Below are 72,089 nucleotides of genomic sequence, written 5' to 3'. Positions count from 1 at the left end.
GATAGTGTTGATTACTGTACTTGTCATTTAGTGTTAAAATAAAGGATTTATTAAAAAAAAAATTGGCGTGGGGTTCCCCGTAATTTTAGTCTCTAGCGGAGGTTAAGCAGACGGCTGAGGCAGATGTTTGAAGCCTGGGAAGGGGTTAATACCCACGGAGCTTCCCAGGCTACTAATATCAGCCCCCAGCTGAATACCTAGCCTTTACTAGCTATTAAAATGGGGGACCCAAAAAAAAATGACGTGGGGTTCCCCTTATTTTAATAGCTAGCAAAGGCTAGGCAGACAGCTGGGGGCTGATATTAATAGCCCAGGAAGGGTGCCATGAAAATTGTCCCCCTCCCATGCTAGAAGCACCAGCCGTCAGCCACCCCAGAAATGGCGCATCTATAGGATGCGCCAATTCTGGCACTTAGCCTCGCTCTTCCCACTGCCCTGTAGCGGTGGCAGTGGGGTAATAGGGCTGGGGTTGATGTCAGCTTATAATGCCAGCTGACATCAAGCCCAGGTTAGTAATGGAGAGGCGTCTATAAGACACCCCCATTACTAACCCCATAGTCAAAGTTAAAAAAACACAAACACCCAGAATAAAGTCCTTTAATTGAAATAAACACACAATTCTTTATTGTTCTAAATTAAACCATACTTACCATCACGCCCATTCCAGCTGAAGCCAACGATCTCCTGCAATAAAAGTAAAATAATAAAGCAACATCATCCTTACCTTTCCATGGTTCCCACGACGGCTTCAGCTCTGCTACTGTACTTATTATATATGTGACTGACATGTTTCTATGTATCTAATCTATGTGTGATGCTCTATTCTTTCTGTTATAAATTGTCGGGTACCGATGCTGAATTGCCGCCGGCTTTTTTAAAGAGACGGTGCATCAAAACACTATTATTTTTTTTAATAAATCCTTTAACACTAAATGACAAGTACAGTAACCAATACTGTCACTGTACTTCTTATATATGTGACTGACATGTTTCTATCTATCTAATCTATGTGTGATGCTCTATTACTTCTTGTCTAAATTGTCGGGTACCGGTGTATGCCGCTGCTGAATTGCCGGCCGGCTTTTTTAAAGAGAGTGTCTTCTGAGCAGTTTGTCAGCTTTTGAACACCTTTGTGTTTTCTATGTGTTTCTATGTGTTTTTTTTTTGCCTGCCATTGGTTTTAACGGTGTTCGACGGTGTTCTAAGGTGTTCGACGAACAGTTCCACGAACATTCCGGTGTTCGACGAACCGAACCGAACCCGAACACTACGGGTGTGGCTCAACACTACTGAATACCCTTTCGTATTCCTGGACTACCCGGTAGACCCTATCTTTCTAATGTGAAGGGGTGGAATCAGTACCAATGTGCAGTTTCTGATAACCGTCCTGAGGAGCCGTTGTCCTCCGTCGTTTCAGACGGGTCCACGGGTTCTACTGCCTGGATTGCGTTATTACTAACAGTAAAGAGCTTGGCTACTGTAGCATACTTGGGTAAGTTGGCCTCTTTTTCCCCACAATTTAATACTCGTATGGGTACCCTCCCCTTTCTGACATCCACCACCTCTCGGGCTGTCAGGATAGTGAGTCTGCTGTCAGAGTAAACAGGCTCTAACAAGGCCTGGTAGTCTTGGCCTCTGATGTCCATGGCTGCCCTACACCATATCATCATTTCACTCTTGGGGGGTAGCACAATGGGGTACGGGTCACTCACCCTTAAGCTGCCAATCTCTCCACCGGACAACTCTACCTGTTGTCTTTGCATTAGTGCTCTAATCTCTTTGTGCAGGGCTTGCTGTTGTCCCGAGTTGGCAGTTTCAGCTACCTGCTGTAACAACACAATTATCTCACTAAGACAGTTTTCAATAATGTTTGTACCTAGGGTGATCATGGGATGGCATTCACATTTAGCAATATCCACAATTATCAAACCCTGCGATTCAAGTTCCACTCTCCCCACCTTAATGGTCACCTCTTTATACCCCACCTGAGGCAAGGGCTGACCGTTACTTACTACTATAGTCAAGTCATCATCAGGGCGATGGGTAAGGTCAGTGTCAGCCCAATAGCGTTCGTAAAGGATATGAGGCATCGTGGTCACTTGGGAACCAGTGTCCAAGAGAGCGTTCAATGGAATGCCATTAATAATGACGGGCAGGATCGGCTGCCCCCCTATGTACTTTGTCCCTCCAGTTGCATGGACCAGGTTGCTTTACTCCTGGGGGTTGGTCCTCTGCCCCAGGGGTCGTTCGTTTAACGGACACCACCTTGCGATTTGACCCACCTTGTCGCAGTGTCGGCAGATGGGCCGCCCAGTCGGGTTGTAGCAGTCGGTGCCTCTTTTTTTGATGCGGGTGGATGGGATCCTCTCCGGTCGTCGCCATGGCAGGTCATCCGGACTCGAGGCCAGCTGGATCTTCTTTGTAGGGGAAGACACTTGCAGAGACTGCACTGTTTTTGCCAACGCAGCCACACTTCTGGTTAATTCTTGTACCTATAGGCGTAAGTCTGCAGAGGGTTCGTTACTCAGTGTCAGGGCATCAGCCCCAACAGGTTACTGGGGCAAATACACTGCCTCCTGGTGGTAGAGTATTGCTGGGCGTTTAGTGGTCGCGGTATCGCTAAGGGTCGTCTCTCGTAGCACACGGATTGCCCTGTCCTTAAATTGAGCAAATTTCATGTCAGGGTTTTGTAAGGACATTATAAGCAATTGGGTCTTATGCATGGTAGACAGCAGTCCTTCTATAAATTACTCTGTTAATAGCCTGTCCTCCTCCTGCACGCTGTCAGGATCAATCTGCTTAATGGCTCGCAGCGCCTCCTGAAGGTTGAGGGCATAGTCTCTCACACTGTCCTGCACCCTTTGTTTGCAGCCAAAGAACCGCATTTTTATTTCTGCCGCGGGTATCAAAAGTGTCTTGAAGCTTTGTTAAGATGTGCTTGACTGTCCCTTTATCAGTGTCCGGCCAGGACTTGACTTCGCTCTGCGCGGTACCAGTTAGCTGACCGATTAGGATGCTGACCTTCTGCCCTTCGGCCAAGGGGTAAACGTCAAACAGGCTTTGAAATCGCTAAGGGTATGCGACTCCCCTAAGTATTGTGGTAACCAGGCCGCTCCTGGGATACAGTATATGGTATAGACAGTGGCATTATGGGGGCTGCGGCAGCACTTGCTGATGGAGCTTCGCCTAAGTTGGGCATCTTTCTCCCCCCCTTGTTCACCCTTGCCGGGGGAGGACTCACTGCTCCGGATGCTTATATCGTCGCTCCTTGCACAGCCAGTCACCGAGACTGCTCTGCTGGCCACTGTACAGCCACACTTTTGCTGCACAGCTTCTCACAGTTGTGTTGTATTCACAGGGCTGCAGCAGCTGGGATGGATGGGATCACACAGCCCTCTGCAGGGGGAGGCGAAAATCTCCCCACCTCAGTTTGATGCAAAGAGGAAGGCTGGCACCTTTCAACCTGAGTGACAGACAACTCTGATAGAGTCTATGCAAGTAGGAGGGGCCTATTTTGGTGCCATTTCTGACGCTCCGCCTACGTTGGGACACCCCACATATCATTAACTCCGCATGTGCTACAGTAATGGCTGCGGTTTATACAGTTATACACAGTCTTTGTGGCACACAGCACCTGGTTAACGGGGTCCGTAAATCCTGTTCGTGACGCCAGTTGCAGCGACCATAAGGGCCTAGGGTACTCGGTAGCCGAGCCGGCAATCTTTCAGGAAGGTCACAGTGGCAGTGGCCTAGCTCTGTGGCCCTGGTCGAGAAGATGAAGGAAGTATTTACAGGGGATTCAAAGTCTTTATGTGAAGCCACCTGTGGTGCCTGGTCAGGGATGACCAGCGCTGCTGTGTGGACCCTGGGGGATAGATGGTATAGCAGCTGAGATTAAACACTTCCCACAGGCGAAGCGGACCCCCAGGGACTGAGAAAGCTGATATGAAGGATGGCGGCTAGGAACCAGGGTGCAGAGAGCAGGGCGGCAGCAGTGATGAGAGTTGCGGTGATAGCACAGTTGCGGGGAGGCGCAGAAGAAGACAGACACAAAAAATACAGTCCGGTTACCTTTACTGCAGAAAAAGTTGTTTAGTCCGGGGCACTGGTCACTAGGTCCAGGAGGGTCCGGTCAGCCTGGGAGGAATCGGAGTCCACCCCGTCAGGTGTGTTTGGAGGCCTGCCTGCTGCGCTTCTCCATTGTGGGCCCCGCTGCCTGTGAGCTATCATGTGGTTCCTTTTCTTCACTCCTGCCCTAAGCTCCGTACTAGCAGGCGGTGCGAACCTATAATGGGTACTGTCGTCTTGGGTGCAGCTCCAGGCTCTAGTTATGTCGCTGTGCTGCCGGGCTTCTGCTTGTGGCCAGAAAACTTGCAGTCTCCTGTCCCCCAAATTTGGTTGCCGGGACGTGCAATTCCTGTACAACCCAGGACTCTGACATACTCTACTCCGCTGCCTGGGGTGAGCTCTTCATGTGTTCTGCTCCCCAGAACTATCTCCTTCTCTCTCTGCTGCTTTCTCCCCTTCTCCCTTCCCTCTCACACTCACTGACTAACTCCTCCCCCCAACCAGAAAAGGCAGCTCCCCAAAATAAGGTGTAGAGCTCCCCCTTCAGGTCAGGGATCAGAACCTGTGTGTGCATGTGGGGTTTACTTGACGTGGGGAGCTCCTCCTGCTTCCAAGCGTAATATCACCTCCGGTGAAGGAGGCAACACTACTGTGGCACCCGGCCCATGGGGCGCCACATGAGCACCCGCTTCTGGCGCCGGCACCAGAGAATCTTAACAGTGCGCAGTGCACACAATGTGAGGATTCACAAGTCTGCAGTGACATAGAAATAACGTTGCACTCTGTAGTGCTATAGCATGTAAACATGAAATATATGACATTTGAATTAAAACTGCCACGGGCTGGTGGGTGGAGTCCTCAGTCAGAAAGCCAATATACAAATAACAAAAAGACTGACTGTTACTTCCAAACAGAATACTGGTGTGTACAGGTGCAAATTAAGAGTAGTCATCTCTATACATAACAAACAAATAAAGTTGCACTCTCTAGCACTGTAGCATGTAAACATGAAATTTGAATTGCATTACTGCTCTAGATAATAAGAAAAAAAGGGAGAAGCTTAGCACATAATTTGGCCGATTCATGCATGCCCAGCAGCCAACGACAATGCGATCTCCTGTTTCTGGGAACCTATCTGATGTGAATCCTCTCCTAGGCTGAAGCCTGCATTTATGGGTAGGTAGGATCCTGCAATGTCCTCCAGTTGCATAAATTATGTAATAAATATGTTATCTATAGTTACGAACATTGTAAAGCATCCACATTTACCACTACCAAGTAAAAATCCAGCTCGAAAAACCTTGAAGGTGGAGAGGGGCAATCATACTGAGTGAGGGGCTGTGGGACATCATGCTGAGTGGGAGACTGTGGCGCAATTATACTGAGTAAAGGGTTGTGGGGTCCATTATACTTTGTGAGGAGGTGTGGGGACCATCATACTGAGTAAGGGTTGTGGTGGAATCATATTGAGTGGGGACCATAACACTGAGTATGGGGGACCACCATACTGTGTGTGGGGGAACTATGGGGACATCATAATGTCATATATCCCTTTATTAGATTCCATATGTAGTACAACCCTCCTCAGTCCTGGTATATAGCCTCCATGGGCCATACAGCGCTCCTCAGGCTCTGCATACAGCCTCCATGTGCAGTACATTATCATCATTCCTCAGCCCCTGTATACAATCTCCATATGTAGTATATAGTTCCTCAGCATTTGTAAAAGCCCCAGTACAGTATCCATGTGTAGTTCATCGCTCCTCAGCTCCTGTACACAGCCTCCATCTGTAGTACATGCTCCTCCCTCCTGTATACATCCTCCATATTTAGTACATCATTCCTCAGCTCCTGTATACAGCCTCCATCTGCAGTACATCATTCCTCAGCCCCTGTATACAATCTTTAAATGTAGTACATAGTTCCTCAGCATCTGTAGAAAGCTCCAGTATAGTATCTGTGTGTAGTTCATCGCTCCTCAGCCTATATATTCAGCCTTCAGATGCAGTATATCACTCCACATCCCCTGTATACAGCCCCATATGCAGAATATCATTCCTCATCCCTGTATAAAGTGTTGATATGTAGGGCACTGCTCCTCAGCCTCAGTATACAGCCTCCATATGCAGTACATGATCCTCAGCACTTGTGTACAGGCTCTATTTACAGTACATTACTACGTAGCCCCTGTGTAAGGGGGAAGACTGGGGTGTAAGTACTTTCAGAACAAGGGATCCGGAACTGCCAAGGCCGTACCTCTGGTTGCAGGGGGAAGACAGACTGCGAGCACAGGAGTCAGGTGGCTAGGAAGCTGGGGGCGTGTCCAGAGTGAAAGCTGGGAGGTCAGGTGACCGGGAAACTGGTGGCATGGCTAGAGAGAGGGGGAGACAAGGACTTTTGCGTGGGAAAGCGGCAGGAGAGTCGCGCTCAGCAGATCAGTGTGAGAGGGTCCAGGCTCCTGGCTCCAGTACTTGGAGCAAGATCCGAAGTGCAGTGGACCGGAGGAGTCAAGCCGACTAGAGGGAGAAGAGACGCAGGTTCCTTGGAGCCGAGCACGTGAGGTGCCGTGTTATGGACTAGGGGCTCAGCGGGTAAAACCGGAGACCGCCCGCTTCCGCCAGAAGACGGAGCATTGTTTGGGCGGGGAAGCCTGAAGAAAGCAACACCGGCATCAGCTGGCAACTGCCTTGTGAAGGATAAGAGTCAGCTAAGTGTAAAATCTGTCGATTACAACCGGTTCGACTCTGCTACATCTAGTTAAACTGTGAACTGTCAGTTATAGACTTTTACCTGCTACTTCCCTTGTTTTTCCCCATGTTTTCCCCTGTTACTCCCTGCGTGGAGATTGACCCTGTTATCATAAACCTCCCCTGTTTATTAACCCTGTACTGGCTGCTCTGTGTTTCTGTGTCACTGCATCTAAAGTACCCGTGTTACACCTGTATACAACTACATATGCAGGTCTTGCTCCTCGGCCCCTGTACACAGCCTATATATGAAGATCATCGCTCATCAGATCATGTATACAGTCTCCATATGTAGTACATTGCACTTCAGCCCTTGTATACAGCCTCCATCCATAGTACATGCTCCTCCCCCTGAATACATCCTCCATGTTCAGTACATCATTCCTCAGCCCCTATATACAGCCTCTGTAAGCAGAACATTCTCCTAACCACTGTATCCAGCCTCCATAACAAGTATATTGTTCCACAGCCCCAGTATATATCCTCCAGATGTTGTACATACTCATCAGCCCCTGTATACAGCCTCCATACGCAATCATAAAAAGGAAGAGAAAAATTATTCAGTTCACCCTCCTATCGGCCAGAAATCACAGAAATCAAGGCAGTAGGGGATCCAGCACACGTGAGTGTATTCCGAAATTGTCAAAGACTTCTTCATCAGTGTGTATTCTGGAAAAAGATTAGGCAAAATGTTTGCCTAATATTTTTACAGAATATATACTGACGAAGATATTATCAACAATTTTGGAATGCACCCACGTGTGCTGGATCCTCTACTACCTTGGAACCTCCATTTGCAGTATATCTCTATGACTCCCACCTGGGCCGTGGGGCACTCGGAACCGGGCTTCAGGGCAATGCTGGGAGTAGTAGTGGCGACCCGGTTCCGTGGCTCAGGGTGGTCAGACCAATGGCAGTTTGCTATGTGCGGTAGGTAATGTCCGACTACGCCACCCGTGGATTGCGGCTATTATGAACCGCCGCTGCAAGGCAGACCACAGAGGCTGATGGTGTTTGCAGCTGAGGTAGTGTTACTCCCCACGGGAAGAGTGCAGCCCCAGGGCAGTGTATAGGATGGTGGGGGTGATGGTGCAGAGAGTCCCAGTGCCGGTAGTGCTGGAGGAGCAAGGAGTACACAGACAACGTACTGCAGTCCAATGTCTTTTACATAGTAACATAGTAACATAGTTTGTAAAGCCGAATAAAGACTTGCGTCCATCAAGTTCGACCTGTTAGTTCTGTAATTGCTAAAGTTGATCCAGAGGAGGGCAAAAACCCCAAATGATTTAGCCAGTCTTCACCTGAGGAAAAATTCCCTCCCGACTCTGAAACCAGCAGTCAGAATAAATCCCTGTATCAACCTACTATTTTATTTTATTTTTAAGTATACGCTGAAATCTGCCTGGTATCTAGAAATGCATCCAGTCCCCGCATGAACTGGTGTAGTGAATCCGACATTACCGTCTCCTCACTCAGTGAATTCCATATTCTCACTGCTTTTACCGTAAAGAACCCCTTCCTATGCTGCTGCTGAAACATTTTCTCTTCCAGTCTTAGTGAATGCCCTCTTGTTACCGTAATATCCCTCCTTTTGAACAAATCCCGGGCAACATCTCTATACTGTCCCCTAACATATTTGTACACATTTATTATGTCCCCCCTCAACCTTCTCTTTTCCAGGCTGAATAGTCCTAGTTTTAACAACCTCTCTGGGTATTGCAGTCATTCCATTCCCTTTATTAATTTTGTTGCCCTCCTTTGTACCTTTTCAAGCTCATTTATATCCTTTCTATATATTGGGGCCCATAACTGAGCACAGTATTCCAAGTGTGGTCTGACCAGTGCTTTGTACAGTGGAAGAACAATGTTCTCATCCTTTGCAGCTATACCTCTTCTGATACATCCCATTACCCTGTTTGCCCTTACAGCAGCGGCCTGACTTTGGGCACTCCAATTTAGTTTGCTATCAATCAAGATGCCCAAGTCCTTCTCCATCTCTGAATTCCCCAATGATTTCCCATTCAGTGAGTACTGGTGACTTCCATTTTTCCTTCCCATATGTATGACCTTACATTTCTCCTCATTAAACCTCATTTACCATTTAATGCTCCACCTACCCAGCTTATCCAAATCCCTCTGTAGGTCTGCACTGTCCTCTTTTGTATTAATTGTTTTACATAACTTTGTGTCATCTGCAAATATTGATATTTTACTATTTATCCCGTTGACTATGTCGTTAATAAAGATATTAAATAACATTGGGCCTAGTACAGACCCCTGTGGTACCCCACTTGTGACGCTTACCCAATCTGAGTATATTCCATTTATAACCACCCTCTGCCTTCTATCCCTTAGCCAGTTAACTACCCATTTGCAGACATTTTCCCACAGCCCCATCATTCTCATTTTGTATACCAACCAATTATGTGGCACGCTATCGAACGCTTTTGAGAAGTCGAGATACACGACATCCACTGGTTCCCCCTGATCTACTCGAGAGCTAACCTCCTCGTAGAAGTCAATCAGGTTTGTTTGGCAGGAGCGATTCCTCATGAATCCATGTTGGTTCGGGGTTAAAAGATTATTAGCATCAAGATGCTGCGTAATCGCCTCTTTAATGAAGCTTTCAAAAATTTTGCCCACAACGGACGTCAGACTCACCGGCCGATAGTTGCCGGCGTCACTTTTTGCTCCCTTTTTGGCCTGTCGCCAATCAAGTGGTACAGACCCAGTCTCAACAGAGTCCTTAAATATAAGATATAACGGTCTGTCAATCACATTACTTAGTTCCCTTAGTACCCGTGGGTGTATGCCATCAGGTCCTGGTGATTTGTTTATTTTAATGTTACTGAGGCGTTTCTGTACCCCAACTTGGGTTAGATTTGTCATACTTAGTGGAAGATTAAGTTTGTCACTTCTCATTTCGCCTGTTAGTTCTATTTCCTTTGTGAAAGTTGTCAAAAAAAATAATTTAATAGATTAGCTTTATCCTCTTCTTTCTCTATGATTTTGCCTTCATCACTTTTTATCGGTCCAATATTATCCGATTTAATCCTTTTACTATTTATATACGTAAAGAACAGTTTGGGATTTGATCTACTTTCCCTAGCAATACGTCTCTCTGTTTCCTCCTTCGCTATTTTTATTTGTTTTTGCAGGTTCTCGTTTTTTCCTTGTAACACTTTAGTGCCTCCTTACTGTTTTCCTGTTTTAATCTCTTGAATGCCTCTTTTTTGCTATTTAACTCCCCTTTTACGTTCTTGTTCAACCATATTGGTTTCCTGTTATTTCTGGCCCTTTTATTCCCATACGGTATATATCTCTCGCACTGAGTATTCAGAATTCTTTTGAAGGTTTCCCATTTACTATTCGTATTCCTTTGATTAAGAACTTTGTCCCAGTCAATAACTTGAAGGTTTTCTATCAGCTGATCAAACTTCGCCCTCCTAAAGTTTAATGTTTTTGTTGTTCCCTTTTTGATAACCATACTGAAGGGCATTTTGAAATCGATAATATTATGATCGCTATTACCTAGGTGCCCCCCTATCTGTACCTCAGTTATTCTATCACGCCTATTAGTCAATATTAAGTCCAACACGGCCTTCCCTCTCGTTGGTTCCTGCACTAGTTGGGAGAGATAATTATCCTTAATATTTGTCAAGAACCTTTTTTCTTTCTGAGATCTACAGGTTTCTGTTTCCCAGTCAATATCCGGGTAGTTGAAATCCCCCATTACAATCACTTCATTATGTTTTGCTACTTTGTCTATTTGTCCTAATAGCAGATTCTCATTCTCCTCTGTTATATTTGGTGGCTTATAGCAGACCCCCAGTAATATTTTATTATTATTTTTTGCCCCCTCTATCTCTACCCACATGGACTCGACCCCCTCTTCTCCCTCTCCTATATCTTCCCTTAGTCTGGGCTTTAGACATGACTTTACATATAAGCAGACTCCTCCGCCTTTCCCCTGTTTCCGGTCCCTTCTAAATAAACTATAATCTAATAAATTTACTGCCCAGTCGTAGCTATCGTCTAACCAAGTCTCTGTTATACCTACGATGTCATACCTCTCCTCCAATATAAGCGCCTGCAGCTCATCCGCCTTATTGGTCAGGCCTCTTGCGCTGGTCAGCATGCAAGATAAAACTTTAGGGTTATTTAGCATCCTATTCTTCTCTAACGATCTAAGTGTACTATCCCCACCCCCCTCTCCACCCTCATTATATTCACTTCTCCCCTTCCCCCTTGCTTGCCTCACATCCCACCTATTTCCTTGGTTTCCCCCCCATCTCTAGTTTAAATACTCCTCCAACCTATTAGCCATCTTCTTCCCCAGCACCGCTGCACCCTCCCCATTGAGGTGCAGCCCGTCCCTACGGTAGAGCCTGTAGCCGACCACGAAGTCGGCCCAGTTCTCCATGAACCCAAACCCTTCTGCCTTGCACCAACTCTTTAGCCACTTATTCACCTCCCTAACTTCCCGTTGGCGCTCCTGTGTGGCTCGCGGGATTGGTAGTATTTCTGAGAAAACTACCTTGGAGGTCCTTGCCCTAAGCTTCCTACCTAGGTCCCTGAAATCATTTTTAAGGACCCTCCATCTACCACTCACTTTGTCATTGGTGCCGATGTGGACCATGACCGCTGGGTCTTCGCCAGCCCCACCCAGTAACCTGTCAACCCGATCCGCGATGTGCCGGACTCGAGCGCCAGGGAGGCAGCACACCGTTCGGCGATCCCGGTCTTTGTGACAGATTGCCCTGTCTGTCCCCCTAATAATAGAGTTACCCACTACCAGGACCTGTCTTGCCTGCCCTACACTTCCCCCCTCCCCCTCATTAATGGAGCATACACTCCCCCGGTGGTCAGAGGATCTGTCGTGCTCCAATAATGCCGGTTCTGAACCAGCCTTCCTATACTTCTTCCCTCTATCCCTCCTAACTGTTATCCAGCTCCCTGCCTGTTCAGCCTGCACTTCCCCTCTATGCTGCACCCCCAGTATTGACCCATTGAGTGTCTGCTCGGTGAGCAGCAAACTCCGTTCCATGTTGTCGATGCTCCTCAGTATCGCTATCTGAGCACTTAGATCCAGAATTTGGGCTTCCAAGTGCATGATATGCTCACATCTCTCGCAGCAGTATGGATCCTCGAGCGGTAGCTCACGGAATGCATACATTGCGCAAGATGTACACTGCACGGCTCCGGCTAACATGGACGTCATTCTAAATATGGGGATACAGTCAGTATATATATACAAGTACAAAACACAATTATTTATATATAGGTGTATGGACGGGGATCAATTAGGGATGTGCAAGTGTATCAATTAGATATCAGCGGGGGATCAGTTAGGTATGGACGGGGGATCAATTAAGTATCAATTAAGCATGGACGGGGAAATCAGCTGAGTAGGTCAGGTGGATTAATTAAGTATGGACGGTGTGTCAATTAACTATGGACTGGGGATCAATAAATATGGACTGGGGAAATAATTAATTGTGGACTGGGGAATCAATCAATTAATTATGGACAGGGGGTTAATTAAATATGGATGGGGATAAGGCAAGTAAATAGGGACTGGCGGATCAGTAAAAGTGGACAGGGGGAATCTATTAAATATGGTCAAGGGGGATCAATTGATTATGGGCTGGGGGGGATCAATCAGTTAAATGTGGTCCAGGGGATCAATTTAAAATGGACTGGGGGTGGTCGGGGGGATCAATTAAATGAGGATGGGGGGGTCAATTTAAATGTGGTCAGGGGGATCAGTTAAATATGGACGGGGGGTGATCAGGGGGATCAATTTAAATATGGACAGGGGGTGATCAATTAAATATGGACGGGGGGATCACTAAAGGTGGCCAGGGGAGTTGTATTAAATATGGATAGGGGGGAGATCGATCAAATATGGACAGGGGATTAATTTAAATAAGGCCGGGGGGGGGGGAGCACTTAAATATAATACAATTACAATACAAATACAAATACAATACAGTACAGTACACACTCGGGTTCAGTAGGGCCCCTTATCGCGGCCTCCTGCCCCTCACTCACCTCCTCTAGGGACGCTGCACGCTATCACAGCGCGCTCGCCCCTCCGGTCGCCTCTTACCGGTCCTCCTGGTCACCTCCTGGTCACCACCACCAGGCGCCCTCCGCCGGCCGGCGCTGCACGCTATCACAGCGCTCTCTTTCGCTCGTCCCCCCGGTCCCTCCTACCGGTCCTCCCGGTCCACTCGGTCACCTCCGCCTGGCTCCCTCGCCGGAGGACCGCGAGCCAAGTCGGACCACGCCACCCGCCGCACGCCGCTCACCACAGCCACACCACAGCCCACGTGCTCACACCCCGCGCGCACTCTCACTTCCGGTCACCTGACCTCCACTGGTGTACTGATAATACATTGTACTTTTTCCTATGATCTTCTCCTCTTTTACTCACAGTTCATATGCTCCGGGTCACTTCAGCGCAAGCAGTGACCACCCAAGCCGTGCGGTGTCCACCAGGTGAGGGACTCGGTCAACCCCCAGGCACTTCAGGAGTATGGTTCAGAGCTCCTTCCTATCCTTCCTTTGGCTCATGCCCCGCCAGTGACCAAGCTTTTGTCCAGCTCCCGCGGGTCTATGCGGGCAAACGTGGGCCCCGCTTCCCGCTACCCTATATGGTATGCCTTCCTAGCAAGGTTTAGCAAGGGGTCGCACCAAGTGATAGTCGCGACCTCCGGTTCCTGGCTGAAGATTATTAGCTTCCACCAAATTGGGATCCGGTACCCTCTTCTTGCCTGACCCATCACCCGATTCACGTTGGTCCTTAGGGTCCCTTCCACCTTCTTGTTCCTGAGCCCTTCTGTTTCTTGGCCACTTCTTTCCCTTTCCTGTTCCTTCTCTTCTCAGGCCCCGGCCTTTTCTCTAGGCCTGCCTCTGAGCAGAGCTCCCACAGAGCCCCCGCTCCCGCTCACCTCTCCACTGTATTTCTCTCTGACTGAACACTGATCTAAGATGGTGCCCACCTTTTATACTTCCCTCTAGAACATGAGCCCAGGTGACCAGCAACCAATGAGCTCCTACCTACGCTCAGGAACCATCCCCTCCTGCTCCTACATCACCGGGTTTTCCTCCCCCCTCCCCACTCCAGCCAGGGACATGGTCTGTCGTGCCTGCATTACTGTCTAATGGGAGCACCGTTGAGCTGTCCCTCGGAAATGGGGTGTGTGTGCTGCATGCAGCTACCTGAGCCCTGGTCCATACTCCATCCTTACCCGGGAGTGGAATATCACACCTCTGGCAGAGGTGCAATACCTCTGTAGCGACCGAGCCCTCGGGGCGCTACATTCCCCCCCGGTAAAGCACAGCATGTCCTCGGGCTGGAACAGAGCAAAAACAATTAAGTACAGGACATGCAAAACTTTTCAAAACTTTTCACATTAGAAAACGGACGACACAGTTCAATTCCCTTCATGGGAAACACTTTCCTCACTTGTTACACTATTGTAAAACACTTTGCTAATGCCTCCGGAACTCTTTTGTCACCAATACATTATAGAAAACTTTCACATTATTATTTAGCAGCATATAAAACTTTTTCTACATAAAACATTTGCAAGAAAAGCATTTTCAAAACACATTAACATAGTTTGTAAACATAGTTTGTAAAGCCGAATAAAGACTTGCGTCCATCAAGTTCGACCTGTTAGTTCTGTAATTGCAAAAGTTGATCCAGAGGAGGGCAAAAACCCCAAATGATTTGGCCAATCTTCACCTGAGGAAAAATTCCCTTCCGACTCTGAAACCAGCAGTCAGAATAAATCCCTGTATCAACCTACTATTTTATTTTATTTTTAAGTATATGCTGAAATCTGCCTGGTATCTAGAAATGCATCCAGTCCCCGCTTGAACTGGTGTAGTGAATCCGACATTACCGTCTCCTCACTCAGTGAATTCCATATTCTCACTGCTCTTACCGTAAAGAACCCCTTCCTATGCTGGTGCTGAAACCTTTTCTCTTCCAGTCTTAGTGAGTGCCCTCTTGTTACCGTAATATCCCTCCTTTTGAACAAATCCCGGGCAAGATCTCTATACTGTCCCCTAACATATTTGTACACATTTATTATGTCCCCCCTCAACCTTCTCTTTTCCAGGCTGAATAGTTCTAGTTTTGCCAACCTCTCTGGGTATTGCAGTCCCTCCATTCCCTTTATTAATTTTGTTGCCCTCCTTTGTACCTTTTCAAGCTCATTTATATCCTTTCTATATATTGGGGCCCATAACTGAGCACAGTATTCCAAGTGTGGTCTGATCAATGCTTTGTACAGTGGAAGAACAATGGTCTCATCCTTTGCAGCTATACCTCTTCTGATACATCCCATTACCCTGTTTGCCCTTACAGCAGCGGCCTGACTTTGGGCACTCCAATTTAGTTTGCTATCAATCAAGATGCCCAAGTCCTTCTCCATCTCTGAATTCCCCAATGATTTCCCATTCAGTGAGTACTGGTGACTTCCATTTTTCCTTCCCATATGTATGACCTTACATTTCTCCTCGTTAAACCTCATTTGCCATTTAATGCTCCAACTACCCAGCTTATCCAAATCCCTCTGTAGGTCTGCACTGTCCTCTTTTGTATTAATTGTTTTACATAACTTTGTGTCATCTGCAAATATTGATATTTTACTATTTATCCCGTTGACTATGTCGTTAATAAAGATATTAAATAACATTGGGCCTAGTACAGACCCCTGTGGTACCCCACTAGTGACGCTTACCCATTCTGAGTATATTCCATTTATAACCACCCTCTGCCTTCTATCCTTTAGCCAGTTAGCTACCCACTTGCAGACATTTTCCCCCAGCCCCATCATTCTCATTTTGTATACCAACCTATTATGTGGCATGATATCGAACGCTTTTGAGAAGTCGAGATACACGACATCCACTGGTTCCCCCTGATCTACTCGAGAGCTAACCTCCTCGTAGAAGTCAATCAGGTTTGTTTGGCAGGAGCGATTCCTCATGAATCCATGTTGGTTCGGGATTAAAAGATTATTAGCATCAAGATGCTCCGTAATTGCCTCTTTAATGAAGCTTTCAAAAATTTTGCCCACAACGGACGTCAGACTCACCGGCCGATAGTTTCCGGCGTCACTTTTCGCTCCCTTTTTGAATATTGGCACTACATTCGCCTGTCGCCAATCAAGTGGCACAGACCCAGTCTCAACAGAGTCCTTAAATATAAGATATAACGGTCTGTCTTTGTGACAGATTGCCCTGTCTGTCCCCCTAATAATAGAGTCACCCACTACCAGAACCTGTCTTGCCTGCCCTACACTTCCCCCCTCCCCCTCATTACTGGAGCATACACTCCCCCGGCGGTCAGAGGATCTGTCGTGCTCCAATAATGCCGGTTCTGAACCAGCCTTCCTATACTTCTTCCCTCTATCCCTCCTAACTGTTATCCAGCTCCCTGCCTGTTCAGCCTGCACTTCCCCTCTATGCTCCATCCCCAGTATTGACCCATTTAGTGTCTGCTCGGTGAGCAGCAAACTCCGTTCCATGTTGTCGATGCTCCTCAGTACCGCTATCTGAGCACTTAGATCCAGAATTTGGGCTTCCAAGTGCATGATATGCTCACATCTCTCGCAGCAGTATGGATCCTCGAGCGGTTGCTCACGGAATGCATACATTGCGCAAGATGTACACTGCACGGCTCCGGCCAAAATGGACGTCATTCTAAATATGGGGATACAGTCAGTATATATATACAAGTAGAAAACACAATTATTTATATATAGGTGTATGGACGGGGATCAATTAGGGATGTGCAAGTGTATCAATTAGATATCGGCGGGGGATCAGTTATGTATCAAGTATGGATGGGGGAATCAGATAAGTAGGTCAGGTGGATTAATTAAGTAAAAAGTAAAGTAAAGAAAGAATGAAATACAGTCAGCAATTCAGTCCTAAGTCCTCCCTTCCAAACTCCCTGAATCCAAAGTCACTGAAAAACAAGTCACACACATACTTTCGTTCGCACTTACGCTCCGAACACACGCAGCTCGTTCACACTCGCAAACTAAGAGATTTAAAGAGTTTTTTTTTTTTTTTTTCTTCCTTTTCCAGCAATGTACCCTTCACCTCAATGCACTTCCAAAGGACTTGATGTCCAACCAGCTGCCCCTTATAAACCCTTAATTATGACCCCTTCCCCTTAATTAACCCCTTGTGAGTAAATCTACACCTCAGGATTTTAGTGCAATGTAGTTAACCCTTAAATACACAGGTAGTAAACTAAGAAACTAAAACTGTAGTGAGAAAATAGGTTTTAAAAAGCCCAATAAATCTAAACAGGTAGAAAAGCACTCAGCAGGTCACAATGCAGCACTCACCGCAATTCACACAGGTATTTTCTGCAGGATTCCCAAATACCTCTTCACTGAAAAACAAGTCACACACTTACTTTTGTTCGCACTTACGCTCCGGACACACGCAGCTCGTTCACACTCTCAAACTAAGAGATTTAAAGAGTTTTTTTTTTTTTTTTTCTTCCTTTTCCAGCAATGTACCCTTCACCTCAATGCACTTCCATTCTTGAACTCTGGCCGCTGGGCAACTTGTGACCAGGTGTTCAATCTTCTTTTAAGTGCAAAAACTTCAGTAAACTTTTAAACATGAGGGACTCTCTGTCCCGAGGTAGACGTTACAGTCTTGTTATAAAACCAGTAGGGGGCGCTTTAGGAAGCGCAACTATTTACAGGGAATTGGCCGTTCCCAGTCCTCAGCCGGTTGGAAAAGGGGGAATGGCTCCTCTCAGTCCTCAGCCAGGTAAGGGAAGAGGGATGGCTGTTCTCAGTCCCCAGCCAGGTTACTTAGGGGATGGGGCAACTTTCACACAGGTAACAGTCTCATAACAGTTCCTTTACCCTGACGGGTAACTATTTACACTTGTGCGCTGCCACTTTTCAGTAGCGGTGTCCTCCTTGCGCACCTTCCTCAGGATAGTCTTCAGACCAGTCTGGGTCCTCTTGGCTTTCCTCGTAGCCGTAGTGCTGCAGTTCCCCCTCGGTAAGCCGGTGGACATGGAGGGCGTACGGTCCTTTGGCGCCCTTGTGCCGGGTATAGGTGACCACATCACCAGGGTATATGTCACGTCCACGGTGTCCCTCTGGCAGATGGCTTTCGACGTCCCTGCGGGTCACAAAGACGTCACCGGCGGTTTCCAGGTCCCTTATAAAGCCCCAGCCATTCTCCATCTGGAACTTTATCATGGTCCCGGTGGCTCGGAGACCGCGGGCGGCTCGGGGGTCTTGACGAGCCTTGCGTTTCTGCTCGGCACTTTGGGCCTGAAGCCGCTCTTCCCTAACGCGCCTTTCTCGCCTTTCCCGCTCAAAGGTCACCAGCTGCTGACGACAGGACTCCAGACGGCAGGCTGCGTCTGCCCGGGTCTCCTGAGTAAACCCCATTAGGTTTTCGCCAGTGGGGTCCCACTCAAATTGGGCGTTCTCTAGTGGGGGCAAGGTGACTTCTACGGGCTCCAGAGCAGGTATCAGGGGCTCACGCGGGGGCTGGGTCTTCCATGGTCGACCGCTGACCAGCTCGGCCGGCCACACCAACGGCAGTCCATCCAGACCGGTGTGCTGGGCAAACAGGTCCGCGCCCAGCGGTGGTATAGCGGATGGCCCCGGTTTGGGAGCAGTGCCCGGGGGCACTCGGCCTTGCAACCAGGCCGGGGGTCTTCCGGTTGTGCCCGGTGGCGGCCCAGTCCGGGAGGGGGACGCTGGTGGGGTAACGGCGCCCGGGTTCACTAGGCCTTGCGACCCGGCCGGTGACGCCTCTTTCTTCACCGCGCCCGAGGTCGGGGGGCGTGGCGCAGGGCGGGGCGTGGCCGCGGCTCCTGCCGCTTGAGGCCTAGCCGGGAGTAGTGACGGCGTGGCAACAGGTACGGTGAGTGGGGCTTCGGGCTCTGTAACGGGTGGCTGGAGCAGGCTTGCAGCTGCTGGGCCTGGGGTGGTAACGTCCCCTTTACCTGCCTCAGTCCTCGTGGCTTCCTCCGCGGAGTCGTCTCTGGCCTTCACTCCTCCTTCACTGTCCTCAGAGGCAGGCGTACTCCGGGGTGCGGGTGATGCCTGCCGCTGGCGGGTTCCAGCCTGCCGGGCCACTTCATCTCTCCACCCGGCAAGCGCATCCCGCTGCGCCCGGACCATCCTCCGATCCAGGTCTTCCAGTGCAGCTTGCGCACGCTCCGGATCTCTGGGGAGCTGCGCCAGGATCTCCGCCAGGCTGCATGGCGGTTCAGCCTGCAGCAGGCTCCGGGTCAAGGTATTGGTGCTGCTGAGTGCTTCCTCCATTCCCGGGTGCGGTCTGTCTAGACTGATCCAGACCGCGCCCTGCCCCAAAGTTTTCTTCCTTTCCCACCCCCATTGGGGGTGGTCCTGGGGCAACTTGGTGACAATCACTTTCAGGGCAGCCCCCCCACGTTGATGGACATCTCCACACCCGCACTCATGGCTAGTAGGGGCGGGCTCCTTCTTTGGCACCATTCTGGGACCTGGACCACGATGGGAGGTAGCCTCCTGTTGTCTTTTGGCGCGCACATTATGGCGTCCGTTCTGCTAGGGCGGGCGCCATTTTTCAACACATTCAATTCGATAAAACAGTCTCTTTTCAGGCGCACAATACCCTTTGTGGCGGGTTGGTCACAATCCTGCCGACTACGCCAAAGCTGACTCGCCCCCTGGGCCATGGGGCACTCGGAACTGGGCTTCAGGGCAATGCTGGGAGTAGTAGCGGCGACCCGGTTCCGTGGCTCAGGGTGGTCAGACCAGTGGCAGTCTGCTATGTGCGGTAGGTAATGTCTGACTACGCCACCCGTGGATTGCGGCAATTATGAACCGCCGCTGCAAGGCAGACCGCTGAGGCTGATGGTGTTTGCAGCTGAGGTAGTGTTACTCCCCACGGGAAGAGTGCAGCCCCAGGGCAGTGTAGAGGATGGTGGGGGTGATGGTGCAGAGAGTCCCAGTGCCGGTAGTGCTGGAGGAGCAAGGAGTACACAGACAATGTACTGCAGTCCAATGTCTTTTACTCACAGTTCATATGCTCCGGGTCACTTCAGCGCAAGCAGTGACCACCCAAGCCGTGCGGTGTCCACCAGGTGAGGGACTCGGTCAACCCCCAGGCACTTCAGGAGTATGGTTCAGAGCTCCTTCCTATCCTTCCTTTGGCTCATGCCCCGCCAGTGACCAAGCTTTTGTCCAGCTCCCGCGGGTCTATGCGGGCAAATGTGGGCCCTGTTTCCCGCTACCCTATATGGTATGCCTTCCTAGCAAGGTTTAGCAAGGGGTCGCACCAAGTGATGGTCGAAAACCTCCGGTTCTTGGCTGAACATTATAAGCTTCCACCAAATTGGGATCCGGTACCCTCTTCTTGCCTGACCCGTCACCCGATTCACGTTGGTCCTTAGGGTCCCTTCCACCTTCTTGTTCCTGAGCCCTTCTGTTTCTTGGCCACTTCTTTCTCTTTCCTGTTCCTTCTCTTCTCAGGCCCCGGCCTTTTCTCTAGGCCTGCCTCTGAGCAGAGCTCCCACAGAGCCCCCGCTCCCGCTCACCTCTCCACTGTATTTCTCTCTGACTGAACACTGATCTAAGATGGTGCCCACCTTTTATACTTCCCTCTAGAACATGAGCCCAGGTGACCAGCAACCAATGAGCTTCTACCTACGCTCAGGAACCGTCCCCTCCTGCTCCTACATCACCGGGTTTTCCTCCCCCCTCCCCACTCCAGCCAGGGACATGGTCTGTCGTGCCTGCATTACTGTCTAATGGGAGCACCGTTGAGCTGTCCCTCGGAAATGGGGTGTGTGTGCTGCATGCAGCTACCTGAGCCCTGGTCTATACTCCATCCTTACCCGGGAGTGGAATATCACACCTCTGGCAGAGGTGCAATACCTCTGTAGCGACCGAGCCCTCGGGGCGCTACATCTATATCTCTCCTCAGCCCCTATATACTGCCTCCATATACAGTTAATCGCTCTTCAGCCCCTGCATACTTATGCAGCATTCTTCTGCATCTGCAGCTCGTTCCATCCCCTGATCCTGTTGCTCCTCACCTGGAGGCAGGAATAAGCTTGTCCCAAAATATGTGCAGTGTGCCTCTGCGTGCGCACGTCCTAGTCTTCCTGATGAGGCAGGAAATTCAAAGGTACAGTGCCGATGAGGCATGCTTAGGTCAACCGCATGGTGCCTCAACTGTGCTGTATCTTGCATTAAATCACCTGTGTTCCATCACAGTAGCATCTTACAGATTGTGATGGGACTGCAGGAGATTTAAAGAGTGTTACAATAGTGCAGAGGCACTTGAAAGCTGGGTGAACCTGAACAATTACAAGAAGACCGGCCCAGGGCATTTGCCCCTCTGCCCCCCAGCTCAGCCCGCCCCTGATATAGATCTTCTTAACCCTGCGTCGGGCACAATAGGCCTCACAGGCACAAATCACATATTTTTGTTTCCCCATCCTCTCCAAGGCACCTGGAGATCCCACTCCTCCCAGTACCTTCCTATCTTAAGGTGTTGCTTGAAACCCCCCTCAGTTTTACCACAGTCCTTACAGAGAGAAGGCCTCTCAGGCTCATTGTGCCTGAAGGTTCTCACTTTTGAAGGTTCCGTGCTTTCTGGGGTTTTTTCATTACAATTGATTATTTTGCTTGTTTTATGAATGAATAATACAAAGTGTGTGGATATTTCATAGAAATAAGTAGGGTTTTCTTACAAATAAGAGGGTATTCTTAGAAATGGCCACTCAGGCACATTGCGCCCGAACATGTAATAATTATCTCTGATATGATATGATAATATGATCGGCCAACCTTGCTTTTCTCTCTGCCAATGTGTTTCTTCTGCTGAACTTTTAACGTCTTAATCTGAGTGAATATTATTCCAGTAGCATCTAAGTGACTTACAATTACGTTTTCTCCTAATTTTAATGTTTAGTAATGGTTATACCCTGAGAACTGGAGGCTATTTGGCTGTAGTTGTGAAATTTGGGTACTTTTTGTTTTATTATGTTTATGGTTATTACATTTTTTTTTGCATATGATTTTCTGTACTCTCTTGTAATACATCCCTATGAATGTCACTGATTACTTCTAGAACCCAGAAATTTAGTTAATTAGATATTACAGGTCGTTCTCTAACCTGTGCCTGTCAGGTGTAATGCGCCTGAACTCTGGAGTGCCGGAGATGCGGCTGACCCAGGGTTAATGATAGATTCTCATGGTCACTTTTTTAATTATAGTATGTAAAAAGAAGAAACTTAACTAAGAAATACAACTCAGAGCAGAATATGGCTAGTCAATAAAAATAAAAGCAGGTACACAAGTCATAGGGTGGAAATTAGAAAATTTTATTAATGGCTCGGTTGGAGGCATGTAGTTTGATAAATGTTAGGAATATTTTAGATCCACTGACTTTTATTGATTCAGGGGAATGGGAAAAAATTCCTTCCCAACTTCACTTAGGAAAGTCAGACTAGTTCCCTGGATTAACTACTATAATACATTTCATTAATCCAGAGGAAGGCGAAAAAACCTCATTGAACCATTGGCCAATTCAGATTCAATTGAGGAAAAATTCCTTCCTGATTCCACGCATGGCAGTCAGACTAGTCACTGAATCATTTACTAAGTAATTGTAGGGGAGTGGGTGAATGGTGGGGGGTAGCTGTGTTGATCTAGAGGAAGGAAAGAAAAAACCCCTTTATGACATCTGCCAATTTGTCCTGATATAAGGGGGAAAACAATCCTTCCTGACACCAAATATGGCAGCTGGAAAATATTCCCTGGATCAAATACCCATGTTAATACTCACGTCATACCCACAGCATGAAGTGTAGAAATCTGTCTCCAAGACTATGTGTTGGTAAGTATCCTGGACTTGCTGGTCGTAGCTCAAAATACAGAAATAATTCTTCAGAGCTAAAGGAATCGATGTCTTCAAGAGATGTCGATGTCATGCCAAAGGTCAGAGGATTCAGAGCCAAGAGAGAGACTGGGGCAGCAATATGGTGTTATTCATGGCACTAAATCAGCAGAGAGAGTCGTAGTCCAGAGTAAGCCAAGGTCCGGCACACAAGCAGCGGGCGGAGGAGGCACGCAGTCCTGGGCAGGTGGCGCGGGTTCATCCTACTATGTCCAGCTTGATGACAAAAAGTATAAGTCAGACACAGGGTGAAGAGCTGGTTCATCTTCCGGCCAATCCAGATGGTTCACTCCAGAACATGCTGCAAGAGAAAGAAGTGTACAGAGATATAAAAAAAATCAATATGATAGTGCTCAGGCATTAGACATCTTCAGCATCTGCATCAATACTTGCTATATTCTGTTAAGTAATATTTAATATAAGTACACAGTTCCTGTAAGTATTCTCATATTGCTAACAATGGTTATGGTCATAGTTAGAGATGAGCGTTGTTCTACTCGAACTGTTCGCCAATCTCAAATTCGAGCTGTTTTGGGCGGTGTTCGAGCCGGTCGGCGAACACGAACAATTTGAGAAAAATTCGGCTGTTCGAGGTTATGTTCGATAACTGTTCGTGCACCAAAATCATAACTGGATTTTTTCTCAGTAATGATGAAAATTAATGTTAATACGCAGTTTGAGTGTACAGCGGGGCGGGGGGAGGGGCAGGGGATGGATCTCTGCAGGAACAATGAAGATCTCCATTTTTTTTTCTTTTTCCCGCATTTGCAGTGGGGAGGTGCAATCTGTCAGCCTATCAGCAGCGCACACACGGAGCGAAGTGCTTTTTTTCACACAAGCAAGGGCATGTGTGATTGGCAGTGTATGTCACATGTCCTTGCCCTATAAGACCAAGCCATTTTCCCCGTCGCCACCATTTTCTCACTGCTGCAGCTGCGTGTTAGACGGCACCGCTGTTGCTGTGTGCGCTATACCTTGTTAATTTCAAGCCAATTTTCGCACAAATATACAGATAGCTTGGGAGTAGGGAATAGTTGTGATTGCAGTCCTTTTAAGGACTAGGTTACAGCATTTCCTACGACTTTTATCAGGCAGGTCTGTGCTCTTAAATAGATAGATTGTGGGAGTAAAGACTAATTGTAATTGGAGTCCTTTTCAGGACTAGGTTACATCAGTTCCTATCAGTTTTTGCCAGGCAGGTCTGTGCCAGTGCTGTGCAAGTTTTTTTCACAGCATTTGGCTGAATCTAGCAAAGCTAATCCTTTTTGGCCTATTGCAGAGTGTGTTAGTCAGTGGAGTAGCCTATCTGTGTTGCAAGATATACCACCTGTGTATAGAATACCAATTTTTTTACTGCACCTAGTGAAGTAAAATCTTTTGGGCATAGCATCATTCTATTAGTCCATCTATACTGACCTCCATCAGGTTGCAAACTGAATATAATTTTTTTCTGCATCTAGCTCTGAAAAAATATTTGGGCTTCTAGCAGTGTGTGGGACTTGGTCTATTAGTCCATCTATACTGACCTCCATCAGGTTGCAAATTAAAAATAATTTTTTTCTTCATTTAGCTCTGAAAAAATATTTGGGCTTCTAGCAGTGTGTGGGACTTGTTCTATTAGTCCTTCTATACTGACCTCCAGCAGGTTGCAAATTGAATATAATTTTTTTCTGCATCTAGCTCTGAAAAAATATTTGGGCTTCTAGCGGTGTGTGGGACTTGGTCTATTAGTCCATCTATACTGACCTCCATCAGGTTGCAAATTAAAAATAATTTTTTTCTGCATCTAGCTCTGAAAAAATATTTGGGCTTCTAGCAGTGTGTGGGACTTGGTCTATTAGTCCATCTATACTGACCTCCATCAGGTTGCAAATTAAAAATAATTTTTTTCTTCATTTATCTCTGAAAAAATATTTGGGCTTCTAGCAGCGTGTGGGACTTGTTCTATTAGTCCATCTATACTGACCTCCATCAAGTTGCAAATTAAAAATAATTTTTTTCTGCATCTAGCTCTGAAAAAATATTTGGGCTTCTAGCAGTGTGTGGGACTTGGTCTATTAGTCCATCTATACTGACCTCCATCAGGTTGCAAATTAAAAATAATTTTTTTCTGCATCTAGCTCTGAAAAAATATTTGGGCTTCTAGCAGTGTGTGGGACTTGGTCTATTAGTCCATCTATACTGACCTCCATCAGGTTGCAAATTGAATAAAAAAATTTTCTACATCTAGCTCTGAAAAAATATTTGGGCTTCTAGCGGTGTGTGGGACTTGGTCTATTAGTCCATCTATACTGACCTCCATCAGGTTGCAAATTAAAAATAATTTTCTTCTGCATCTAGCTCTGAAAAAATATTTGGGCTTCTAGCAGTGTGTGGGACTTGGTCTATTAGTCCATCTATACTGACCTCCATCAGGTTGCAAATTAAAAATAATTTTTTTCTTCATTTAGCTCTGAAAAAATATTTGGGCTTCTAGCAGTGTGTGGGACTTGTTCTATTAGTCCTTCTATACTGACGTCCAGCAGGTTGCAAATTGAATATAATTTTTTTCTGCATCTAGCTCTGAAAATATATTTGGGCTTCTAGCAGTGTGTGGGACTTGGTCTATTAGTCCATCTATACTGACCTCCATCAGGTTGCAAATTAAAAATAATTTTTTTCTGCATCTAACCCAGCCAATAGTTTTGGCCTAATACCACAGTTTGGCCACTCAGCTCTGCTCGGTTACCATCCATTGTTTTTTTGTGCAAACAACTCCAGAGTTGTGAATTAGTTAACCACCAAAATGAGTGGAAAAAGGCCTGCTGCTGGTGGAAAGGGGAATAGGCGTGTTGGGAAGGGGAAAAAAGGTTGTGTCCGTGGGGTAGGTGCAGAAGAAAGACCATCTTCCAGCCAAACTAAAATGTCTACTTCTTTTAGCGGACAATGTGATAAGATCCCTTTCTTACGGCCACGCCAATCGCTACAAATTCCAGATGAGGCACAAAAACAGCAGGTGCTTCAACGGATATCAAGTGCTCCTTTAAGTGGGCTCTCCTCCACATCAACTTCAACATCACAAATACTCCAGTCCTCAAAGGTGTCACCCAAATCGCACTTGCTTCCTCACAGCTCCCAAATCTCCAGCTGCCCGTCTGAGTATGAGGTAGAACAGATGGTTGAGTCTGCAGAGCTGTTTACTCATACTATAGCCTGGGAATCAGAGGTCGACTCCAGCGCTTCTGTGAATCCAGACGAGGAAATGATCTGCACTGATGCCCAGAATCTTTATGAGTCGGATCCAGGACCAGACGCAGAAGGTTCTGACCATAATGTAGACCCTCATTCCCAAACTGTAACTCCTGTTGGTGGAGACAATGAGGAAGACGATGATAAGACTCAAATACCTGATTGGAGCGACAACTTTAGTTTTTTGTCAGGGCAGGAACAGGTTGGCTCTGAGGACGACGGGTGTGATAACGCACAGGGTGATGATGATGAGGTCGGAGATCCCACTTACTGTCAACCCACAGTCAGCCAAGAGATGAGGTCAGCAGAGGAGGTGGAGGAAGATGCTAGTGACGACGAGGTCAGGTTGCGCCTTCCTGGACAGAGACGTAGTACTGGAAGCACGTCAACAACTGCATCCTCAAACACAACTCTGCCTCTCACCACAAGTCGTGGTGGCTCTTCAGGTCGCATGGGTGCTAAGCCTTGCATAGCCTGGGCATTTTTTCAGATCGATAAAGATGACCCAACTCGTGTTATCTGTAACATTTGTCAGCAAAAGCTAAGTAGAGGCCAAAAAATACATAGTTTGAGTACTTCATGCATGAACCGGCACATGGACATGAAGCATAAGTTGCAGTGGGAAGCTCAGTGTGCTACAATGCGGTCTAGCCGGCCGGGCCAACCACCGTCTGCCATATCTTGTGCATCCGCGGCCTCTTCATCCTCTGTGACTGGGGGGACAGCAGTCACACCTGTTTTGGGGCGCAGACCTGCCACCTCTTTACCCGCAACAGCCAGCGTGATTGGCAGGTCATCATTTTCTTTGGAGGTGGTAACACCAGCTGGTCTTGAGCGCTGTCCGACATCGATAGCACCACCTTTGGATCAAGGCAACCTAACATGTCCGCCTGCATCTTCCTCACAGACCGGCAGTTTGCCGGGGACACCCTTATCAACCCCGTCTAAGCACAATAGCCAGCCCTCGGTCCCTCAGATGTGGACAAGTAAAAGACCATTTCCTCCTAGCCATGAGAAAGCTAAGAGGTTGAATTTCACCATCTGCAAGCTCTTGGCTACAGAAATGCTGCCTTTCCGCCTGGTGGACACAGAGGATTTTCGAGACCTTATGTCCGTCGCAGTGCCCCAGTACCAGATGCCCAGTCGGCACTACTTCTCAAAGAAAGGTGTGCCTGCGCTCCACCAGCATGTCGCACACAACATCACCGCTTCTTTGAGAAACTCTGTGTGTGACAGGGTGCATTTCACCACAGACACTTGGACGAGTAGGCATGGACAGGGGCGTTACATGTCGCTGACTGGGCACTGGGTAACTATGGTGACAGCAGGACAAGGGGCTGCTGTCCAAGTCTTGCCGTCCCCACGAGTTGTGCGTCAATCCTCTTTATGTCAAAGTTCCTCCACTGCTTCTGCCTCCTCAACATCCTCTCGGTCTTCCACCTGCACCCAAAGCCTGTCTGGTCATGCCACAAGCTTTCTAACTGCGCAGAAGGGATCCTGCACACCTCCTTACTATGCTGGCAGTAGGGCTCAACGTCATCAGGCGGTTTTTACATTGAAATGTCTGGGAAATGTGAGTCACACAGCTGAGCAGTTGTGGTCAGCTCTGGAGAACCAATTTCATGAATGGTTGTCTCCACTGGACCTGAAACCAGGGAAGGCCGTGTGCGACAATGCTGCAAACCTGGGTGCGGCCCTTCGCCGGGGCAATGTCACACACGTGCCTTGTATGGCTCACGTGTTGAACCTGGTTGTCCAGCAATTTTTAGCCCACTATCCCAGACTAGATGGCCTTCTGCAGAGGGCACGGTCGCTGTGTGCTCACTTCCGCCGTTCGCATCCCGCAGCTCAGCGACTTACATCTCTACAGAAGTCGTTGGGCCTGCCACTTCACCGGCTAAAATGCGATGTGCCTACCCGGTGGAATTCAACTCTGCACATGTTGCAGCGACTGTGGCAGCACCGACAAGCCCTGGTGCAATACGTTCTGACGTATAGCCTGGGCCAACGAGATTCAGAGGTGGGGCAAATCACGCTGGAGGAGTGGTCTCAGATCAGGGACCTATGCACCCTTCTGCACAGTTTTGAAATGGCGACGAAGATGTTTAGTGCTGACGATGCCATTATCAGCATGACTATTCCGGTGATTTACATGCTGGAGCACATGTTAAACAGAATTCGGAGTCAGGTGGTGGCACAAGAGGAGGTGGAGGAAGTAGAGGAGGAGGAGTTGTATGCGGAAGGGCTAACATCTGCAAGGTCCAGACGGTCGGCAGCACCAAGGCGGCAGGCATGTGAGGGTGGGGGAGATGATTTTACCAGGGCGCATGGTAGTAGCCAAACTAGTGAGGAAGGTGCAGGAGCCCAGGAAGAAGTGGAGGACGAACTGATGGAAGACTCATCAGATGAGGGAGACCTTGATCACATTTCTGTTGTGCGAGGTTGGGGGGAGAGGACAGAGGAAGGAAGCATGATTGTTTCCTCGCCACCAACACAACAGGGACTTGGTGCTCCTGGATGCGCAACACACATGAGTGCCTTCTTGCTGCACTACCTGCAACATGACCCTCGAATTGTGAGAATTAGAAATAATCCTGACTACTGGGTTGCCACACTGTTAGATCCCCGGTACAAAAGTAAATTTGCAGAAATTATTCCTGCCATAGAAAGGGATGCACGCATGCAGGAGTATCAGCAGAGACTGTTGCAGAATCTTACATGTGCTTTTCCACAAAATACCAGTGGTGCACGTAGTGAATCTCACAGTTCCAACTTGCCAACCGTGGGACCGTCAAGTGTTCAGCACTCAAACCGTAACAGAACCACAGTATCTGCTGGTAACATCAATTTTGCGGAATCATTTCACCACTTTTTTAGCCCATCCTTTGCAAGGCCACAGGAGACAAGAAGTCTGACACATAGTCAACGCCTAGAGACGATGGTACAGGAGTATCTCCAAGTAAACATTGAAGCCACGACTGTGTCACTGGACCCTTGCTCTTTTTGGGCTTCCAATCTGGATAAATGGCCGGAGCTAGCCACTTACACCTTGGAGATCTTGTCATGCCCCGCAGCCAGCGTTCTGTCTGAACGTGTGTTCAGCGCTGCTGGTGGTGTGCTGACAGATAAGCGCACGCGGCTCTCCACTGATAATGTAGACAGACTCACATTCATAAAGATGAACAAATCATGGATCCAAAACGACTTTTCTACCCCTGTGTCATCCTGGGGAGAGTAAAAGCTTGATGATTGGTTAAAATCACCCTACCAACCGTTTTAAGCTTTCAAATTACTAATCATGTTTATCTGTATCTTGACTGGAAAATAATTTGGGCTTTGTAGCAGTGTGCAGCACTGATCCTATTAGGCCATCTATAATAAGCTTCACCAGATTTAAAATTAAAAATAATTTTTAGCTGCATCTAGCCCGGAAAATAATTTTGGGGCTCCGAGATGCGCAAGACACATAAGTGCCTTCTTGCTGCACTACCTGCAGCATGACCCTCATATTGTCAGAATTCGAAGTAATCATGACTACTGGGTTGCCACACTCTTAGATCCCCCAAACTTTTCGATCAACCTTTTCATTTTAATAAAGACCAAAAAAATGGTCATTTTTGAAATTATAAGCATTAGCAGGTTGTTAGAAACTGAAATCAAACAGTTTTCAACTCAAAACTTTATTCTAGGTGATGTTACATTTTCACATAGGACCCCTTGTTCGAAAGGAGCTTCTGAACTCTCTCGTCCATTGAATTTGTCAGGTTTTGGATGGTTTCTGCTTCAATTGTTTTGCATGAGGACAGAATACCCTCCCAGAGCTGTTGCTTAGATGTGAACTGCCTCCCGCCATCATAGACACTCCTTTTAATGATGCTCCAAAGGTTCTGAATGGGGTAGAGGTCAGGGGAGCATGGGGGTCACACCATAAGTTTGTCCCCTTTTATGCCCATATCAGCCAGAGATGCAGATGTTTTATGTGCAGCATGAGATGGTGCATTATCATGCAGAAAAATGATCTTGCTGTGAAATACACGGTTCTTCTTCTTGAACCATGGCAGGAAGTGCTGTTTGAGAAAATCCACATACATTATGGAGTTCATCTTTAGCGCCTTCAGGGATCCTAAAGGGGCCGACAATCTCTCTCCCCATGATTCCAGCCCAAAACATTACTCCAGCTCCTCCTTGTTGGCGCTGTAGCCGTGTTTGCGTGGGGTGTCCATCAACCAGCCATCCTCCACTCCATTCATCTGGACCATCGAGCGCTGCACGGCACTCATCCGTGAACAAAACAGTTTTGAAATCAGTCTTCATGTAATGTTTGGCCCACTGGAGCCGTTTCTGCTTGTGTGAAGTGGATAGAGGAGGTCGACAGGATGGCGTATGCACAGCTGCAAACCTCTGAAGGACCCTGCATCTTGTTGTTCGGGGGACGTTGGAGGCACAAGCAGCTTCAAAAACTTGTCTGCTGCTATGACAAGGCTTTTTTGCCGCTGCTCTTTCAACCTGACGTAATTGCCTGTAGGAAAGAGTCCTCAATTTGCCCTTATCAGCACGCACACGTGTGTACTGTGAATCAGCTACATACTTCTTGATTGCCAAGACACTTCATCCTGATCATCGCACAATGTTGATTGTAGTCATGCCTTGACCTAAACACTCCACAATTTGTTGCTTCTCAGCAGCCGACACATCCTTTTTCTTTCCCATTTTGGCAGAAAATGTAGGCTGCTTAATAATGTGAGAGAGCCTTCTTAAGTAGTCTTGCCTTTCATTGGACACACCTGCCAAACTAATTAGCACAGGTGTCTGCAATTGCTTACAGTGATATAAAGAGCCCTGACACACATCACCATCAATGAGTTTAACTGACAAACAAACAAATTCTTCCCTTATCACTCCTAAACACTTTTTGCATAATAATTTGGAACGCGGTGTACATGTGCTTTTCCACAAAACACCAGTGGTTCACGTAGTGAATCTTACAGTTCTAACTTGCCAACCGTGGTCTGTATGGAATTGTTCAATAAAGGGCCCAAAATTAAGATAACATAGATGGGAGAGGTCTCTATGAATAGGAATTCCTAAGTATTTGATACCCTGTGAGGGCCAGGCAAAGGGAAAGTTGGACTGGATGGAATCCTATATGGATTTAGGGAGGGAGACATCGAGGGCCTCAGACTTCGCTGCATTGATTTTAAAATTTTACCATGTAACAAAGTGATCTATTTCAGCCATAACAGTAGGGATGGATATATGTGATTGAGTGATATATACTAGGACATCATCAGCAAATAGAGAGCACTTGTACTCGGTGCCTCCCACCTCAATCCACCTAATATTGGGGTTATGGCGAATTGATGAGAGCAGGTGCTCCGTCACTAGGATGTATAAGAGAGGGGACAGAGGACATCCCTGCCTTGTCCCATTGGTGATTGTGAAAGGTGATGAAAATGTTCTGACGCACCCCCTGGGCCTTGAGACACCCGGAGCCGGACCCTTTTTGGTGGATGCTGGTGGTTGTAGTCTTCGTGGCGGCGATCCGGTTCCGTGGCTCAGGGCGGTCAAACCAGTGGCGGAACTATTTATGTGGTTTTTGATGTTTAAATGTCCGACTACGCCACCCGTGGATTGCGGTCAGAGTGAACCGCCGCTACAGGGCAGACCGCTAAGGCTGGTGTTGTGGGTGCAGCAGAGCATAGCATAACTCCCCACGGGAGGAGTATAGCCTCAGGGCAGTGTATGCGGAGGATGGGGGTGATGGTGCAGGGCAGCAGCAGTAACGACACGGAGTCAGTGATGCAGTTCAGGGCCTTTACTCACAGTTCTTATTATCCAGACCACGTCTGCAGGTAACGGCTGCCCACGTCGTACTGTGCTCACCAGGTGAGGGGCTCAGACAACTCCCAGATAACTTTGGAGCGCTTCACAGGACCCCCTTTGTGTGTCCTTTGTCTGGCCTTTCTTACCAACACTTCTGTCCGGCTGCCTCGGGCCTCCTCTTGGTAAACTTGGCGCCAGTTTCCCTGACCCTATGTGGTGCCTTCCTAGCAGGTGGAGCAAGGGGCTGCGCCACATAAAATGTCAGAGCCTCCGGTTTCTAGCTGAGGGTCGTTTCCTGCCTCCACTAGTTCGGGGACCGGTCTCCCCCTTTGGCCTGACCCCTCCACGCAGGTGGATTCGGGCGTGCGGTGGCGACTCGCCCGTCCGCACCCCTGGGATCCCTTTATTCCTCGTTCCTGGAGCCTTCTCCGCTCCTCTTCCTTCCTTCTCCCTCTTGCAGGCCTGGGCCTCTGTTACTAGGCCCGCCTCCGGAGCAGAGCTCATGCAGAGCCCCTGCTCCCTGCCACTTCTGCTCAGACTTCTCTGCACTGAACTAAGATGGTGCCCACCTTTTATACTCCCTTCTCAATGCACCCAGGAACTGCTTCCTCCCTGCTCCTGCACTGCAGGGTTCCCCTTCCTCAGTGTTCCCTCCCCCCACTCCAGCCAGGGACAGGGACTGTCGTGCCCATCTCAGGGGCATATTGGTCGCCCTGCCCCACGGCAATGTGGTGTAATGCATGCAGGTGTCGGGTCCTGATCCACACTCCATCCTTATCTGAGAGTGAGATATCACACCTCTGGGTGAGGTGCAATACGTCTGTAGCAACCGAGCCCTCGGTGCTACAGTTCCATTTATCTTCAGCCTAGGTGACGTATTGTGATACAGGGCCGTGATTTTGGCTATAAAAGGGTCCCCTAGACCCCTACCCCAAGCTTTTTAAGAGAATCATATATGGCGTGCCAGGAGACTCTATGGAATGCTTTCTCAGCATCCAATGAGAGTATCTACTTACAAATTTTTAACTGCATCTAGCCCAGGAAATACTTTGTGCCTAGTAGCAGTGTCTGCTAGTCAGCGGATTATCCCGGCTGTTAAGCAAGCTACACCACCTGTAGTTTGGACACTTAATTTTTTCAAAGGAAATGCTTCGGGACCACGGGATACTTAGTGAAGAGCATCAGGAGGCACCCCAAGGCATAGGGGCTGGGACTGGCACTAGGATGCCTTGCGGTGGACAGCCGAGCTCGATCCTTATAAAAGCTTTTTAACTGCAGCAGCTTTAGTGGACGCTACTGGAGCTGGAATTACGCGGCTGCTGGCATGAGACTTGCCCTCCAATAGATCCTTGTAAATGGATTTAAAGTGTATTCATTCAAATTAGAGGGACAATTTAAATTAAAAAGCTTAGAGCTGCCTCCACCACAAGGGGGCTCTCTCGACCCACCAGCGGACAGGCACCAGTATTGGGAGAGGGGGGCTGGCCGTCAGGGTTCACCGCGGCTCTGGCACAAACCCGGCGACACGGAGGTGGCACGGGCAGGAGCGGACTGGCCGTCTCGGCTTCTCACTTTTTGGATTTTAGAAGGGCATGACATGCCTATATCTGTGTCTCCCCCTCCTTTTACTCCTCCACCTCTTTTCTTTTCGCATGACTATATGTACTTGTCACTTTTCCATGTGTTAGTTGTGTCTTCTGAGCAGTTTGTCAGCTTTTGGACACCTTTGAAGGTGTTTTCTATGTGTTTCTATGTGTTTTTGTTTGCCTGCCATTGGTTTTAACGGTGTTCGAAGGTGTTCGACGAACAGTTCGACGAACAGTTCGGCGAACACACGGGTGTTCGACGAACCGAACCGAACTCGAACACTACGGGGGTGGCTCAACACTAGTCATAGTGTGTAAATCCTAAAATCTTTTTGTAATAAGTCTTCACTTACATGGAAAGGTATAAAAGGAGGCTGTGCTCTCCTCTGCTCCAGTTCCTCCCAACAGATGGTCCCGAAAAATGGGTGGTCTCTGATGTTCCCTGACACACCAAGGCGCCTCTCTGGATTCTTCCGTAGCAGCTTCTTTATTAGATTTTTCACGTCTACCTCTAGCCATGTTGGAAATTTTAACTTCTCGGTGGTAATTGACTTGTAGACAGCTTGCTTCTGAGGCCCGTTGTAAAATGGGGAACGTCCAGATGACATTTTGGACACCATTATCCCCAGGCTCCACCAGTCTACTGCTACGCTGTATGATTTATCCAGGAGAACCTCTGGGGCCATGTAGCGGAAAGTTCCCGTCCGTCCATAGATCTTACTGGACGCGGTCAGACCGTCTTTCGCCACCCCAAGATCTATAATTCGGGCGTGACCATCTTTATCCAGCATGATGTTGGCTAGTTTAATGTCTCTGCAAAGAAAAAAGAAAATGTATTACTTGGTTTTCACACATAACCACAAGACACATCTGAAAGGTGATAAGGAGCAGAAGAAGAGGAGACTGGTAAAAAGCTGCATCATTTATGGTAGAGATCATTCCTGAACCTGACTACTCAGACAACAGTTTTCATTATCTGAGTTACACTGGATACATAGCATCTATCTGTATAAATAGCACCACTCTTGTCCATGGCTATATCTGGTATTGGCGCTTAGTCTCATTCAAGTGAATAGACCTAAGCTGCAGTAGCAGACATAGCCCATGGATATCAATGACGTTCCCAAGACAAAATAAATAATTTTTTCTTACCGATGGGCGATGCCATGCCCGTGGAGGAACTGGAGGCCACAAATTAATTCTGCTGTGATAAACCTGATGGAAAAAGGAGACTAATTAGCATCAATAACATTAAATCATGCAGAAAGTGAAAACTTAAATTATAATCTCTAATATAACCAATTGACTGCATAGTTAAACCTAAAGGGTTATTCCCAACATTGAAAGTTATCACCTACCCATAGAATAGGTGGTAACTTTCTAATTGATGGGGGTCCAAGGGGTGGGATTTCCATAAATCCAGAGAGCTCTAAAATGCAGTGGTCTTGCATGCAAACTACTCCATTTTGATTTCTCTGTCAGTCCCTTAAAGAATGAATAGAGCGGTGGTGTGCCGCATTCTGATATGGTATTATTAGGGTCTTATTGTTGGAATCGGTGAGGGTCCTAGTGGTCAGATCATCAGGATAGAGGATAATTTTGTGTCAGTAATAAATCTATAAGTATCTCCATAGACCACGAAAGATACCAGATACAGTATTAAACACTAAACCTCTCCATACAATCAGAAGAACAACATGAGCATAACACACACATATATGTCTTATGTGGAGGAAAAAACTGTGATGTAATGCATGTAGAGAGATTTTTTCGGATGGCATGAGTTACTGTGTGTTGCCTGCCTTTAAAAATTCCCTTATTTCCTTCCAGTGTCAGAATATTTCTTTCTATTTTACAATTTGTTTCATTGTTAGATACTCGCCGTGTAGTTTCGATGTTCAATCTGCCGCTCATTTCAATAAGAGACTCAAGGCTGCCACCGGACAAATACTCCATGATAAAATAGGCTTGGCTCTGGAAATAAATCACAATATACAGATATTACTTCTGGCTACATGTACAGTAGTACATGCTTTTCTTGGAAAAGATGACTGGAGCAAGGAGACTCCTCTGTACCTGAGACTCCAAAGCGGCATCCAGATGACTCAAAAATGGACAGTCTCTGGCCGCCAGGAGTATCCGCCTCTCTCGCTGTAAGGCTTTGGCATTGTCCTGTTTCTCAATGATCTTAATGGCATTGAAGATGTTTTGGCCACGGACAGATGCCAGCGCTACCTGATAAAAACACAGGGAAAATAAGCATTAAAAAAGTCAAAGGGGAAAATTAAGTATTCATCCCCTTAATGATGGGTTAATTTTTCATTTTTGTCTTTTGTTTTTTCCTTTCCCTATTCCAAATGCCATAGCTTTTTATTTTTCCATTGACATAGCCATATGAAGACTTGTTTTTTGCTAGACAATTAGTAGTTTTTGAATGACACCATTCATTGTACCATATGAAGTACTGAAAAACATGATAAAATTCCAAATGTGATGAAACTGTATAAAAAATGTAATTTTGCCTTTATTCTTTTGGATTTGTTTTTACAGAGTTTGCATTATGGAAACATAATTCTCCAGCTCAATATAATCACAGCGATAACAAACCTGCATGGATTTTTTTAATATTTTTTTTTTATATTCTTGAATTTTTTTTTAAATTTTGTACCTTATTTTTTAGACCTCTTAGGGGACTTAAACCTGAAATCGTTTGATTGCTCTATTGCAGTAAATAGTGAAAACAGAGGTCTCCTGTGAAGTTCAGCTTATGGTGGGCTTCACAGGAGTACAAAGATGTGAACGATGGTGGACTTCAGCAAGCTTTGCTACCATAGTAACTCAACGATACCTCGTGATTGTGTTGTGGGGGGCCGATAGCATACAGGGTGCATGGACACTGGCCACCGCTCTATTTAAGAGTTGCTGTCAAAAATTAACAGTAGCATCTAAATGGTTAACAGCAGTGATCAGAGTTCAGCTCCGGCCACTTCTGTTAGAGACACCTGCCGGCTGTATAATATAACTGGCATCTACCGAGTGTAATACTTACTTGGCCAAAGCTGCCTTCACCCAGCACCTGATGGAACGTGAACCCGTTGATGAAAAGTTGGGTGTTTGATGTGGGTGTTATAGCGGTGCTGGGTCCTAAAAGAATAAAATAAGGGATATAGCATTAGTTTACTAGTACGAAATGTAATGAGGAAAGTAGAGATTGTGAAAATAGCCTTTAGAAAGCTGCTTAACTCATTTTTAAGTGGAGTATATAAATGTATGTGAAAAAAATAAAATGGCTATTATACAGTGGTGCTTGCCAGTTTGTGAATCATTCAGAATTTTCAATATTTCTACATAAATTTGACCTAAAACTACGTCAGATTTTCACAAAAGTCCTAAGAGTAGATAGAGAACCGAAATAAAATGAATGAATCAAAAATATTAGGCCTTTGTCATTTTTAAATGAGGAAAATTAGCCAAGTTTGTGAGTGGCAAAAGTATGTGAACCTTCAGGATTAGAAGATTTGAAGGTGAAATTATTACAGTTTGGATTTTCAACCAATGGGATGACAATCAAATGTGAGTGGGTGACCCATTTCATTTAAAGAACAGAGATGTATCAAAGCATAATCGTTACAAGATGTTAGGGGAAGTGTATCATAGCATGAACAAAGGAGATTTCTGAGGAATTCAGAAGTTGTTGATGCTTACAAGGATGTAAAAGATTACAAATCCGTCTCTCACAGATATTTAATAATTGCATCATTTTCCTCATTTCAAAAATGAAAAAAGTTATTAATTTTTACTTTTGTGTTTTATTTGGTTCTCTTTATTTACTTTTAAGACAATCTAATGTAGTTTTAGGTCAAATTTATGCAGAAATATGGAAAATTATGAAAGGTTCGCAAACTGTCAAGTACCACTGTATATGTTACATTTCTAGCTCTACCTATATTATCAAAGGCCTTGTGTACACATCATATTATGGAGAAAGGCTGTAACTACTCATACTAGGGCAGGTTACAATAGTACAGCATTATAATTGCACACAGACACGGCTTTTATAAGGTGCAGGTCACACTGTTACGTGTAGTGCACCATACTAACTAGCAGTCTATTGGTTGGGCCCATATCATCATATGACCTGCCCAGAACCTTTTACCAAATATTCACATAGTGCTGTCGCATTTTTATGACACTTTTCAAATTTACATCAAAACTACATAAAAGTATTTCATGGAATAGGGTCTGAGCTTCATTAATAAAACAGGAATTTTTTTTGATTATTTCCCACATTTCAGACATTAACTTAATTTCTACCTGAAGTTCTGATGGGAAACTGTCACTTTTTACTTTCCTGTTACTAACAAAGCTATAAAGTATATAAGGACCTTCCGGCCACTGAGATAAACCGCACTATAAAATCCTCACCCTCACTGCAATGTATGACCAAGGCTTTGTAATAATAACGATGTCATTAATATCTACATTTACATATAGTAATATCTAATACATGGGACTTGAATAAAATTCTTTATATCTATAATATAACGCTCGATGCGTACTTCTGTCTGAAGCCAGTATAGGCTGCGCCTCAGGAGGACGCATCCAGCGTTAATAGACGAGTCAGAGTGTGGCGCCGGAGTTAGCGATCTCTGGCGAACAAAAGTGGAGGAGGAGTGTGGCACCAGAGTCAGTGCCTGGGCATACCGCGATCTCTGATGCCATTTTATTGAAGACAAATTCGCACATGCAGTGTCTTCAACAAAATGGCACCAGATAACGTGGTATACGTACGCGCTGACTCCGGAGCCATTTTATTTAAATACTTAACACAGATGACGCACTGCAGGGGAGCGGGGGAAAGGTGAGTAAGATTGTTTGTTGTTTTTTGTTGTTGTTTGTATGTATGGAACAATAGCACCACAGGCAGGATGGGGGAACAAATACCAGGATGGGGGAGCATATAATAGGATGGGGGACCAGGATGGGGGGCATGTACCAGGATGGGGGAGCATATAATAGGATGGGGGACCAGGATGGGGGGCATATACCTGGATGGGGGAGCATATAACAGGATGGGTGATCAGGATGTGGGGCATATACCAGAATGGGGGAGCATATAATAGGATGGAGGACCAGGCTGGGGGAGCATATACCAGGCAGGGGGAGCATATAATAGGATTTGTCTTCAATAAAATGGCGCCGGAGATCGCGGTATGCGCAAGCGCTGACTCTGGCACCATTTTATTGAAGTAATGTACTACAACATCAACATAGCAGTATGCATGCACCACCCATCGCCATTATCCCCATGGAGCTGGAGTCAGCACGCGCACATACTGCAATCCCTGGCTCCATTTTATTGAAGACACTGTATGTGCTAGTTTGCAGACAAAAATGTCTTTAAAAAAAAATTACAGAAATGTACCAATAAAAATGCTCACCACCTTGGCATAGAATGGGTTCAGTACCTAGTAGTTTATATGGGAACATTTACAATAGATCTAGAACTACCACCACATTGTAGATGACACTTGAATGTGACCCTTACCTGCTCTTGGCTCCTCATCCTCCAACTCTCTGGCGTTGGATCCAATCCTCTTCTTCTTGATGTCTTCCTCCAGGCTGTCTTCTCCTCTCTTCCTCTTCTCATTTCTTTTCTTCATCTCTTCTGTCTTCATCTTCTCATCGTCTTCTCTCATCTTCTCATTGTTTTTTTGTCCACTAGACGTCATTTTGTAAAACTTTCGTCAATCAAACCAACTATCCTCCACTCGCTACCATTGACAGTTGGAAAGTAAACGGCAGTTGACCGCATGCCAGTCACATGACCTCTGGACAGCACATGGAATCTTCAGTTGACACCTGCCATGTTGGTGCTTCATATACCTGCTTTGCCACTTATACTGTATTGTAAGCATCATGAGTGGCATCTAGGATGCATATAAATATAGAAATTCATGGATGGGTTTTCTTTTAATGTGATATTAAAAAAAATCTAATTATGGTGGTTTAGCTAATATGGCTGGTATATCTGAGTTTGCAGTGGTGCCTATATTTCATTTCAAGATTTAATAGGACTTAATAATATAGAAAAATTATGGAAATGTTGACAGTTTGAGAAAATAAAGAAATAAAATAATACTTGTTATTGTGGTAGAGCTGGCTAAAAAAGCCATTCTCGTGTTACGCAAAACTTTTGTGTCTTTTCAGAGTGTTTTATGTCAGATTTATGGCATAAACTATATGTTGAATTGTGGCCAAATTGTTATGTCTGTACTTCTGTATTTCCTACTTTGAATAGTTTCATTGTCACTGTGGTTTCCTAAAAGAATGGGGGGTGCATGGGGTACTCCGGGTCTAGATCATATATTAAATGAAATCCGTCTTTAAGATCAACCCTCCTAAGCTGTCTATATGAGGATGAATAAAATGATACCTTGATATCTGCAATTCAATATCTTTCTCCAGAGAAATCCGTGTCATTCTTAATATGTAAATTAGCTTTTAATATCTATGGGCCAGATATACCCCTCCCTGAGAATCGGCCACTAGACCTTACTTTAAATGAAAGGGGGCGTTATCAATGTGAGACTTGTAGTGTATATTTATATATATTTTTTTGTATTTTCATGACTTTGAAAATTGTACATTCACACTGAAGGCATCAAAACTATGAATTAACACATGTGGAATTATATACTTAACAAAAAAGTGTGAAACAACTGAAAATATGTCTTATATTCTAGGTTCTTCAAAGTAGCCACCTTTTGCTTTGATGACTGCTGTGCACACTCTTGGCATTCTCTTGATGAGCTTCAAGAGGTAGCTGCTGTTTTATAGGATGATTTTTAATGACTGGATGTTTCAATTTTCCTGACCTTAAAAAATGTCTTTTAAATTAAAAAGATCTCAAAATTTAGTTTATTAAAACTGGGATAACCTTTCATATAATGATTATAGGGGTTGTTTTATTTTCTAAAATGAATAAAATTCCAAAGTCTTGTAAAAACAAGTAACTTTGCAATTTAACTCTCGTTAAATATCCTCTCTGTTCTCAAGAATGGAGGGATTTTTAATTATATAATGTACTCCTTTTGGTCAAGGTAAGCCCACTCCTAATCTCACTATGTATATGGAATGCACCAGCTGTAAATGTGTTGCATTTTATATCACAGTGCTTTGTTCTAATTGGTGCTGTATAGTGAAGAAACCAAAGGGGCCTATGTGCTTCTTCAACTACCAATACGACCCCTTATTCTTGGGATTGATGAGATCACAGTGGTTACACCCTCCACAGATCATTGATGTAGTATCTAATCAATATACTATTAATGTTATAGGTGGAAATCCTCTTTTAGGCAGGTGAACTAGTCATGGAGTGGTAGTTATCTCCCTTGCCCCATTCCACACTGGTTTCTATCATTGCTTATAAGATGGGCAAGCAATCATGGAAACTGGAAATTAAACAATGTTCTGGCCTCCTTCCAACATTCTAAAAGTCACTCTCAGTTTTGCAGGCTGTACACAGGCAATTGGAATTCCTCTGGCACAGTACTACAGAGCTCAGTGTACCGCCATAGAGTTTTCTTTGCAGCACCATATCCCATGTTACTGGTTTGACCCGATAGAAACTTAGAATCATTGCCTATAATAAAGCATGTAATGAAGCCTGCTGCAATTTGCCAGAAGCTCAATATTTTCTCAGCATGAGTTAAATTACAGACTGGACCTGGGTAATTTTGTGGATGTCATGTTTCTGGACTTTTCAAATATATAATATGTAAATTGGTAAACTTGCCCAGCAATAAGAAAAAAAAATATTATTAATGGAACCTACTCTGAATGGCTCACAGTTAACAGCGTGATTCCACAGGGGGTCTGTCTTGGGCTCTCTTCTTTTTAATATATTTAATAATGACTTCAGACATACGGAGTAGAATTTCAATATTTGCAGATGATACTAAGCGCTGATAGGTAATCAACACAGAAATAATGTAATTCTACAGAAGAATTAGGGAAAGATGGAGGCTTGGGCCAATAAATAGCCATTAAAGTATAATATTGATAAATGTAAGGTCATGCAATTGGGCCAAGGAAACAAAATGTACAATTATTTACAAAATAATAAAACACTGGATAGAACTGTCGATGAAAAAGATTTAAGTTTATTATAGTTGTTATCAAGGCAAGTAAAATCATGGGACTTGTTAAAAAAGGCATAAATGCTCATGACAAGATCCTAGTTGTATCTGTATTCAGGTCACTAGTCCGGCCACACTTAGAATACTGTGTACAATTTTGGGCTCCAGTGTATAAGAAGGACATAGCTGAGCTACACCGGGAATGGATGGACTGCATTACCAAGATAGATTATTAAATTTGGTAGGTATAGTGGTGATCTTATGACAATGTATAAATATATAACGGTACAGTACAGAGATCTATTTACATCCTCTACGTCTAGAGGAAAGAAGGTTTAATCCTCATCACAGATGTCTTTACTGTACGAGCAGTGAGATTATGAAACTCTCTGTCTCATGATGTTGTAATGGTTGAATCACTAAAAAATTCAAGGACTTCCGTCTAGAGAACTAGTGAGACAGACTGGGATTTATGTAATGAGCAATAGAAATGACTATGCTGTCAGAGTACTCAAAGAGAGATGTTTTCTTTCTATGTATTATTATGAAGATGACGACTGTCTAGTTTTCCCCTTTCCTATTTCCTCCTCCCCTCCCTCCCTTCCCATTCCACTCTCTTTTGTGTGTTTTTTTTTTTATTTAAAGCTGTTTTGATTATGTATTATGTTTGTTAAAAAAATTGTTGGAAAATTTCAATAAAGATACTTTAAAAAAAAAAAAAAAAACATCCAAGGAGGGCCTGAATGACTTTATTCAAAAATATCATATTACAGATTATGGCTGCTAGATTTTGAAGACGGACGTTGATCAAGGGAACTATTCCAATTGCCAAATGTGGAGTTGAGGAGACATTTTTTCACAAGTATCTGCCTGATGAGGTTTTTACGTTCCTCTGAAACACCACGTTTTGTTTTCTTTTATCCTTGAAGCCACAAAACTAGGAAATTGTTCATGAAACAAAACTTTTACATCAACAAAACTTTTCTCAGATAACGATTTAAACTTATATCTCATTGACGTTATTTGACTGCCACAAATGGCTGCCATCAGATCCCCGTAATCCAGAATACATTCATAAATGACTCCACTCCAGAGAAGTGATGCTGCAGATAAGAAGAAAACACTATTAGAATATAAACGTGGCAAAAAAAATGTTTTCTGTGTAATCATGAAATAACTTATTTTCTACCTCTATTTGTACTTTATATTAGAGAAGCTCGGTAATATAATATTTATTATATATTTACAAAATGTAAAGCACGTGATCAAGAGTAATGCAGTCAAATGAGTTTTTCCCTTTGGCTTGGTAGACATAAGGGATGCCAGAATTATATAAACCATGCAACTACAATCAACATCATCTTCCTATAGTGATCCATTCAGTTACAGACATGTTCGCTCACTGGTCTCACATGAGGTCAGCCTCCCTCACCCATTGAGATATAGACATTACCCTGTTTCTAGAGAATCTTTGGTGGGGGTGCTGCACCAGTAATACCCACCATACTACAGTACATAATATAAGGTAGAATTGGCATTATTATTGTGCTTTTATTGGATTGAGGACCTCTGGGTTGTGTTTAGTTGTAAAACTACAATTTCCAGAATATCTGAAGTTCTACAACAGAAGTAGAAGATGGATAGCTGTGCTGTCCTGACCATAAAGTGATGCAAATTAATGGCTATGACTTTCCTCACTTTAATAAAAGTTAGCTGCAAAGTCACATAACTTCTATTAGAGTGTGATTGCTATAATTTAGAGTCTGAATTAAGTTAGGGGACTTTTATTAAAGCTACATCTTTCAATAAGCCACTTCCATTTTTGCTTTGATCTCCTGCTCATTGACCACCCTATGAAGAGCATTTCCAGGTTGACCTCTCTGTTGTTCCTTTATGCGCCACCACAATGAATTACATAATAAAATACTTTTTCTGGTTATAGGAGTTGGAATTTGGTGTCTGTAGTAACGCTTTAGTCTCTACTTTCTGATGTGACATATTTGGCCTCTGGAATTGAGGCAGAGCTGATCTCATAAAACCGGTCATATACAGGTGCATCTCACTAAATTAGAATATCATCAAAAATGAAATTTATTTCAGTTCTTCAATGCAAAATGTGAAACTCATATATTATACAGAGTCATTACAATCAGAGTGATCTATTTCAAGTGTTTATTTCTGTTAATGTTGATGATTATGGCTTACAGCCAATGAAAACACAAAAGTCATTATCTCAATAAATTAAAATAATTAACAAAAACACCTGCAAAGGCTTCCTACGACTTTAAAAAGGTCCCTTAGTCTGTTTCAGTAGGCTCCACAATCATGGGGAAGACTGCTGACTTGACAGATATCCAGAAGGCAGTCACTGACACACTCCACAAGGTTCCAGAGTTCCAATTTTCATTTGGAAATCAAGGTCCCAGAGTCTGGAGGAAGAGTGGAGAGGTGCACAAACCAAGCTGCCTGAGGTCTAATGTGAAGTTTTCACAATCAGTGATGATTGGGAGGCCATGTCATCTGCTGGTGTAGGTCCACTGTGTTTTATCAAGACCAAAGTCTGCCCAGGAAATTTTAGAGCACTTCATGCTTCCCTCTGCCGACAAGCTTTTTGGAGATGAAAATTTCATTCTCCAGCAGGACTTGGCACCTGTCCACATTGCCAAAAGTACCAATACCTGGTTTAAAAACAACAGTATCACTGTGCTTGATTGGCCAGCAAACTCGCCTGACCTTAAACCCATAGAAAATCTATGGGGTATTGTCAAGAGGAAGATGAGAGACACCAGATCCAACAATGCAGACGAGCTGAAGGCTGCTATCAAAGCAACCTGGGCTTCCATAACACCTCAGCAGTGTCACAGGATGATCACCTCCATGCCACGCCGCATTGATGCTGTAATTGATGCAAAAGGAGCTCCGACCAAGTATTGAGGGCATTTACTGAACATACATTTCAGTAGACCAACATTTCGGATTTTAAAAACATCTTCTCTGGTGTTATAAAGTATTCTAATTTACTGAGACAATGACTTTTGTGTTTTAATTGGCTGTAAGCCATAATCATCAACATTAACAGAAATAAACACTTGAAATAGATCACTCTGTTTGTAATGACTCTATATAATATATGAGTTTCACTTTCTGTATAGAAGAACTGAAATAAATTACATTTTTGATGATATTCTTATTTTGTGAGATGCACCTGTATATACGCAGGCAATCTATTAAGCCAGGACTGTCCTAAATCTGCTTCTTTCCTCTCCATGACAGCTGTCAATATAAGCCAAAGCAAACCTTCTAATAGGAGACTCTTATCCAAAGTGATGTCCTTGGTGGCTATCCAATACAACAGGTGATGGACAAACCTCATATGTGAGATGGCAGTCACCACGCAGGAACAGTGGGCAGCCAGGTGTACGGGATATATAATTTTTATAACTAAAAGACTTTTAGCTTCTAAACTGATATTTTCACATTTTTTATATGATGTAGGGGGAAATAATGTGGCCTCCATACACCTTTGTGCTGACTTCCCCTAAACTCCCTCTCTTTCCTATATTAGAAATAGGAACATTCCTAGTAGGAATTGGAAGCAGAACAAGATCAGCCTAAGGCCACATTCATAAATCCATGAAATATTAACCATGCTCACCCCTGACCAATGGTTTTCCTGACCTGTGCTAACTGGCTAATATACCGTACTGTGCAAAAATGTAGGCATGTGTGGAAAAAATGCTGCAAAGTAAGAATACTTTCACAAATAAAAGCATTAATAGTAGTGTTGATCGAGCACTGAAATGCTCAATTACTCGGTACTCGAATCGAGCATGTCGGACATGTTCGACTCAAGTAGCGAGCATAATGGAAGTGAATGTGAATCTCCAGCATTTTTCCGGAGGACGGACTTTCTCTCTCAACCTTATGGTTGATGGAGTATCAAGCAGTGCCGAGCAAGCTCACCCATCGCTAGTTAATAGTTTATTTAATGTGACCGCCCTTTGCCTTCAAAAAAGCATAAAAGCATCTATTCTCATAGGTACACTTGCAGACAGTTTTAGTGGGAACTCTGCAGGGACGTTGTTGCAAACATGTTCCAAACATCTTGGAGAACTAACCACAGATCTCCTGCGGATGTAGGCTTGTGCAAATCTTTATGTCTTTTCATGCAATCCCACGCAGACTTTATGATATTGAGATCAGGGCTCTGTGGGGCCAAATCTTAACTTATAGGATTCCATGTCCTTCTTTATGCTGAAGATAGATTTTAATGACATTGGCTGTGTGTTTGGGATCACTGTCCTGCTGCAGAATAAATTTGGGGCCAAGCACATGCCTCACTTATGGTATTGCATGATGGGTAAGTATTTGCCTGTATTTCTCTGCATTGAGGACAACATTAATCCTGACCAAATCCCCAACTCCATTAGCTGAAATGCATCTCCAGATAAATAGAGATTAAAATCTTGTAAGCAGTTTACTGCAGTGACGGCTACAGGGAGAAAATGAAATTATATTATCCCTTCAGCCACTTGTTTCCTGTCATCAGCGGTGGAGCAGGGAGCTGTAACAGTCACCGCTCACTACACGGTGATCGCGGCTGCTATCGCTCCTCTGCACTTTGATTGACAACTTGCTCTCCACACACACACTTCAGAGCAGACTGTTAATCAATGACCTGAGGAGTGATTACAACTGACAATTCATGCAGAAAAAAAACGGCACCACTGCACTGTTGCGCTTTCAGCGCTCCCCAGTCTGCAGAGCACACACCTCTCCCACATACACTGGGTGCTTGTCAAAAGAAACAGTTCCACCAATTGCAAAAAAATATATAAGAGACAGACAGCGCTCACCGGTATGTAAAAACACTCTTCTTTATTGCTTCATGTTAAAACAGTAAGCAAGGGAGTAAGAGGTACACCTGTCTGACGACGGCCATTTCATGCCTACTTGCGCTTCTACGCGAGGAATTGGTTAGTAAGAAATTCCTCAAAGAGAAACTTCAAATGTGACAATTGTAATTTTTGCCAATATCACCGGACAAAAAAAAATTGGAAGTATTTGTCACAAGGTACAGGATTTTATCTCTTGCCACACTAATTATGTTGTATACTTAATCTTTTGCCCATGTGGTTTTTATTATATAGGAAAAACCATACATATTTATCCATTTCCGAAAACACTTCAATTCAATACAATCCAGAAAGGATCCACAAAGGCTAATCCAGCACATTTGGGATTGCCATGCAGGGAATCCACGTGTGCTGAGATTTGCAGGTATAGAGCAGGTCAAACTACCTCCGCAAGGTGGGGATTTGCACAAACTCCTACTTAGAAGAGAAGCCAGGTGGATCCTCCACACTTAAGCTCAGGGTCCCACTGGCTTTAATGACAAGATAGAAATGTCAGTCCTTATCTTCCTGCCCGATAATACTCTGCACTGTTAGTTCAGGGAGTTTATCTGACCTGAGTTTAGTTTCTCTCCTGATCTGAATCCTGTTCAGTTGCCTTCTGTCAGATCCAGATAACACACCACCTTTCTCTTCGGCTTCAGCCAGACAACAATAACAAGTTCCCCACAATCCCCCTGGGACTCTGCTAAAACTCTCTCTGTCTCCTGTGACTGTGTTAACCCCTCTAGTTGCTGGATGTTTCTGAAGCACAACACTTCCTGTCTCCTGTGCTTGTGTTATTTGTAACAGTTGCTGGATGCTTTTGAAGCAACAGCACTACTTCTGCATGTCACATTATTATTATGATATGTGCAGGTAAAAATCATTTTTGATACGCCAGGTTTCCGGTATGGCTTTAAAGTGAATCTGTCACCAGATTTTAGCCAGCTAAACTGAGAGCAGGATAATATAGGATCAGAGACCCTGATTCCAGGGATGTATTACTTACTAGTCTGCTTGCTTTAGTTTTGATAAAATCACTGCTTTATCTGCAGGAGATTATCACTAGAGGTCTAGTAAACCTGCTGCTAGGTAGTCCAATCATGCACCAACCAATGATGGAGGCATTCTGTCTATGCACAATGAAAACTACAAATCAGTGGTTTGGTTGAGGTTATATAGAACTCAGCATTCAGAGAACTGGTAGATCTGCAGCAGATAAAACAGTGATTTTATCAAAACTGGCAGCAAGCAGCCCAGAAAGTGATATAGATGGCTAACAAAAACTTGCTGACATCTTTAGCACACTGCTCCTTTGCCTCTCAGCTTTCTGCTTACTGAGGGGGCAGGATCAGGGCTGCCACTAGGAAATTTGGGGCCCCACACTGGCAAAATTTTTGGGCCCGTTTGAGATTCCGCCCAGGCTCCACCCCAGCTCCGCCTCCACCCCTCGAATGTTCCGCAGTCCCACCGCCCACTCTTGGAAATTCTCTACTTTCTGCACCACATCCCACATTAACAGTTCCCACTGAACACCAGATCACATATATAGCCAGCAGCTTTTGTTTTGGCCAAAAGATTTTTTAAGCCGCCACTACGACAAGGAGACTCTTTTGGCCGGACCCTACTCTACTCTAACCTCTTAAGCATTTCTTATAATACCCAATACTCTTTGATGTCTATTTTTATTTATGGGAATGTGTCACATACTGTACATTTTTTTAAAATTACCAATAATACCATATGTAAGAGATAAATACCACCACACTATGACCGGACCACATATTACCACCACATAGTGACCGAATAATACCACATACAAGGAACAAATACCGCTACACCATGACCAGACCACATATTACCACCACATAGTGACCGAATAATACTACATACAAGGGACAAATACTGCCACACCACAACCAGATCAGATATTTCCACCACATAGTGACCAAATACTACAATACTGATCATCAATAAAAAACAGAATACTAATATTACCTTAAGTACCATTATACATAGGAGCCCTGTGTATAGTATACAGTGTATAGTGTTAGTGTACAGATAACACACTGACTCACCAGTGAGGTCTCTAGGTGAAGTCCTTCATCTTCGCTTTTCCCCTTCATCCAGCGCAGACCGCCATCACTTCTTCCAGCCCGGACTCGTCTCTGCATAAAATAACACAGTTATCTAGAGCAGCTTACAGAGCAGATTCCCCATTTTTTCCCAACTTCTACACTACACCACATGAAGGAAAAAAGGGACATAGTGTTGCCCTGCACAGTAACAGGACCCCCCTCACTGAAAACAGTATCTTTAAAAATATAATACATCACAGCAGTAATAATATCCTTTAATTAGCCCCTACAGTAATAATGTCCCACATCCTGCCCCCATTGTTTCCATCCTGCCACCATTGTCTCCATCCTGCCCCCATGTCTCCAAAATTAGCCCCTACAGTAATAATGTCCCACATCCTGCTCTACGTCTCCATCTTGCCACCATTGTCTCCATCCTGCCTCCATGTCTCCATAATTAGCCCCTACAGTAATAATGTCCCACATCCTGGCCCCATGTCTCCATTCTGCCCCCAATGTCTTCATCCTGCCCCCAATGTCTTCATCCTGCCCCTAATGTCTCCATCCTTCCCCCATTGTCTCCATCCTGCCCCATCGTCTCTATTCTGCCCCATGTCTCCATTTTGCCCCATGTTTTCATCCTTCCCCAATGTCTCCATCCTACCCGCAATGTCTCCATCATGCCCGCAGTGTCTCCATCCTGCCCCCATTGTCTCATCCTGCCCCCATGTCTCTCCATCCTGCCCCATGCTTCTCCATTCTACCCCCAATGTCTCCCATTCTGCTCCCAATGTCTCCCATTCTGCCGCCAATGTCTCCCTTTCTGCCCCCATGTTTCCATTCTGTCCCCAATGTGTCACATTCTGCCCCCATGTTTTCTACCCCCAATGTCCCATATGTTTTCATCCTTCCGCCTTGTTTTTTGCGGCTGCCCCAATGTTCCCCATCCTGTCTTGGTGCGGCTTTAGAAAAAAAAAAGTCTCTTCTTACATTGCGGCGCTCCCGTGGTGTCCTGCTCTGCCATCGTTGGAAGCACGATTGCTGGCGCATGGCGGTGACATCGTACACCAGTGACATGCGTGCTGTCATCAGCCACCGGCCAATAACTGTGATTAGTCAGCAGCTGTTAACTATTGGCGTGCAGGAAGCTTCCAGCACGGCAATAGATTTAAAGTGATCCTGCGTCCGAGGAATCGGCAGAATGCTGCCGCTTGGGCCCGGTGAGCAGAAGAACGGGGCCCCGACTGGGCCCTCTCTGCTCACCGGGCCCCATACTCCAGTAAGGGCAGTAATGCCCTGATGGCAGCCCTGCACTCTGCTATAAGTCAGCTACTACGCTAGTGGAGATGAACTTCAGCTGTTTTCAGAGTAAAAAAATATATTTTTTCTGTTGCTAGCCCCAGTCCACCAAAGATTTTTTTGTGTCGCAAACGTGATATCTCGTATGTTATACAGGCCTCATCCACACTTAAATAATACTTTGTTCGGTTCCTAACGTTATACAGCAGGAACATCTCAGATTTAAATAGTTTGGAGAATATCTCCTATGTTATACAGGTCTCATCCACACTAAAAAAATACTTTCTTCTGTTAGTAACGTTATACAACAAGCCATATCTTACCTTGTCATTTAGTGCCACTGAAATTCAGGTGTGTGCAGTGCTGTTGCAGAGGAAAAAATCTAATTTTGTTTTGCTAATAGCATGCTCCTATCACATTATCTGAGCAATATTTGTGGGAAAAAAAGAGGTCATGGTGTAAGGGGGAATAGGCTTCGTGTTCGAGGTATACGTGGGGTAACTGGTAATGTTAGTGAAAGCACTAGTGAACCAACACCATCATGTCCTATCTGACAACTGACAACTTCTGTTACTGGATGGGCCTCTCCACTCCCTTTCTTTGGCAGCTGCACAGCGATATGCCTTGTTGATAAGGGCCAGAAAGAGCAGGTGCTCTAATGGATGGCAAGTGATGCTTCAAGTAGCCTCTCCTCTTCTTCCTCCACCTCAACATCACACACAGTACAGTCCACAGAAGTGGCACCCCAATTACCCTTGCTTCGCCCCATGTCTCAACTGCCCAACTGACTGTTGGGAAACAGAGATAGGCGAGTGTAGAACTGTTCACCCATTCTATACCATAGTTATCAGAAGTGTACTCCAAACATTCACAGAGTCAAGAGGAGGAAAGCATCTGCACCGATGCCCAAAATTTTTTTCGATTGTATTTGGGGCAGAATGAAGTAGGGTCCGAGCAGGTTCCTGACCCTCGTCATCAGATGTTAACCACCGGGGAGGGAGGTGATCCTGATGAGACTCAGATACCTGAGGCTCATGCGGACTGTACAGTACTGTCAGGGCAACAAGAGGAGAAGGATCACTCTAAGGGCGAGGAATGGGATAACATATTGGATGATGACGAGGTTGAAGTTCCTACTTGGTGTGAACCCAGAGTCGTGCAGCTGAGTAGCTCATCTGAGGAGGTGTAGGAGGAAGACAAGGAGGTTACGTTTCGCCCTACACGGAGTGATGCAAGCATGAGGATAACTGCATCCTTAGCCACAACTGTGGCTGTGGCCAGCAGCGGTTGTGGGTCTGCAGCTCGCAGGGGTAGCGAGGTTTTCCTAGCCTAGTCCTTTTTTGTCACCGCAAGGGATGAGCCAACTCAGGTTATCTGTAAACTTTGCAATAAAAAACTGCCATAATTTGACTACTACATGCATGAACCTTCACATGCTCAAACAACATGGGTTATGCTGGGAATCTCACCGCGCTGAAATGCGGACCTCAACAACCATCAACCGCATCCGCTGCTTTTTCCTCCTCCTCTGTTACCATGCTAAGTATTGTCATGCAGGTCTCCCACCGCAGAACCTCCTGTTCACTACCCGCTCCAGTCAGGCTGAGTGAGAGCCCGTCAGCTGTAAAGGAAGTGGACATGCCTGCTGTGTTTGTTTCACCAAGCACACCACATGTTTCTCAATCCACCGTAACATCTGCGCCTGCACATCAGTCACGGTCCAGCAGTTTGTCCGTTTCACCGTACTCCACCCTTTCTCAGCACTGCAGCCAGCCCTCGATCCCACAGTTGTGGTCACGTTAAAGATTTTTTCCTCCTACACATGACAAAGATAAGAGGTTGAACTCCACCATTTCCGATCTGTTGGCCACGGAAATGGTGGTGTCGTGCCCTAATTTTTTGAACTATGATCACTTCTGCATGGCTGCTTTTTTACTGAGGAGGAAACCGTAGAACCTGGGGGAAACCCCTGCAAACACGGGGAAAACATACAAACTACTTGCAGATGTTATCCTTGGTGGGATTTGAACCCAGGACTCCAGCGCTGCAAGCCTGCAGTGCTAACAACTGAGCCACCATGCTGCTCTCTCTGTTCTCCCGGATATGATATCTAACATGCTGGAGAAACTTGCACCTACTGCCACTCCGTGTCTTCAGCTTCTGTGTGACAAACTAATATTTGGACAGCCACTCAGTCTACCAAATAAAATTCCTGAGAAGGAAATTGTGCAGGGCTTCGCATCTGGTACTGGGTGCTCTGCTAATACCATGGCATCGTGCCATAATTCACTGGAAATATTCCAGGCTGGTTGTAGACGAGCTCATTCCCATAGAAAAGTACAAGCAGCAAGCTAAGGGGATGGTGGGCTCTATCATCATAAAGGAGTTAGCTCTTTGTCTAACCGCTGCTGTCTACCTTTGAATGTTGTGTTGAAGCTTGTAAGGTGTCACGGGTTTACCGTGACAGAGAGGAGCCAGAAGACCGCAGTGTCTGATTCCTCCCACTCCTGCACTCATTAGCAGCCTTTCAGATTCATATTAATCAGTGCAGGGGTTAGTTGTGAGCTCCTGGAAGCTTACCGTGATTTAGGCTCTCAGCAGATTTGTCCTGCGCATCTCCCCTACTTTGTAATGCTGTACCCCAACACATCAGACTGTCGCCTACCGTGGAAACCTTGAAAAGGAAGCTGAAAACCCACTTCTTCTGACAAGCGTACAATCTGCGGTAACCCTCGCTCCAGCATACCGCTGCAAGACTAGCTGTACCCTGACCTACTGTATCCTCACCCATCCCTTGTAGATTGTTTGTGCACCCTCATGGGCAGGGTCCTCTCTCCTCTTGTACCAGTCAGTGACCCATTTACACATGTAAAGCGCCACGGAATAAATGTCGCTGTAATAGTTATAATAAATATAGTACTTGTACTCTGGGTCAATTGATGGCACTTTCCTGGTGTCTACCCCAAATTTGATGTGTTTTTGCCGCTTTTGGACCCATTTGAACGTGTTGTATATGTGTTTTTTTTGTCGCCTCCCCCATTGAATTCTATGGTGTTAGGAAATGTTCGACGAACATTAGGCGAATAAATTCGGCAAGTTTTTAAATATTCGCAGAATATTTCCGAATCGAACATTGAAATGTTCGCTCATCTCTACTCTTGACTGAAAACTTAAACATGATTTTAGCATCACTTGGAAAAGCGCTTGAGAACTTGGTCACACTATATAAATCCATGCATGGATTTATATAGTGTGACCAAGTTAATAGTTAAAAAAAGAATAAAGATGGTCAAAAAACAAAAAACATTATACTCATCTTCCGATGGCCCCTGGTCTTCTCTCCGGTGCATCTGGTCTCTTGCACGGCTCGCGGTGGTGTAAAAGGACCTTCTATGACGTCATTTAGTCATGTGACAGGTCACGCGACCGCCGACGTCAGAATGACTGAATGACATCATGGAAGGTCCTTTTACACCATAGTGAGCCGCCAGGGAGCTAAGACGCACCATACAGGATACTGGGGGCCATCAGAAGGTGAGTATAATGTATATTTTTTATTTTAAATTCTTTTTTTTAACAGGTACTATGGTACCCGGGTCTGGATGAGAGTCTCCTCTTCTCTGGACCCGGGTACCGTCCGCACATTGAATTGCTTAATATCGGCATGTGCACATGTCAATGGTGGCAATTACGCCGCGTGTTCGCAAAATTAATGGACATGCTGTAGATTTTTCCACAATGATAATCCGCAGCGGAAATTTCCGCAGCATGTGCATAGCACATGCGGATTATCATTGGGGACCATGGAGCACGTATTACCAAGTGTTTTTTAAGCGTTTTGGCTGCGGAAATTCCTTGGCAAAAACGCTTGAAAAACGCATAGTGGGCACGCAGCCTAATGATCCGTTTCCAATATCTTCAATGCTAAAAAAAGATACAGTTGCTACACAGTTATTTGTGCGTGACTGTTAATCATTTAAATGCCGTGTCTCTCCGACAACAAGACTGGGTCTTGTTTTTTGCTCCAAAAGATGCGCTAGAGCTTATTTTCATGGGAAGTCTTATATTCTATGAACAGCAATCCCCAAAAGACAATTTATTAACAAATTTAGTGTCAATTCAAGTCAATTAATTGAAAAATGCAAATTAAAATATAAATATATCAATTAGCCAGTAGATGGCACCACATAACAAATAAATAGGGAAAGTTATGAACATATAAATTACCTTAGTAACCCTGAGTATTCATGAAATGATAAGACCTATAATTTCCAAAAGGAATTTTACCTAACATGTGTATGATAGGATAAATAGATAGGATATCAATTCTTTTTTGGAAGTTGTAGGTTTTATCATTTGATGAATTATTTTTTGTTATGTGGTACCATCCTGGGGCTCACGTGAAGCTGTTAAATCACATGAGCCCGCGCCCAATCAGCGCCAACTTCACTGTCCCCGCCTTCGAGGAACATCATCAGGAAGCTAGGGCTCTCTGACTTCCTCTTTATGTTTGATTTGTTTGAAGGTGAGGACAGTAACGCCAATGCTGATTTGGCGCAGGGCTCATGTGACATAAGAACCTCACGTGAGCCCTGTGTGCCCACACCGCTGGAACAATGCCGGCATGGGAGGTGAGTGGTAGGTGTTTTTATTTTAGCGGTGCTTAACATGGAGAATGAGAAAGGGTTGTACTAGTAGTGGACAACCTCTTTAATAGTGGAAGATATCAACTGATCCACATAACACATAAGAACACTGCTGAAAGCATGTAGCATGTAATGAAAGTGTTGCATTTATACAATGGTCTAAATTGCAAGTTGATTCTGCTAAGTAAATAATACAATATTATTATATTATAATATAATGTATACAATGAGACATGGAAAAACTCATGCAGAAGCAAATTATTGTAATGCCAGAAAGGATCATGATATTTGGGTGAAGATATAAAAGACAGCCATGTTGCTCTTATATTGCATTACTGTAGACCTGACACATAAACAACACTGATTCACACACTAGAGACATGGGTGACACTATGATTTGTAAAGAAAGCCAGGTTATTAGATGAATATTAGAGAAGAAACAAACTTGTAGGGCAAAGAAAGAGGAAACTAGATCATGTTTTAGATGCCACAAACAGAGAGACTTAAAAAAGATTGTATAATATGGAAACAGAATAGCAGAAATAATTTCTGAAAAAGACTAAACAAAAGGATCACTTCAGTCTCTGGTCCATCTGCAGATATTTGGATGACACCTTTAAAGTGAAAAAACGTAAATTTGAAAGGAAACTATCTGCAGGTTTTTGCTATGTAATCTGAGAGCAGTATAATGTAGGGGCAGAAAACCTGATTGCAGGGATGTATCACTTACTGGGCTGTGTGCAGTAGTTTCAATGCAATCAATGTTTTATCAGCCGGAGATTATCACTGAAGGACTAGGTGTCAAGTTCAAGCCATATCAACTGATCTGTGTAACCTCGCCCCACCACTGATTGGTAGTTTGCTGACATTGCATTGGAAGTTTGTGGTTTTATCATTCAGGAACGTGAGTGGGGTTATACACAACTCAGTATTCTGACCACTGCTATATCTACTGCAGAGAAAACAGGGATTCTATCAAAACTACACCAAGCAATCCAGAAAGCGATAAATAGCTGGAATCTCTCCAAATGTATCGTTTATGGTTGTGGCCAAAAAGTTCAATTTTGGTCTCATCACTCCAAATTACCTTGTTCCAGAAGTTTTGAGACTTGTCTCTGTGCTGTTTGGCGTATTGTAGGCGAGATACTTTGTGGCATTTGCGCAGTAATGGATTTTTTCTGGTGACTCGACCATGCAGCCCATTTTTCTTCAAGTGCCTCCTTAGGCTATGTGCCCACGATGCAGAAATGAAGCCGAAAATTTCTGCAGCGTTTCTGCATCTCCCTTTTTGGGTGCGTTTTTGACGCGTTTTTGCATGCATATTTTACTTGCGTTTTTGTTGCATATTTAAAGCGTTTTTGAGACCAAATAAAGTTATTGAAAAAAAAAAAAAAAGGGGGAAATTCTGATGTCATTTCCTAGTTCAAACCCTCTTCACCATTTTGCTTTTTGTAATAGGAAAGATGCCAGAGGAATTTCAGCCCCTGCGGCGCAGCAGACAATGCCTTTTGCTGATGACTTTCATTAATCTCATGCACTACTACGTTGAGCAGGTAATATAAAGTAGATGTTTTTTTGTGTTACATTATTTGTATGTAGTGTGTGTACTAACCTATATTGTTCTATAGGAGCGGTTAAGGAGGAGAAGACGACCAAAAAAGATGTGGGTGCACCCTATCTTGCATGAGCGGGCGGACAAGGGCCACTTCAATGTTCTTTACCAGGATTTAAGGAGGTAAGATATATGTTAATAAAGTATAATGTCACACGTGTATACCATTTTTTTTAAGGTTTTGCTTGTATACTATGTTACAAAATTATATTTTAATCCTTTTTTTTTTACTAAAGTTTTCCAGAAAAATTTCAACAGTTTTGCCGTCTGACCATTACTGCGTTTGATCGGCTGCTAAGCCTTATTTCTCCTTACCTGGACTACCAGGACACCGTAATGCGAAAGGCCATCTCTGCTGAGGAAAGGCTGCTCATCACCTTGCGGTAAGTTGAATGTTATATATATATATATATATATATATATATATATATATATATATTTTTTAGATCTAAGAAACATATGCTGCCATGGCCAGAAAAATTATTGATTCAGTATTTCCACATTATGTTGTTCAGCTGGTATTTTTTTCTCCGATTTAGGACAATAGTACATTTTTATAATAGAAACACCTCAGCAATTCTGCATTTATCATCCATAGCCAGTTTCACATGTACACATATCTCCAGCACCTTCACAAAAAATGTTCTAGAGATCCGTTCCCCGTGTGTCGTGTGTGTTTTCCGTGTTGTAGTTGTGTGCGTTACGTGTGCTGCACCTGGATCACATGGACGGACTTCTGCGAGTCAGCACTACAATCGATAATCACAGGAGTCGGTGTTGAACGCTGCCCTCATCATGGTTCTCTACTGGCACTGTGCTCAGCACCAGCAGAGACCATGATGGGGGAGGTTAGTAGTGTGTCCCCACCTGTAAAAATTAAGAATAAAGTAATAGCAATCATTATGTCTCTTGTCTCCGGTATGTCTGGAAACTGTCATCACTCATACCGCAGAAACTTATTAGTTAGTTAGTCACCCTGTGGCGATGGCTCCCCTGTGTCTGTGTACCTAATTTTGGCTTGACCATGAGATCAGCATGCACACAGATCAGATTGAAAAGGTCACTGATGTGTGAACTGTAGAGCAAACATCATAGGCAAACACAGACAAAATGAAAACAATAGAATTGATATGTGTGAACTCAAGAGCAAACAAAAGCTGAAAAAACAACTACTAAAATGTGTGTCCAACCCCCCCCCAAAAAAAAAACAAAAAACGCGCCCATTGCTGGAATAGTATTTTGTAATAAAGTCAGTAATTTTTTACAGAGTAATCAATAATGGAGAATTACTGTTGGCTTGTATTTCTTTTTCTGGCTTTTCTAATTATATATTTTTCCTTTTCAGGTTTTTGGCCACAGGAGAGCGCTATACATCACTGCACCTCCAATTTCGGGTTCGTAAGTCCACCATTTCCAGAATTGTGAGGTGCACATGTAGCGTCATCTGGCAGAAGTTGCAGCCCATTGTGATGCCTTCCCCAACCGAGGAGACTTGGCTGCAGGTCGCAGCAGGCTTTCAAACTGTGGCCAATTTCCCCAACTGCATTGGTGTTGTTGATGGCAAACATGTGAGAATTAATTACAGTTGTCAACTCTGGTCAGGGAAGGACATCCAACTCTGGTGCCAGGATGAGAGAAACCTTCGCTGACTACTTCATGAGTGCTGAAGGTGCCGTGCAATGGCAATACTCCTATACTGGTGTTGAGCAGCCTGACCAGCAGAGAAGATCTGATGAACAGTAAAGAAGAACTTCCTGTCTTCATTTTTTTTTTCATAAAAATGTTAAAAAATTTTTTTTTAAATAATAAATACATTTTGTTTACATTTTAATTTGTCTCCAATATTTCTTGAATTGCCACCTTCTACGTATTGTTTTAGGACCAAACGTCAACGCAAAAGTGAACAACCCACAAGTATCAGTGCCTGGAAATTAGCTTTACTACCTAGAGCGCTCTTCCCAAGTACTGTCTGCTAAAGTCATCCCTCACCATTGTTATTTGCTTGAGCAAAGAGCAGAACTAGCAAAAAGCAGTGTTGAGAGTAGTATCCATCCAAAACTTAGTTGTGGTCAAAAATATCAAAGTATATTTCTAATTTAAAAACGACTGCATACAGCTGACCACACACGTAGAGTAGTTAGTTGAAAAAAAATAAACATTTAGAGTTCCTCTGACCTGCGCTATTGTGAGCGCAGATCGGGGGACCACTTTTTCAGTTAAACCCAATCCAACCACATATACACTTGAAAAGTAAAATGAACACATAGATTAACCAATTTTTTTTAATAAATAATATAGAATAACTTTAAATATTTTTTAAACAGAAAACAACAAACTTTAGAGAACATTTATTTGGACAAACATTGCCCATAACTTGGTAATAAATATCACATTTGGTACGGCAGAGCTGTCCTGTCATCAGTTTAGGGCCATAAAATATGGGCAGCACCTGTAGGTTGTTTAATTATATAAAACTAAACACCTTTTATTACATTCCCCTACGCCTGAAGCCTGGTATAGGTGACCACAAGAAAAGGTGTTTGTTAACTTATTCTCTAAAAAATTGTGTATCTAACAACCTACAGGTGCTGCCTGTATTTGCTATGGTCCAAAAATGATGACAGGGAGGGGTAAATGGTTAAACTATAAGTTATGAAATTGTTGCTCGAAGCCGTACCCAGAAAACATTTCTTGGGTAAAACTGGCATTTGGAGATGGTCCTCTGAGAAAAGATGAGCCACCAGGGGCCATTTGGCGACCATAACTTCCTTTGTATTTTTCGGGCCGGTATGCTTTAACCTAATCAAAACACTGTGTTGCTGCTGCTGGTGGTGGTGGAGGCACACTGGGATTGAACAAATTATGTATGACATGAACTATGGCTGGGGGTGAGGGCATAACTGATGCCCCATCAATCGCCATTAACAGAGCATTTGCTGCAGTAATGTAAATGTTCTGCTTCTCTCGTGGCATGGATCTGATGCGGCCAGCTATGGATAAGCCAAATAAATCCAGGGGATCCTCCTGCCATGTCCTTTCCACAAGACTGAGGGTACGTTTAGTCAGGGCCTCAAACAGACTAGTCGCACCCTCGTGGCTTTTGGCCTTTTTTTTGGTCGCCCTTCTCAATGCCACGGGACGAGCAGAAGCAGACCCCCTCCCAGTGGGCCTCGACACATCACCAGTAGAGCTACCGGCAGCGCTTGGACCAGGAGCAGCAGTCCCCAAACCAGTGTCGACGTCCGCTTGAGTTACAGAAGAACTTGCGGGACAACCATCAGTGGCATAAGCAGATGTCTCCGGCGACGAAAGCTGTAAAATTGGATGGAATTCCTCCTCTACCTCATCCGTTCTTGTGTCGGTTTGTGTTGATGGGGCACTGATGTTGCCTTCAGTTCTGTATAAAAGAAAAGGTAAAAAATACTGTTAATACCACATTTTTTTAAACATTTCAATTACTATTTATTGCGAAATTACCTCCGCAAACTCCTGCTGGTTAGCATGAACGCAAGCTCATCTGCAAAAGGTACTCTGCGTTTTCGTGGCGATGCGCCACTTTTCACCGTCTGGTGATACTTCACCAGCCGGTCGGTGACCGATTGCCATCGACTTTTCACATCACACACTGCAATAACAAAACAAAAACAATTTATTAACTGCTTTAACAACAAAAATGCAATTAGAAATAGATATAAAAATAAAGGTAAAAATCAATACTTACTAATTTCCTCTTGGGCATCAGGATCTGCATTGACCCATTGGGGATAGATTTCCCGCAAGACAGAGGCCCAGGCGTCCTTTTTTTTCTGCTTGTCTTTATACAAGTCGCTTGCGCGGTCCCACAATTCGGGATATTTTTCAATCTATAGTGAATAACATAACGTCTGTGAATATTTTTTCTTTAAAAAAAGGGTGGAAAAAAAGAGTAATAAAGAAAAAAAATAAATAAATAAACATTCACACACACACGCAAAACATATGGCGATATCTATGCACACACCAACACCAACCCCTCACCTATATTGTACGGTTCTTTCACACGTCAATCTCCGGGACGAGTGGTGATGCCATTTTACACACATACAGGAGACCCACACACAGACCCATTCCAAAGCATGCTCGGTCACACATATCTGTAGTAATGTGGATATGTGGACGTGAGAAATTAACCTTACAGCGTATGCAGGAGCTTTGAGTCAATGAAACTACATACGCTGTCCAATAATCTTTCAGTTCAATAAATAATTTAAAAAAACAAACGTGGGCTCCCGCATAGTTTTAATAACTAGCAGAGGGAAAGCAGACGGTTGAGGGCTGATGTTATAGTCTGGGAAGTAGGCAATAACCATGGCCCCTTCCCTTGCTTTTAATACCAGCCCGCAGCAGTTAGCTTAGCCTTTGCTGGCCATTGTACAGGGGGACCCCCACAAAAAAAATGACATGGGGTCCCCCTATAAGTTGTAGCCAGCAAAGGCTAGGCAGACAGCTGCGACCTGATATTAATAGCCAAGAAAGGGGCCATGGTTGTAGGCCCCCTCCCAGGCTATAATATCAGCCCTCAGCCGCCCCAGATTTGGCGCATCTTATTTGTGCGCCAAATCTGGCGCTTAGCCTCACTCTTCCATGCTGCCCTGGTGCGGTGGCAGGGGGTAATAGTGGTGGGGTTCATGTCAGCGCCAGCTGCCTTGAAGCCCAGGTTAGTAATGATGGGCGTCTATAAGACACCCCCATTACTAACCTACAAAGTGTTAAAAAGAAAAAACACACAATACACCCAGAAAAAAAAAATGTATTTGAAATAAAACACACCATTTTATTTAATTCTTAGTTTGCTAAAAAAAAAATAGTTACCTGTCCACGTTCCTGCGCTGATCTCCCATGCACAGCTGTCACATCTGGAGATGGTGACAGCTGTGCATGGCTGCTGTATGCTCACACTACCGGGAACACGTCCGCTCCCGGCAGCGTGAGCCCCTGACTGAGGTCACCGGAGTGCATTCAGTCAGTGCTGCTCCGGTGACCTCCTTTACAGCAGTGCTGCCTGAACTCCGGCGAACCCGCGGGGCTGCGTTACGGGCCTGTCATTGTAGCGGCAGCAGTGGTTTTGAGCGGTCACATTTTATATGGCTGCTCTAAACTGGAGATCATCGTGGGACACTCGTGGACTACTACGGAGGGGTAAGGATAAGGTTGTGGTTTATTATTTTATATTTTATTACAGGAGTTCGATGGCTTCGGGGAATTAGGTGTCTAGGTGAGTATAGGTGTATTTTTTTATTTTTTACTTTATTTTAGGTGGCGATCGGCGGGGACAGGTAATGATTTAATTTTCATAGGTAACCACTGGCCACCAATGAAAAAAAAAAGGGACAGTAAATAATCTTGGGGACAATAAAAAAATAATAAAATAAATAAATAAAAACAAAAGTTTGTATATATATATATACATATATATATATATATATATATATATATATATGTATATACATATCTAAAGGGAATATCATGGCACCCTCCAAAAAAAAAAAAAAAGGATTAGGAATAGGGCCAATAATATATGGGGGCTATAATTTAATTTTGGGGCACATTTTAAAGCAGGAGCAGGCTGATGGGAAGTACTGCTCCCATCGAGCTGCTCCTGCTGGCACTAGTGGACGGGGGACAGACATAGGCCGATGGGAGTAGTAGTCTTCTACACAGACCCCACACAGACCCCACACAGACACATACAGACACATACAGACACTTACCACACTAATCATGAAGCCCACGTTCAGATTCATGTGCTTGTACCATCCCAGATGAGCAGCCATGATCCTGACAGACGGGAATACTATGGGATTCTCATCTTCCTGGATTATGGGATGCTCATGGGATGCTCATGGGATGGCTGGAGCGCCCAATTGTGAGGTCACTTCCTATTTGCTGCGGTTTTGTGGTACAAGACCGCATCAAATGCGCTTCAATTCCGCAAGTATTTTTACATATTTGCGGATTTGAAGCGTCCCAATGCAAGTCAATGGCGGCCATTCCGCTGCGTTTCCGCAAAATTAATGAACATGCTGCGGATTTTTGAGCGCTGCAGAAACGCTGCGGAAAAATCCGCAGCATGTGCATTGATATTGCGGAATGCCATTGGCGACCATGGGGTGCGGATTACCAAGCGTTTTTGATGCGTTTCGTGGGCATCGTGGGCACGCAGCCTAATTGTGCATCTTGAAGCAGCCACACCGCTAGTTTTCAGAGAGTCCTGAATTTCAGCTGATGTTATTTGTGGGTTTTTCTTTCCATCCCGAACAATTTTCCTGCCAGTTGTGGCCGAAATTTTTGTGGGTCTACCTGACCGTGGTTTGGTTTTTACAGAGCCCCTGATTTTCCATTTGTTAATCACAGTTTGAATGCTGCTGACTGGCATTATCAATTTCTTGGATATTTTTTTGTATCCTTTTCCTGTGTTATACAGTTCAACTACCTTTTCCCGTAGATCCGTTGACAATTCATTTGCTCTTCCCATGACTCACAATCCAGAAACGTCAGTGACTGGATGAAAGATGCAAGAGTCTGTCTGGATCCCAGAAACTCACTCAGCTTTTATGCACACACACTGATTACAAGCAAACAGGTCACAGGTGAGGATGTTACCTTTAGTAGCCATTCAAACCCATTTCTGTTAAATTCTGTGCATGTTATTAGTCCAAAATCACCAGGGTATGTGAACTTTTGATCAGGGTCATTTGGATTTTTTTGGTTGTCATTAAGATTTAAAAAGACAAAACACAGTAGTTTGACAATAAATGGCTTCACCCAACCAATAAGCATGAGTGGAGAAAACTTTTTTTTGTTATCATTCATATTCTCTGAAACAAGGCCAAGAAAGGAAAACTTTTGAGCACAACTGTATATAACAAGGAAACAGTCTATCTTGCTGATGGAAGCAGAATAAAAGCATAAGTTTCTTAAACATGGAATCCTTATGTTTCACAGTAAAGTTGGACAGAATGTAGTCTAGAAGGAGGATTGTTATCCATAAAGCATAAGGCAGCTAAAATACTTGAAAAATTCTAAGTTAATCTTTGGATGAAAAGCCGGTGATAAACATTGTCAAAGTGGATAAACATTAATATCTTTTCAGCACAGCAAAAGAACAGCTGACATTTTGCACACAAGGACACAATAATTATATCCACACAGTATAGACGTAATAAATTATCTGCAAAAACAAAATGTGTCAATGGATGCAAAAGATAATTTGATGACACTGATGGAAATGCTGAAGTCAACAAAAGGCCACGGCCCCACTATCAGTATTTGGTTAGTATTCGGTCAGTATTTTTTCTCAGGTGTGGGAGCCGAAACCAGGAGTGGGTGATAAATGCAGAATTGGTGACTTGTTTCTATTATACCTTTTCTATGATTGTTCCTCACATGGTTTTGGCTCCCAATCCTGAGAAAAAATACTGACCGAATACTGACCAAATACTGATAGTAGGGCTGTGGCCTTTGAAGGGATGTTGGAGTATAGAATACAACAGCTGCAGCTTTGGTGGAAGCACAAGCAGGGGTGTAACAAACACTGTTAGAGAGGGTTCGACCGCAGCAGGCCCATAGAACTAGGGGGCCCACCAGCATCGGTTTTACCTGACTGTACATTCCCAGATATAAATTCAGTTGAAATGTATTGCAGCTCCGCGAACTACAGCTAAACCAGCCGCCTTCAATCAGGGTCCGGCCCCTGACATTGGCGTACCTGACATGGGTGGCGCATTATGTCATTGTCATGCACCACTCACCCTTCTTGAACCGACCATGGAGTAGGAAGGAGACAATTATCGCCATGGCAACAAGGACAGATGAGAAGAATCTTTTTTTTTTAAATGTTTTGGAGAAGAGCACCTGGATAAAGGACATGACTGAGGACAATATTACAGAATAGGGTCCAGGACAGGGGACATCATTATTATAGCAAGAAGCCCAGGATGGGGGCATTATTAAAGAAAGGGCCCAGAACAAGGGACTTTATTATAGGGAGGGGCCCAGGACAGGTGACATTATTACAGAATGGAGGTCCAGGTTGGGGGATATTATAAAAGAATGGGGGCCAGGAAAGGGAATATTATTTCAGGAAGGGAACAGGACGGAAGATAATATTACAGGAAATAACCCAGGCATGGAACATTATTACTGGATGGGGGCCAGGATCAGGGACATTATTACAGGATGGGGGCCATGACTGGGGTAAATATTACAAGATGGGGGACATTATTATAAGAAATTATCCAGGTTGGGAGACATTATTATAGGTAGGGCCCAGGGAGGGTGATATTATTACAGGAAGGGGCCCAGGATGATGGTTATTATTACAGGATGGGGCGAAGATGGTTGACAATTTTAAAGGAATGGGCAAGGATGTAGGACATAATTATAGGATGGGAGACATTATTATAGAATGGGGGACATTATAACAGGTTAGGGTTCAGGAAGGGGAACATTTTTACAGGATTGGGGCCAGGATTAAGGACATTATCAAAGAGGTTGTCCACTACTTTTACATTGATGACCTTAGGATAGGTCATCAATGTCTGATCGTCCGGGTTCCTACACAGCTGTTATCGGTGGCTGTGGCAGCGGCCGCCGACCAGAAATATTTATGTACTTGTGGAGCTAGTGATCTACTTGTAGTGGCCAGAGCTTGTTACTGCACATCCGCCTATTCCGGCCGATCAGACATTGATGACCAATCCTAAGGATAGACCAATAATGTAAAAGTAGTGGACAACCTCTTTAAAAAAAGGGGCCAGGATGGTGGACATTATTACAGGTTGGAGGCAAGACAGGTAAAGTGAACAATGTAAAAAAAAAATCTTGGTATAACCATTGTTTTTCCTTTGTTCCATTGCAAAAAAAGTGGATCAAAATGCAATCATATGAAAAAGAAAAACAGTATCACTGAAAATGTCATTCTAGTACCACAAAAAACTAGCCCCCACTAATCTGTCAGTAGAAAACTTAAAAATGTATAGCTCTCAAAATATGGCACTATGTAAACTTTTTTTTTTCTACAATATTGTTCTTAGTGTTCAAAAGTAGGAAGACAAAAAAGACATAAATAAATTTAGTATTTCTGTAATTGTACTTGCATGAATAAAAAAGTTATGTTATCGTTTATACCGCACAGTAAATGACGTAGCAAAAAAAAGAAAACAATTCTTGAATTTCTATTTTTTGTTCATTCTGCCCAACAATAATCGGAATAGAAGGCAATAACAAAATACTAAGTGCACTTAACTTGTGCACAATAGCAAAATGACTTGTGCACAATCACAAAATACACTGAGCACTTAACTCTAAACTAAAAATAGGATTCAGACTACATCATGATCGAACCATTCATTATAATAAGGTAGATTGAGTCACCTTGGACTCCAGCTGGTATCTTTCCCAACAGTTTGCCATCTTTTTGCGCATGCAATACAGCAGGTATCCCCAACCTGTAGCTCCTGCTTGGTGGCTTGCGGTTGACTGCTTCATAGGCACAATACTGCAGTGTAAAGCCGCCATCCATCCAGATAAACAGTACATGCAGCCACGCAACCATGCTGAACAGCCCTAAGCGCCATCATATTAAAGGGAACCTGTCATGTAAAAAAAATTCTATTTACCTGCAGATACAGGGTTAATCTGCAGGTTAATAGCGTTCTGACACCGTGCGGCACCGACACTGAAAACCCCACTGCCGGAAGGAAATTAAATTTATTTCTCCTGGCAGCTTAGCTCTTTTAGTCACAGTGGCAGAGCCAGCCTGGCTTTTGTCACTGATCTTTGTATAGAAAACCACGTCTGTAACCACACTCTCGCACTGACTGACCGCCGACTCTAATGCTGAACTGGCTGTTAGTCAGTGCCGGTAGTGCGATTACAACCACCGCTATCTACACACTGAGCTGTGACTGAAGCTGCACCGTTGCCGCCCCTGTGACTGAATGCAGAACATTGCCGGGGGAATAAAGTTAATTTTCTCCTGGCGGTGCGACTCTCAGTGCCGCAGCTACACAGTGTCAGAACACTATTAACCTTCAGATTAATCCCATATGTGCAGGTTAATAGCGTTATTTTACATGACAGGTTCTCTCTAAAGGGGAATGCCCATTTACAGTAAAGCAGTCCCCAAAGTGTAAAAAATACATAAAACAAGCTCATCAAATACTCCTTCACACACCCCAAGGAGCCAGCGTCAACTTCCCACCGCCGTTGCAGTCCCTGTGTTGTGACTAGATCAATCAAGTCAATGCTTCACCTCTCCAGTCAGCCAGTTGCTGACTAGAGTGGTGACGCACACTGTTGATGTGACATCACCCCTGACGTAACATCACCACTGACGTTAATGTGACAACACCGGGACTGCACCAGCGGCGAATATAGGGGTGTATTGATATAGTGGAGTATCAGTCAGAACGTAAGGTCTCTCCACATCAAAGAAAAATGGTTAAATTATTCTGATCAGAATGGCATCAGTTTTTCTCAGACATGGAGAGAAAAATTAAAAGGTTTCTCCACCTTCTCCGAGTACTGTCCTATTTTTTCATGGACCCATAGACTTGCATTGTCCATTTTGATCCGACACTTAGACCAAAATTGCAGACACTATGTCTCATTTGTAGAGCTCCTGAGTAGAGATGAGCGGTGTTCGACTAGAACTGTTCGCCAATCTCAAATTCGAGCTGTTTTGGGCGGTGTTCGAGTTGTTCGACGAACCCGAACGATTTGCAAAAAATTCGGCTGTTCGAGGTTATGTTCGATAACTGTTCGTGCACCAAAAGCGTGTCCTGCATGTCTGGCGCTATTTAGAGCACCAATCATGCAGGGATTGTCTGCCACTCACTGTAATGCCACAGCCATGGTGGTTGTGGCATTACAGTGATTGCCCAAATCGATGGGAACAGTGCTCACAGTGAAACATGAAAAGCCGGCAATTCAGCAGCGGCATACACTGGTACCCGACAATTTAGAACAGAAAGAATAGAGAATCACACATAGATTAGATAGATAGAAACATGTCAGTCACACATATAAGAAGCACAGTGACAGTGTTGCTTACTGTACTTGTCATTTAGTGTAAAGGATTTATCAAAAAAAATAATAGTGTTTTCATGCACCGTCTCTTTAAAAAAGCCGGCCGGCAATTCAGCATCTGTATCCGACAATTTAGAATAGAAGGAATAGAGAATCACACATAGATTAGATAGATAGAAACATGTCAGCCACATATATACGAAGTACAGTGACAGTGTTGCTTACTGTACTTGTCATTTAGTGTAAAGGATTTATTAAAAAATATAATAGTGTTTTCGTGCACCGTCTCTTTAAAAAAGCCGGCCGGCAAATCAGCAGCGGTACCCGACAATTTATAACAGACAGAATAGAGCTTCACACATAGATTAGATAGATAGAAACATGTCAGTCACATATATATGAAGTACTGTGACAGTGTTGCTTACTGTACTTGTCCTTTACTGCAAAGGATTTATTAAAAAAAATAATAGTGTTTTCATGCACCGTCTCTTTAAAAAAGCCGGCCGGCAATTCAGCATCTGTACCCGACAATTTATAACAGACAGAATAGAGCTTCACACATAGATTAGATAGATAGAAACATGTCAGTCACATATATAATAAGTACAGTGACAGTGTTGGTTACTGTACTTGTCATTTAGTATTAAAATAAAGGATTTATTATTAAAAAAAATTGGCGTGGGGTTCCCCGTAATTTTAGTCTCTAGCGGAGGTTAAGCAGACAGCTGGGGCAGATGTTTGAAGCCTGGGAAGGGGGTAATACCCACGGAGCTTCCCAGACTACTAATATCAGCCCCCAGCTGAATACCTAGCCTTTACTAGCTATTAAAATGGGGGACCCCCCAAAAAAATGACGTGGGGTCCCCCCTAATTTAATAGCTAGCAAAGGCTAGGCAGACAGCTGGGGGCTGATATTAATAGCCCAGGAAGGGAACCATGAATATTGGCCCCCTCCCAGGCTAGAAACACCAGCCGTCAGCCGCCCCAGAAATGGCGCATCCATAGGATGCGCCAATTCTGGCACTTAGCCTCGCTCTTCCACGCTGCCCTGGTGCGGTGGCAGGGGGTAATAGGGTTGGGGTTGATGTCAGCCTATAATGCCAGCTGACATCAAGCCCAGGTTAGTAATGGAGAGGCGTCTTTAAGACACCCCCATTACTAACCCCATAGTCAAAGTTAAAAAAAAACACAAACACCCAGAATAAAGTCCTTTAATTGAAATAAAGACACATTCCTTTATTGTTCTAAATTAAACCATACTTACCGTCACGCCCATTCCAGCTGAAGCCAACGATCTCCTGCAATAAAAGAAAAATAATAAAGCAACATCATCCTTACCTTTCCATGGCTCCCACGACAGCTTCAGCTCTGCTACATCGAGATGACAGGCTGGACCGCAGCAGAACGCTGCCATCCAGCCTGTCATCCCGCAGACACTGAGAAGCGCAGGCATGCTTGCGCTACTCAGTGTTTGGCTGTGACGGCATCCAGATGAGCCGAGGTCATGTCCAATGAACTCGGCTCACCTCATGCACGTCACTGACAGCGTGGGAAAATTCTCACGCTGAAGCGCTGAGTGCAGGAGAATTTTCCCACGCTGTCAGTGACGTACATGAGGTGAGCCGAGTTCATTGTCGGCTCATCTGGATGCCGTCACAGTCAGACACTGAGGAGCGCAAGCAAGCCTGCGCTTCTCAGTGTGTGCGGCATGGCAAGCTGGATGGCAGCGTTCTGCTGCGGTCCAGCCTGTCATCTCGATGTAGCAGAGCTGGAGCTGTCCTGGGAACCATGGAAAGGTAAGGATGAGGTTGCTTTATTATTTTTCTTTTATTGCAGGAGATCGTTGGCTTCAGCTGGAATGGGCGTGATGGTAAGTATGGTTTAATTTAGAACAATAAAGAATTGTGTCTTTATTTCAATTAAAGGACTTTATTCTGGGTGTTTGTGTTTTTTTTTTAACTTTGACTATGGGGTTAGTAATGGGGGTGTCTTATAGACGCCTCTCCATTACTAACCTGGGCTTGATGTCAGCTGGCATTATAAGCTGACATCAACCCCAACCCTATTACCCCCTGCCACCGCACCAGGGCAGCGTGGAAGAGCGAGGCTAAGTGCCAGAATTGGCGCATCCTATGGATGCGCCATTTCTGGGGCGGCTGAGGGCTGGTGTTTCTAGCCTGGGAGGGGGCCAATATTCATGGCTCCCTTCCTGGGCTATTAATATCAGCCCCCAGCTGTCTGCCTAGCCTTTGCTAGCTATTAAATTAGGGGGGACCCCACGTCATTTTTTTGGGGGGGTCCTCCATTTTAATAGCTAGTAAAGGCTAGGTATTCAGCTGGGGGCTGATATTAGTAGCCTGGGAAGCTCCGTGGGTATTACCCCCTTCCCAGGCTTCAAACATCTGCCCCAGCTGTCTGCTTAACCTCCGCTAGAGACTAAAATTACGGGGAACCTCACGCCAATTTTTTTTAATAATAAATCCTTTATTTTAATACTAAATGACAAGTACAGTAACCAACACTGTCACTGTACTTATTATATATGTGACTGACATGTTTCTATCTATCTAATCTATGTGTGAAGCTCTATTCTGTCTGTTATAAATTGTCGGGTACAGATGCTGAATTGCTGGCTGGCTTTTTTAAAGAGACGGTGCATGAAAACACTATTATTTTTTTTAATAAATCCTTTGCAGTAAATGACAAGTACAGTAAGCAACACTGTCACAGTACTTCATATATATGTGACTGACATATTTCTATCTATCTAATCTATGTGTGAAGCTCTATTCTGTCTGTTATAAATTGTCGGGTACCGCTGCTGAATTGCCGGCCGGCTTTTTTAAAGAGACGGTGCACGAAAACACTATTATATTTTTTTAATAAATCCTTTACACTAAATGACAAGTACAGTAAGCAACACTGTCACTGTACTTCATATATATGTGACTGACATGTTTCTATCTATCTAATCTATGTGTGATGCTCTATTCCTTCATGTCTAAATTGTCGGGTACCGGTGTATGCCGCTGCTGAATTGCCGGCCGGCTTTTTTAAAGAAAGCGTCTTCTGAGCAGTTTGTCAGCTTTTGGACACCTTTGAAGGTGTTTTCTATGTGTTCCTATGTGTTTTTGTTTGCCTGCCATTGGTTTTAACGGTGTTCGACGGTGTTCTAAGGTGTTCGACGAACAGTTCGACGAACAGTTCCTCGAACATCCCGGTGCTCGACGAACGGAACCGAACCCGAACACTACGGGGGTGGCTCAACACTACTCCTGAGGTACCAAAACAGCAGAAACCCCCACAAGTGAACCCATTTTAAAAACTAGACCCATCAAGGAATTCATCTAGGGGTATGTTTATTGAACCCATAGGTGCATCACACAACTTTCTAAAATGTGGTTGTAAAAACAAAAATTATTTTTTTTTCTGCTAAACTGTTGTTTTAGTCCCAAATTTGTCATTTTCACAATGGATAACAGGAAAATGTGGAGCACATAATTTGTTACGCAATTTCTTCCGAGCACAAAGATACCCCATAGGTGGTCAAAAACTGCTGTTTGGGCATATGACAGGGCTTAGAAAGGAAAGAGCACTATTTGATTTTTGAAGCGTAAATTTGTCTGGAATAGATTGTGAATGTCATGACAAAACAGCAAAAAAAAAACGCAAATGACTGCATTTTGGAAACTAGACCCCTCAAAGAATTCATCTACTGGTGTACTGCACATTTTTAACCTACAGGTTATTCACAAAACTTTATAATATTTAGATGTGAAAACAAAAGATTACATTTTTTTACACTAAAATACTGTTTTAGCAGGAAGTTTATAATTTCTACGAGGAGTAATAGGAGGAAATGGACACCATAATTTGTTATGCAATATTTATTGAATGTGGCAGTACCCCATATGTGGCTATTAGTGTTGAGCCACCCCCGTAGTGTTCGAGTTCGGTTCGGTTCGTCGAATACCCGTGTGTTCGCCGAACTGTTCGTCGAACTGTTCGTCAAACACCTTCGAACACCGTTAAAACCAATGGCAGGCAAACAAAAACACATAGAAACACATAGAAAACACCTTCAAAGGTGTCCAAAAGCTGACAAACTGCTCAGAAGACATAACTAACACATGGAAAAGTGACAAGTACATATAGTCATGCGAAAATAAAAGAGGTGGAGGAGTAAAAGGAGGGGGAGACACAGATATAGGCATGTCATGCCCTTCTAAAATCCAAAAAGTGAGAAGCCGACACGGCCAGTCCGCTCCTGCCCGTGCCACCTCCGTGTCGCCGGGTTTGTGCCAGAGCCGCGGTGAACCCTGATGGCCAGCCCCCCTCTCCCAATACTGGTGCCTGTCCGCTGGTGGGTCGAGCGAGCCCCCCTGTGGTGGAGGCAGCTCTAAGCTTTTTAATTTAAATTGTCTCTCTAATTTGAATGAATACACTTTAAATCCATTTACAAGGATCTATTGGAGGGCAAGTCTCATGCCAGCAGCCGCGTAATTCCAGCTCCAGTAGCGTCCACTAAAGCTGCTGCAGTTAAAAAGCTTTTATAAGGATCGAGCTCGGCTGTCCACCGCAAGGCATCCTACTGCCAGTCCCAGCCCCTATGCCTTGGGGTGCCTCCTGATGCTCTTCACTGAGTATCCCATGGTCCCGAAGCATTTCCTTTGAAAAAATTAAGTGTCTAAACTACAGGTGGTGTAGCTTGCTTAACAGCCGGGATAATCCGCTGACTAGCAGACACTGCTACTAGGCACAAAGTATTTCCTGGGCTAGATGCAGTTAAATATTTGTAGCTTGGGGTAGGGGTCTAGGGGACCCTTTTATAGCCAAAATCACGGCCCTGTATCACAATACGTCACCTAGGCTGAAGATAAATGTAACTGTAGCACCCTGAGGGCTCGGTTGCTACAGAGGTATTGCACCTCAC

General features: G+C 44.5%; 1 protein-coding gene across 1 annotated transcript; it reads right to left on the bottom strand.

Moving 5' to 3' along the window:
* Positions 1–22,450: 22,450 nt before the first annotated feature.
* On the bottom strand, positions 22,451–34,208 carry LOC141171264 (protein kinase C theta type-like). The gene is made up of 2 exons (XM_073655200.1): positions 33,769–34,208; positions 22,451–23,079 (listed from the first exon to the last, which is right to left on the bottom strand). Exons 1-2 carry the CDS (start codon positions 34,204–34,206, stop codon positions 23,065–23,067), a joined length of 453 nt encoding a protein of 150 aa, XP_073511301.1. The 5' UTR covers positions 34,207–34,208; the 3' UTR covers positions 22,451–23,064.
* Between the last annotated feature and the right edge of the window lie 37,881 nt (positions 34,209–72,089).

Source organism: Phyllobates terribilis, unplaced genomic scaffold (genome assembly GCF_046119375.1).
Source record: "Phyllobates terribilis strain yellow unplaced genomic scaffold, ASM4611937v1 Scaffold_1__5_contigs__length_1240528914, whole genome shotgun sequence".
NCBI lineage: Eukaryota > Metazoa > Chordata > Amphibia > Anura > Dendrobatidae > Phyllobates > Phyllobates terribilis.
The sequence above is the reverse complement of the archived record's forward strand: the minus strand, read 5'-3'. Positions and strand labels throughout refer to the sequence as shown.

Coding starts and splice junctions, on each gene's coding strand:
- LOC141171264 (XM_073655200.1), bottom strand. CDS start 34,206: ATGCTGGATAAAGATGGTCACGCCCGAATTATAGATCTTGGGGTGGCG.